The 70015-nt window shown below is 37.0% G+C and overlaps 1 protein-coding gene across 1 annotated transcript; it reads left to right on the top strand.

The window, feature by feature from the left end:
• The first annotated feature begins 9322 nt into the window (after positions 1-9322).
• PHF3 (PHD finger protein 3) lies at positions 9323-50562 on the top strand. The gene is made up of 15 exons (XM_009885378.1): positions 9323-9617; positions 19525-19686; positions 20434-22258; positions 33182-33509; positions 34544-34721; positions 37202-37352; positions 37461-37617; positions 38667-38783; positions 40961-41092; positions 41536-41668; positions 42178-42373; positions 44039-44186; positions 45640-45729; positions 46990-47185; positions 48380-50562. The coding sequence occupies exons 1-15, from the start codon at positions 9323-9325 to the stop codon at positions 50560-50562; spliced, it is 6291 nt and encodes a 2096-aa protein (XP_009883680.1).
• Positions 50563-70015: the final 19453 nt, after the last annotated feature.

The following is a 70015-nucleotide window of genomic DNA, read 5'->3' as shown; positions in this document are numbered from 1 at the left end:
GTCCGTGCGGGACCCTGCCGCAGGCTGCCTGCCCGGAGCCGGGCTGCTGCTGGCTTTCCAGCGCCGCCTCCCCTGCCCCGAGTTTCCTGGGTCTTGCCCCTTCTTGGCAGTGCTTCTCCCTTGCCACTTCTTGAGCCACTGATGCCTTCTTGCCCCATACAAACCTGAGGAATATACAACAATTTAGACCCTGCTATTCTTTTTTATTCTATTGGTCTGACCTGCTCTGGGCTCCTCCTCCCGTCCCTCAAACTTAGCATCATCAACAATTTCTGTGTTTAACTCTTGTGTATAGTACACACTGTAGGAAGTGCAGGAGAAAAAGTGGTCATTGGTGGTACGTGGGGCATTCAGTGGCCGGGTGGTGTTTCCAGATCCTGTTCTTGGATGAGGTGTTCTTTTTGAGACAATACGTCCAAGCTTCTTGCTTGCTACTGGAATGCAAATAATTAATAATTGTAAGCCTTTGGAAGGGCCATCACTCATGTGATTGTGAGTGTGCTTTCTGTATGGTCTGCACGATGGAGACCTGTTATAGCCATGAGGTGAGGGGCTGGAAGAGGAGCACTCCGTGCAGCGTAGGTTGAGTTAGTAGAAATAGCCTGCACAATGAAGCATAAAAGCAAGGAAGGGAAGACAGGAACATAGGATGGCAACAGATGTACCATACAAATTGTAGTTATGGTATAGTCTTCTTTGTGGCTGTTGATCCATTACGTGATTTCTATACATTAGCTTTTATAAAAATGGATGCTGACATTGCTAAAAAGCAGAAATGTTGTAGGATTAAATGTAAGGATGGTAAACATGTGGCATCTCTTTAACACCACTAACATTTGTGGTTTGTTTTGCTTAATAAATTAAGGTTCGGGACACACTGTAAGTGAGATTATGAAAACCTGGATTTTTTTTATTTCCTGGAATAATTTAACTTTGGTCTTTACACTTAGCATGTAGCCCACAATGAAACTGCTACTCAGCTCTTTTTGCTTCAGCAAGTAGCTTCTGCTTTTAATTTCTGTAGTTAGCTTTAAAGATTGTACATCTAAATATGGAGTTCTGACACCTAGATTTTTTTTCAGCTGTCATTGCCTGTTACTCAGTCATTCAGTTTTAATGTGCATTTTACATTTGCAAACCCTCAGGAATTTCAAGCAGCTGAAAGGGCACCTAACTACAAACCATGTTGGCTAAATCTAATTCAACATAATTAACTGAAGTAATTTAACACAGTCGTAGTGTGTTTCTAAGAAAGCAAAAGGTCTAAAAATCTGTAATTATTATCTGCCATACTTCTGTGACCTCCTCTTTTTAGAAGGCTTAGTTCTACCTCATGGAGTAAGTACTACTCGTGTTGTGCAAAGAGCTGAGCCAATGTATGCTGTATGAATTTTTTTAGCTGTTATTTTAATAGAAGTCTGTATTTAAAAAAAAAAAAATTATTCGGTCAACTTAAATATTGTTAAATCTAAGTCTTAAAAATACTAAGGAGAGATAAATTATTTGTAGGAAATGATAAACTTTCATTGTTTTATTATATTATTCTGGCATATTGTGTCAGAAACTTTTTTTATGGCAAGGCAATATTTTTGAAAGGTAATATGAAGTAGCAATGACAAAGTCCGCTAAGCTGGGATATGAGTGTTTATTATATAGCAGCAAAAAGTGGAAAAATACAGACAGGTGGTGACATTGTCCTGGTCTGTTTCTGAAAAATGTAATTCTAATATGTCTTTCCAAATGAATCATTAGCAGAGAGACACTGACAAATTCAACAGGTATTACAAATGAAATTATTCTGTCTGGGGTGACTGACAAATAACCAGTTTCACCTGTTGCACAGCTTAACATTTATACTGTGTTCAAGCTGAAAATATTTGAAACAATTATTGAGGAACTTGAGGGTGGAAAAGACTTGAAGAACATAGGCAGTAGTGATGGAAAAATAATCTGTCCTTTTTTTCTTTTCCAGGAAATGTCTCTGGGTAGTGAGTTTACAAATTCTAGAGGTATATGCAGTGATGGAGAGATTAATAAAACAATGTATAGTATTTGATTATGCTTAATTTTTGTGGGATTCAAGAGTATTCATTGATGGGACAGTCCAGCAAATGAAAACAGTCTACTTTCTGAAATCTTTCAAATGTATTTTGTAAAGACTTTTGTGACAGAACACAACTTCTAGTGCAGCACTCTCTTTTAGCTATAAAGTGAGGGTGAAGAATGTATTTTTTTTGAGGAGAGGTTGCTCTGTTGAAAGGAGAGCTATTAAGTTGATTTTCTGTGCTATAATAATTTGATCTGGTATGATTAAGAAAATGTTTCTCTGTACTTTTTCTAAGTTTTTTTGTCTTTTAATTAAAAACTTTGTTTGAAATTTATTTTTCTTCCTGTTCACTGAAATGAGGTACAGCGCTGGCTGGTGAATGTGATTCTTTTGGATAGTGAAGGTTTAATAAAGAAAATATCTTGAGCTGTCTGCCCTTCTTTCAAATACAGTGATAGCAAGTAGTTTACTACTTGCTTACTACTTGCAGACAGGATCTGCTCTGCCAGTGAAGGGAGCAGCATGTACCTTGAGATTATAGGTAGGTTTTGGGATGTGGTGGTTATTTGGTGTGTCAGACTATTGAGATTTGAGTAGCAGAGTGATAAGATTTGGGTCAGTTGGTGTCTGAAGATCTTCTGGTGAGTGGAACACAAAAACAGTATAGAAGAGCTGGTTAAGAATGAATTAAATGCTCAGATTTGCATTACTTGTTCTTTGATCTGTAGCAAGGCTGTGGTCCAAAGCTAGATCTGTAATTTTAAATGAGAGAGTAAAATAATAAATAATAAATAGGGGTTTTAAATAAGGGAACAGGTGGCGTATGGATACTTATATGTTGATATTTCTGGCATACAGCTTTGTCAGTATACCTGAGCCCCCTTTACAGCAATATTGATGTTTCAAATAAACCTGTTGAGTACCTATTGCTGTTAAGCAGGTCTTAGTGCCCTGTTTGATGGGAGATGGGTGAATGAGAGAGATCAAATTTGATTGTACTAAAAGGCCAAAGCTCTGCAAACCATATTCCGTCCAAGTGTTGTATCCTTTTTCAAGGAAAGGATGCTGTAATTTTCTTTAACAATTCCGAACACGTTTCTGTGGCTATGTTGCAATTCAGATGCTCATAAATCAAGTTGCTTGTCTGTCAAAAATGTTTTGTCAGTTAATTTAATTCTTGAAGTCTGCCCTAGATAATGGGACTTGAACCAGTGAAAACCAGAGTAGAAAGTGCATTGGTGTGAGAGTTGTGAAGTTCAGGTTTTCTTATAGGCTCTGCAATTGCTGCACTGTCTGGTATTGATTTCCTTTTTTATCTTGTGATACGTTTAGACTGTGAGCTCTGTTGGCCAGAATTTGTTACTGCAGAAGACCTGGGTCTCGGGTGTGACTTTTGGTTCTGTAATATCCATAAATGTTATAAGAATGAATGCAGCTTCTAGTGCTTAAAACACAGACATGTGGCAACTTCGTATTATTTTTCAGTTAGGTGCTTATGGCCTTAAACTTTAAGGTTTTGTGTATGAAGAAGGGGGAGGATGGTAGTAAAACCTGCCTATGTCAGCATGAGCACTTTGAAATGACGTTGATTGGTAGGTGGGTTGTAAGTGTCAAGGTATCAGTGAGCACATGGGGTGGTCCAACATCACAGCTCCAGTGAACAGAGATAGATATTTGATACCTTGAACACTCTACAGGTACAATAGTCACCAAAAGACTCAGGCAAGGGATTTTTTTTGTTTTTTAACTGCATGTGTTGTTAGCTGACTTTGTCACTTAAAGTGCAATTTCCCTGTTTTGCTGAAAAGTTGTTGTCAGTTATTGTTACTTTTTATTTGATTCTTCTGTGACAATGCTGAGTCAGCTTTTCATATTTGTTTTGATATCTAAGGTGCTATTAATCCAGATAGCTCTGTTCCTTTTCCAACCAGTGTTTATTAGTACTAAGTGAAGGAATAAGTACAATAGGGATTTTTTTTATGGAGTCTGTTACTGTTTTTGTGACTAGTCCTTGCTCTCAGTCAGCTGGTGTGGGTAAGCTGAAGGAAGGTGTTTACAAGAAAACAGACCAAGTGTTATATTTTGAATGTTGCAATGTTTCCAACATTAGTCCAGTCAATAGTTAGATTTACAAAAGCTTTTAAAAGCACTAGCCAGATTCAGTGAATTGGAAGCAACGGACATTATTCAGAAGGGTACATAAATGAAATGGCAGGAGTTGTAATGTTACTATCCTGTCTTTAGGATCTTCAGAATCACTGATTCATGTAGGTCAATAAAGTAGATAGGATCTTCAACATCTAGGTTTTTGAGTATCCTAAATAAGCAACATGAGCTTTTTTCCTTTCTTTGGTTAGGTTTCTTCAGATTTTTTTCCCCCCTCTTTTCCCAATTTAGGCATTTTTTTTAAAATGTCTTTGTAGAAGTATTTTATTTTTCTGAAGTCCAGCTTCTGAGGACTTCCATAAACCAGATTTCTTTTCAAATTGACAATCATTAAAAAGACAAAAACTTCCATTTTTATATTCTTAAGTTTAAAGTATAAGCTAGTATGTGAAAGTCAAGTTTAAAATGTAAACTAATATGTAAAAGTCACCCTCTGAGCAGGGAGGGGAGGAGAGAAAGTAGTTAGTCAATGTTCTTTAAAAGCGTGAAACCTAACTTTTACTTAGTAAAATACATGGTGTAGGAATATTATTAAAACTGAACAAAACATGGGTAAAGGAAAATAATAAAATATCAAGACAAATATAGCTAATGAAATCCAAATATGTAGTTGGAAAAGTAAACACTTGCACATACCTGGTGTTTAAGGGAGACTTAATCTAGAATGCGGTCAAAGACAGAGTATGCTTGCCCTGTCTGTCAGCTAAGAAACACTCAGAATTTCTGATGGTATATACAACTTGTGATCTCCTGGTGGTAGAGATGATAGATGGTAGAGATATGCTGATGCAGTCAGATATCTCTGCTAAACTGTTTTGCACTGTTCTAATAAGAAAATAAAACAACAGGAACTGAAGTAATTCTGTTTTGTTTCTTTCACAAACTAAACAATGAGAAATCTTAGAGATGCACAGTATCTCTTGACCACATATTAGTCTTCCTTCCCATCTAAGATTAGTTTGAAAGGTTATGCTTGTTTGAGATCTTAGTTTCTTTGCTTAGCAAGTGAAGATTCTGGCTATCTTTTAATTTTGGAAAGTCATTTGAAAAAGTAATGAAAAAGTATTAAATGGGGACAAGATGAAAATCTGCCATATCGGATCCTGCAGCATGTTTACTTCATACCAGTATTTGTTAGGATTTGAAGTAATATTGTGACATACCTAACTTAATTAAACTAATTCAACAACTGAAAAAATGAATTTTATAAGCTGGAAGACTCAGACTGAAGAAGAAGATGAGAGCATGAAGAGATTTTTATGGTAGACATAATTTGGGAGGAATTCTGGAGGTCATGTTTAACTGACATGCTTTTTTAACAGAATTGTTTTTAATGATGGATCACTTAATACTGAAAGATTTTAGTTGGTGGGTTACTTCTGTGAGTACCTATTGTGGCAGTGGAGGGCTGACTGAAACAAATCAGTCTCAAAAATACTGTATAAGAGAAATGTACTTTAGTTTAGGAATTGACGAGAATACTGTCTATACCTGTAACTTTGCTTGATGGTCAGATCTCACTGCGCCCACACTCCTGTATCTTGCTGTGCTGTGTGCCGTAGCGGTCTCAGTACATGCCCTGGTGCTCCAGGAGCCAGTGGGTGGGAAAAGTTTTATGACTGTCCAGACTGAAGCTGGCTGGGGCTTCTACTCTGTCATTTGCTCCTTTGCCTCCTTCATGAACACCCCTCTTCTCACTCGTTCTCCATACACAAGAGTTTTCATATTCTGTTCCTTCTGATTAACTACCCAATGGGAAAACACTTTTGAATTATTGCACGATGGAAGTACACTTGATATGTGCAGTTTTGCTGTGAGTGATGCCAAGCCACTGGCCTTTAGGGTTCAAGTGGAGGACACAGCTGTCTTCCAGGGGAACAATACATTCCTCCTCCGAGTGGTTAGAATTATCTTTGGAAATAAATGACCATGAAAAACTTAACTGTGTTTTTACCTATATCTCTGGCTATGTTTCCTGGTGTTTGAAGTGTTTCAAATGCAAAAGAAACCATTCAAAATTCATGCCCTTCAGGCATTGTGTAAGGGAAGATTTTTATTATTATTTTTTTGTGTGGTAGCAACTGTTTCTGGCAATCAGCTGTTTAGCAAGAAGTGTATCTTTCATTGTCAGTGTCCACAAATTCTACACTTCATGTGATAGTTAATATAGTAATGCTAGAAATACTTGTCCAAAGTCAGTACTGTATAAGTTATGCAAAGAGTTGAACAGTATTTTCTTGAACCAGGTAAAGCAAAATCTTGATTCCATGTACTTTAGTGGGATAACCTCTCTAACTTTTAAAAACTGTAGAGCATAAATTGTTTGTTCTTAGATTTTGTGGTGGTAGGATTTTTATGCACAACCACTTTGTTTATATCCTTACAATGACTTTTTGATGCAAAATTTGTATAGAACTTATACTTTATCATAGACTCATGCTCCAGAAATAAAGCTTTCAATAAAATGCCACTTGAATTTTCTCTAATAACTAGTTAGGTGTTACTGAAGGTGGCTATGCCCGTTGCATGTATAGTTGCTTTGACAGTTATTTTGCAGTGCTTTTAGTATTGTGAATGGCTACATGGTAGCCTTGCAAAACTGTAGGCATTTTTTTTTCATCAGGTTGCTGAGGTCAGAGGTTAACTTCTGTCAGCAGTGATTTTTGTAGCAAGGGATAACATTCTGCTTGAGCTTTGCTATTTAACACTGTTCTTAATGGAGTGGTCAGCTCTACTGGTAGCAGCAATGTTTGAGTAATGATTACATAAATGTTCCCCTCCTATCCAGAAAAAAAGTTGAGATATGTTGTTTAAGTGTGTTCAAAGCCCCTGCCACTCTTTTATATTTAATATTGGGTACAAAAGATTTGTTACAGTAATTCCTGGCTGTTCTATTGCAGTGTCATTGGCACTTGTTAGTATCAGGCTTCACCATAATTTTATCCTGTGTCTGTTACTCTTATGCTTGTGTGATGCTAATATGAAAAAAACCCTGTAATTACAGGAAGGTGTTTTAAAGTACTGGATTGTGACATTTATAATTATTTCCTTACTTTGAGCCACTGCAGCTCTTGTAGTTTATTCTGTATAGTATCAGATTGTTGTAACTACATGGCATAATAAAAATAGATTATACAGATTATAGCACTTCCTCCATTAGTTTGCTGTTTTATTTGTTGCCAACTTTGGAAATTATTTTGACTGCATAAAGAATGTGGACTACTGTAGGCACTAGTTGGCATGGTGTATACGTAGTAGAGGCACTGCATCACTTGATAAAAATAGTCCATTTTTTTGGTGCAGAGAGCTTTTAAACTATGACATACCTGCTGCTGTAAGTCTGTTACCTGCTTACTAAATGCACCTGATTTGGCCTGACTTTCCTTCTTGCTGGCTGTTTGGTCAGTAGGTCGTTGTGTATCACACTGTTTTGTCATGGTTAGTGTACAGATACTGTAAAGACACCATGTTCTGCAAAGGTGTAGTGCCATACCTGACCATTGTTTTCTTCTGAGCTGCTCTATGGGAGAAGGAAGAAAGTCTGTCATGGTGTTTTTTTTTTTTTTTTTTAAAAAAAACAACCAACCAACCAACCCAAACCAAAAAAACACCAAAACATTTTTCATGCTCACCTGTAGTTTTTGTAAACTTGTGAAATTAAATAAATTACATAAACAGAGTGGAAATTGTAGCAGAGCTCTTATATGTGTATGGCTGGGATTTTCCCTGTTGATCATTAAAACAAGAATGTCCCATTAACTTGTATAAGGAAGAATACTTACTATTCTAGTCGGCACGAGTAGGTACTGAATTTATTTAGTGGCAGGTTGCTGGAAAAGGGGATCTAAAAAGTAATGTAAGCACTAAAAACTCTAAATTTCACTTACTTCCCTGTAATGCGTTCGTTTGAAAATAAAAAAAAAATCCTGTCTAGTGTGTGGTAGGAGGATGATGAAGGAAGGAGCGGGAGAGAATATATGTCCTTTTTCTGTTTCCAAAAGCTTTAATAGCTTTGTGTATGCCAAAACTGGTCTCCCATACTTTCTTGTATGCCAGATGAATCCAGGCACTACTCCATTTTCCTTGACTCTGTGACCATATTTATTATAATTATCTCTTTCCACTCTAGATAAATGCTTATGCTAAACTTCCGAATAAATATTTTGCTGACTGTTTTCCATTCTGTTGTGCAGTTTGACATTCTTATTAGTTGAGTTTCTGCTGCAATAATTGCATTTCTATATCACAAAAAAGTGATGGAGAAAATAAGGAATCCCTTCTTGTAAAGTGTAGGTGCCATCTTTGAATAGAGTTCCTTAAGTTTCACTTGAACTTCTTCAAATTTGAAGTTTCTAAAAGACTTCTGGCCCCTTTGAAGCCAGCTCAGAATTTTCATATACTTGATGGAGGCCAGATTTTCATATAAAATTTCTGTAATCTTATTGAATGTAATGATAGGTGAAAAATAGTAGAGAATAAGACCTTACTGCTTAAAAGTAGTTACTTGCTGCTGTAAGTCTTTTACCTGCTTACTAAATGCACCTGATTTGGCCTGACTTTCCTTCTTGCTGGCTGTTTGGTCAGTAGGTCATTGATAGTTTCTTTGTGAATGGAAATATAGTCCTTCTCAGTTTTGGGCCTAGTGGCAAGCTCCTGAGCTTTCTCAGCTCTGTTGATGTTAGTGGAAGTTGACCTCCCATTTTGACATTTAAAGGTAAAGAAAGATGTGCTCTCACAGTGCTGCTAACCAGGTTTGCTTGTTCTTGATTTCCTCTTCTCTCTGGTGTCCCACCCCCTTGGGTTAGTTAAGTTTTAAACAAATTTCAGAAAGGAGGTGTTTTAGGTAGCCCTTATTGTATACACTGAGTAGAAGTGGCAGCACTCTGATGCTGATAGGGGAGTTTATATTAACTTAGGATGGGACTTCTTTTAAAGATAATCAGATGAAGAATTGATTTTTAGATATGCAGTGGGCCTTACTAAGCCATAAGCAGATTTTTTTTTTTTTTGTTACAATTCTAAAATACCTTAAGCATTCTTTATAAAACACTACAGCCAAAACAACTTGCTGGTTTCTTAGGTGTTTTACAATTTGTAGCTTATTTTCTTATGGTATTTTTCTTGTCTTTCTATAGGGCTGAAAGACACACAGGAGTCTTCATGGATATAGTTGATACATTTAACCATTTAATTCCTACTGAACACTTAGATGATGCCCTATTTCTAGGATCCAACCTGGAGAATGAAGTCTGTGAGGACTTTAGTACAAGTCAAAATGTCTTAGAGGATTCGCTGAAGAACATGCTCAGCGATAAGGATCCTATGCTAGGATCTGCAAGTGCCCAGTTCTGTTTGCCTGTTTTGGATAGCAATGATCCCAATTTCCAGATGCCTTGTTCAACAGGTAAATGTTACAATTTTTTAAGATTACAATTTAAAATACAGTTATACTCTAGTACCAACCCTTTTTTGTAATGTAGAGATAATAATTTGGGATTTCTGTCTCCTTCCTGCCCTTTTTGTTGCGCTGCTTACATGCCTGGCATGTAAACTATGTGCAGTTCTTTTTAACTTTGTTGGGTAACAGTAGAGGAAGGCTCCTAAAGCTGGATCAGAAGTAATTCAGGCTTTGTCTTGAGTACGTGTAAGTTATTCCCAATTAACGTCATGATTTATGTAGTGTGAGTACTGTGCCTAATCGGTGAAGTTGCTAGTTGTCTTCAAAAAATCTAATAATTCTGGAGTAGCAGTAGGAGCATATGAGTTGTCAAAATAACTGCTCTGACCTCAGGGTTATTCTGTTAGTGCTAGGTGTTCTGGTACTGAGCTGAAACCGGATTCTGGGTGTTTTGCTTTGGTTGGCTTCAAACACAACCCCGGAATGATGATACAATTCTTTTTTACTGTTTGGAAACACCTGTTTTGGAACCAATTTAGAGCAGTTTTTGTTTTTAAAAAAAATAATCTTAGGATTTGTGGAATAGTTTTGGAAGATCCAAAAAAGAAAAAAGGTGATCCAGTCCCTAAAATTATTTATATTGATGAATAGTTGACATAATTGCACTGAATTTGGTGTAAGAGACAAAAATAAACTGTATGCTTAATAATTTTTTTTTTATTTGACTGGAAGTTTAAAAAAAAAATTTAGGTTCGTTACTGAACAGTGCTGTAGATTACTGCAGGTAACTGATTATATCAACACTTTTTTTTTCCTAGTAACTTTTATGAGCTGTTTCTGAAAATCTCGATAATTTCCTGATATAGTATGTATTTTGTTTCTACTGACAGACTAAATTCTAACCATCACTAAATTAAGTGGTATTACAACATGGAAAACTGTAAATCAAAGATAAATACTGACTGAGGCAAAGAAAAAGTGAACTGCAAAGCCAAAACAAGATACTTGATATTTTTATTACTTCAGTAGAACATTATTTGAGGCCATTGTTAATGGTTTTGCCTTATTCTTAATACTTTTTTGTCTGTAACCCACCAAACAATTGTATGACTCTTACTGTGCGTAAGACTCTACAATGTACACAACTAAACCAAATTCCTCCTGTCTAAATTTTTTATTTCCTTCCAGTGATGTAGATTCTTGTTTCACACTGTATCTTGTGCATCCTTCAGTAAACCTGTACTGCACTTAAAATTTTTGAATTAACTCATAGCATATAGCTGGATATTTTGGAAGTTATGGGGAGACTTGTGGTGGCTTTTTCGGCTTTTTGGCGCACTAGTTGGGTATGTCTCCTAAAAGCGATCAGCAGTGCAATAATTAATACTTAAATAATTAGAATTAATAAAAGGTTGCTGTCCGTTAAAATAAGTGAACTAACTCATTTACTTGGGGACTACTATTTCAGGCTGCTTGAAGACTCAGGTAATCAAAACTGATTTGATTTATGCTGGGTTTGTGAGTTTAATCTTTTTTTTTAAATCTGAAAGCGAGAGCAGAGCCATATTTTAGTAAGTAAATTAAAGCATGTGATTTGGAATTAATCTAGTAGGTATCCAAAAGTATGTGAAGTTTTCTTGCTGTTGCTTGTTCTTTGTAGGTCTCAATAAGAACTGTCCTTATTCTGAGATAGCAGGACCGCAGTATGGTTTTGTAGTTTTATTTAGTTGAGAATAACAATTGTTGGTTTGGAGCAAAGTTTCTCTGCTTGTCTTTCTTTACTTCAGTATTCATATAGGTCATGATTTAATTAATTTGTCTGAGACTGTTGGTGATCTAACAAAGCTTATGTAGTCTCCTGGTAAGAATGCAGTTGTGCAAGATGATAGTACCCTTGGTAAGAATTACCCATACAAAGGCTGTTTTTCCAGATGGTATATGTGAAAGCTCATCTCTACACCAATATCAATTTGTCTAAAAAATAAAAAAGCATAAATCTTCCTACAAAACTTGCCTTATGTACATCTTTTTGAGCTTTTTATGGCACACCATTGGTGTGTCATACAGATTGATAGTTTGCTGTATTCTGATCCTTCCAGTTCTTTTTTCCCCCCTCCCTCTGTGTAGGATCTTATGATGAATTTATTCTGTAGTGCATTAAGCAGTATGGTAACAGAATGGTTGATGGTTGGCTCTTCTTTTAACCTTTCACTAGGGTTAGAAGGGTACCTAGAAAAATGTATTTTCAGTAAGGTTTTACTAGGTTTAGGTACAATGGTTGTCATCTATTTATGTTAAGCAGAGCAAGACTTAGGAATACTGAAATGGTGGATGGTGGCATTTCTTACACTCTTGATTTCATTCTTGAAGAAAGAGTTATTTTTTTCCAGAGGCACAAATTTATTTACCACAGTTTATTTTAGACCTTCAAACGGTATTTTGAATAACCCATGCCTAGACCATGGAACAATTTAAGAAAAGGAGCAAAATGCTCATGGAAATCAGGCCAGCAATGGACAGATTGATCATGCTTGCTGCTCCATGAATGACTGGAAGGTACTCGGTTCTGTCCAGTTTTTAAAGTAATGAAGATGTCATGCTTCAGATTGCTGGGAGCAAGCTGAAGAGATAAAGGTAAAAATAGTTGGATGGAGGAGGTGATTTGGCTAAAATGGTATTAAGTCTTATAAATGAACTGGAGGAGCAGAAGGCGTGGCTCACTAATACTTCTTGGAGAGCCTGGTTTGAGCGGAGTTCAAGAGTATTTGTAAACCTATGCACAAAGCAAGGTACTGTCTTTATATGCCTTCAACCCAAAGAACTTATACTATGTTCTAAATATGAAATTTCTTCTGTGAATATGAGTACGTGTGAGTAGCAGAAGCTTTGAGAAAGACTTGTTGTCACAATCCTAATAAATTTGGTATGTGGCTAACCAGGCCTGAAACATTTTCTCCTCTGTACTTTGGAGGTCGGGTCATTTGTCTAAGAACTCTTTTTCTCTTGCTGTTGATTTTGAGTATGGGTTTGTTTTCTCCTCTTTTTCTTACTGCTGCATTGACGTTAATTCTTGTTGGGTGTTATTTACAGTCCTAATCCAAAGTTATTACTCATCAATATTGCATCTGTCTTGCTCAGCTTTAGGGTTTATGTTGCACATCGTTCACTGTGAACTAAGCTGTTTGCTTAATACTAAGCTCTTTTTATGTTGAGTTGCCAGTTATCTGACTGTATGTGATAGAAACTGGTAGCAATTGGTTGTACGTCTTTTAAGCAGTTCAAGTGCTTGTCTGCAAGACAGAAACATAGATTTTTGTTAGTTGAAGGTTGATTTCCAATCACTCTGCTTGTTAGAGGCATCCAGCCAGAAAAGGCAAATTTTGTAATTTGGATTATAAATGCTTCTCTTGGGGAAGATGGGAGAATCATAAATAGTTTGGGTTGGAAGGGACCTTTAAAGGTCATCTAGTCCAACCCCCCTGTAGTGAGCAGGGTTATCTTCAACTATATCAGGTTGCGCAGACCCCCATCCAACCTGACCTCATCATAAAATATTTCCTTATACCTAACCTGAATCTACTCTCTTTTAATTCAAAACCATTTGCCCCTTCTTCTATTGCTACAGGCTCTACTGAAAAAGTTTGTCCCCATCTTCTTATAAACCCCCTTTAAGTACTGAAAGGCTACAATGAGGTCTTCTGGAGCCTTCTCCAGACTGAACAACCCCAACTCTCTCAGCCTGTCCTCATAGGAGAGGTGTTCCGGCCCTCTAATTGTTTTTGTGGCCCTCCTCTGGACCCACTTCAACAGGTCCGTGTCTTTCTTATACTGAGCATCTCATAGTCAGCAGTACTGGTGTATGACAGAAAGCAAGGAGCTTGAGAATGGATGTCAGTTGCCTGTCTGTTGGTAGGAAGAACCAGTAAAGCAGTTTCGTGTTCATGTCTTGGCCTGAATCCCATTTGTGCTGGATCTAAATGGTTTCTTAATTTTTTCCAGAGTCACAAATTTCTTTACCACAATTTATTTTAGACCTTCAAATGGTTACATGTGTGGAGAAGATGAGAAGATTCTTTCCAGGTGATCCTGTTAAAGGCTTTGAGCAGAGGTAGAAGCAACTCTTTATGACTCTCTCAAAAGCTGGAAAGGTTATGGATTAGCAGATGTTATGCTGAAATCCTTTTAGGATGTGTTTGTGGAGTGACTGCTAAACTGTAAAGATGTGATGGGGTTGCTGGTTTGTGGGGTTAGACTGAGCAGATTGGAAGTTAGGAAGTTTTCTGTTATTTCAGTGAATCAAAGTACAAGCTATTCACAGATCTTGCTGTTCCCTGCAGCTCATAGGAGCTTAGCAGTAGTGGAGGCCATTTGCTGTCCTGAAGTAGATATTAGCAGAAAGACCCAGTGTCAATAGTGGAAGTTGATATAACTGCTTTCTTTGCCAGTTAAAGGACAGAATTTGACAAAAGGAGGCTTTTCAGAATTAAATGAGACCCAAGTTCTTGAAGCAATCACAAGTGTCCCATATCATGTTTTGGTATCTCTGTGCTTCTGTTCATCAGTGTGGTCAGGCAGCTGCTCTTCCAAGAACTGAATGACCACCACAGGAGGGTAGGTTATGCAGAGCAGCTCTTGGGTGTCTTTAATGTTTGGGTGGTGCAGGTGGGTGTGTTTGTGAGGTTGCCCCCCCTCCCCCAATCCGAAGTGGAAACTGAAGTTTAGGATATGACATAACTCTTGAGAGCTTTTTTCAACTTTGGATGGTTGCCTAGTGATAGGTTTTCTATTTTGTTGTTATTTCTTGCTGGAAAACATGCTGGAAGCTTATCCACTAATTTATAAGCTTTGAAGCGTAGCAGGTCAGACTGGTCATGTGCCAGTGAACTAAATAACCAGCATTCATACTCAATTGGTATTTCTCAGCTATCAGGAATTCTGTAGCTTCTTGGGATGTCCTTTACTGGGGCAGTTTGATTTATTATACATATACATTATTAATAAAGGGAATGGAATTTGAATTGCATATCATCTGGAAGCATTTCTGGATTTCATAATAAACTTTTAACCAATTTAGTTTATGGGCATGTTTATCAAATCAGATGTTTCTCATAAATGGTGAGGAAGACTGACCCTATAAGAGTGTGCAAAGACTGTTGGGGACATCTTTTTAATTGCCTTTTTTTTCCTGTCCCTCTGGATTATTGCTGGGAAAGTGTATCCCCCAAGTGCAGTCTGTTCTTTCTACTTTTAGCCTGTGTTTTCATGACTGCTGTTGAAAGCAGCATTACCTCTGCTAAAATTGTGATCACCTACTGAATCTTGGGAGACAAACCAATTGTTCTGACTACAAATGTTTCTTTTCTTTAGCTACTGTCCTGTCTGGCTGGGTTAGCTGTTTCAGGCTCTTTTCACTAAAGCCAAATGTACGTGTATTTTTCCTCCTGCATATGAAGTAATTTTGAATGTAACCTTCAGATTGCAACCCAGAATCGGGTCTACAATTGTTTCTCTCAGTTTTCTTACCTTTTTATGCCTTCCTTCCTCCAAGCTGTCCATGTGAACAGTTGCACAGTGTCTTGTGATCAAGGTAGTAACTTTCCTGTATAAAATTTAAATTTACTATATTGGTAGTATATTTAGAACCCAGAGAATGTTTATTTTGCATGCTGTTCTGTTTGTAGGTAACAAACTACCAGTTTCCCCCATTTTAGGTCCTTCTGAAGACTTTAGTTACTTATTCCTTTGGATCAGTTCTATGCAGTTTTATGGATGGAGAGAGGGTTGGATCTATAATAGGATTTGCAAGGCAGTTTACATGTTTATGAATCGCAGAGTTCATCTAAAGGCTCTCTTCTTAATAAATTAACTTAATTTGATTGAAAGTGCTTTGTGTGATACTGTGTTTTTACTTTGTTGTTGGAATGTGTACTTTACTATACTTTATTTCCAAAGTAACAGGCTCCTGTCGCTAAAGAACCATAGATCGCTAGCCCTGTGATGTAACTCCATCTTTTTTTTTTTTTTAAATGGGGATTCAGTCCTCTTGTCAAGATACATGCTGTGTTGTTTATTAATCCTAATTGATTTTCATGTTTTTATTCTAAAAACAGGAAAAATTCCTCTTTACAATTTAAAGATTAATGGAGAATGGGAGTAAATGTTTAGGTAGTATTTCACGTTACTGATTGTTTTCTTACAGTGGGCAGTCAGTATAAGGTACTCACAGGTAAATTCTCAGTTAAACGCGTTACAGGGTTACAGAAAAACTTCTCTAAAACAGTTGGAATTTGGTGCTTTCTTACATAAGTTATATCGTCAGTGACCTTATTTCTCTTGAAAGTACATTTATTTCTAACAGCATTTTTAATTCTGTTTCTTGAACATATGCATCATAAATGTCAATAGGAAAAAGGTTTTAATATAAAATATACCATCTTCATTTATAGTCTTGAGACTTAGTGATATTTTTTCAGTATAAGTATATATGTTTCATAGCCTTACCTAGAGTTTATTAGCTCTTCTTAAGGATTACCTAGAAATCTGTTAGTTACTGCTTTAAACTGTTACTGTTCTTTTCATTGAAACGTAATGTTAGGTTTTTATGTTAACATCTGCCTATAACATAGCAGAAATTTTAAAATGTTCAACCATTTCCATATAACTTGTGATGCTTGTAGAATTAAAATGCAGAATCCACTGTGGATTTGCTCAGTCCTGCTGTTAGCATAATTTAGGTGGACGTAGCATTTACAATGCAAAGCAGCAACAACAGTGGAGTTCTGTTCTGTGTGGTTAGCTAAGCGAAAGAAAATCGGGGTTAACATCTACAGAAAAGAAATTTATTTCTACACTTGAGATTTACCTTTACCAGTGTGTCAAAAACCGGAGTATTTCTGTCTAATTTTGGCTGAAGATAATCAAGGGAAGACTTATGTTAATAAAAACAAAGATTTATAAATTTCAAAGATTTTGATGATGTTTTTAGGGGTATTTTCTTCTCCTTCCCTTCTTTTCCTTTGACAAGTAAGGCTTGTTTTCCTCAATTTTACATTGCTGAAGAATTGAAAAATGGTCACAATTTTGTTTTAACACATGGAAAACTTTACTTTAAATTTGCAAGTAAACTATTTTTACAGTATGTTACTCTATTATTGTATAACATATAAAAATGAGTCAGTAGCACAGCACAGTAGCTTATAAATTTAAATACTTTACAAGTAATGGAGAGACTCAAAATATTAATTTGAAGGCCAGTGTTGCCTCTTCCAGTATGAATATGTTGAACTTGATTCTTATTTTCCTTATTTGAAGCTTGTTCAGTTGAACACTGGTACACAACGTTTCTATTCAGATATGTTTTTTTCTTTATTTTGTTTCCTTCTAACTTTTATCCTTCTGTCTTAATTTCTGTATTTATTACTGAGATCATCTTTAGATATGTATTACTAAGATAATCTCTATCTCTTTTTAGTTCTGTCTGGTTTTGCTTTTGTTGGTTTACTTTTCCCAGTGCTGTTTCTCTACCTCCACTTCCCTGTCATAATTTAATGTCCTAGTCTCTTCTGTATCTATTACTATTCTCTGTCACTTTTTCTCTTCTCAGCAGGGTCTGTGTCGAATGCTTCTCATCCGGGGGCCTCATGGGGCTGTACTAGCTGAGTTATAGCTCAGGTGGTTTGAAATTAGCAAGATTCTGTGCTTCAAATTCCTCTGTAAAATTAAAGCTACAGCACAGAGTCTTGTAAGTATGAAAATACTTTCATTCTAATATTTCAAACTGTCTGTCAATAGTAGACTGAATGTGTCCCTTGTGTTATTAACTCAGTAACTTAAGCAAGAACATCGTAAAACCCGAGGCTCTAATGGCAGCCCTGAAATCTGCTCCAGAGCTGTTTCAAAAGTTGTCTGAGCAGTTTTTATTTGTCATGTTGTCTTCAGTAGCTTAGTAGTTTAGTTCTACGCTGAAGAAACAGAAGAAGATCTGAAAGGGGTCCCCATTGTCACAGGCTGTTCCTGAATACCACTTCCACGTTTTGTAGGAACGCTCTTTAATGAGAATGCCAATACAAAAATGTGGAGCTGTTGGGAGGATGTAGTCTTTGAGAACATGAGAATGGGCAGCTGGAGTTAGGGTAAGGGCCCATCTCACTGAGTTTTCAGTCTTGTACAATGGCCAGTATTAGATATTGCGGGGAAACTAAAGTCTTACGGGGCAGCTACAATGTCATCTTTTTGCCATTGTGTCTTTCTTCCCTGGCTTATAGCAAATAAGTGATTAAGGAACATTTGGATGAGTGGAGTAAGACCAGCATTATCAGTCCTCTGCAGCTTGTGTGTGGTATCTGTGTATATATGTACACACACAGGCGTAAAGGTGGCTCTTTGCCTTGGAAAGCAAAAGCTGCCAGTTATTTCAGGAAACATGCTTTTCCTGTAAACTGATCTATGCAATGCAGTAACTAAAAATTATGGTTAAAGTAAAAATAATAACAATAAATTGTCAGTTCAAGAAACTCCTAGCTTTCAGCTCCTGACAGCCATCTAAATATGGAGGTCCAGAGTGCTGATTACCTGATGCCAAGGTCAGACTTCCTTAAGAGGCTGTTTAAAGTCTTTCTAATATTTGACCTTAAAAATTAATAGGTTGATTGTGTTGGTGTTGTTTTGTTTTTTTTTTTTAATTCTTCATGGCAGGTGATTGTGGATTGATATACAGTCTTGATAGACTTGATTATTCATCACTGTTTGGCTTTAGCAGTTTTACAACTTCCAATTTATGTTATTTTAGAAGTATTCTCATTATTGTAGTGCCTTCAAAAAAAATACTATTTTTTTAAGTTGCAGTAACATCAGACTTGAAAAGGACCAGGAATTCACGGATTTTCTGAGACAGTCTAAAAATTCTAACAATTTTTAATTTCTGTTAACTTCTTATTTTGATTTCTAAGATTTATTAATTTAAGTCAGTTTTAAGTAAGCGGTTGTTAGAAATTTTTAGATATCTTAAAATTTTTAGACATCTTATATCTGTCATGTGAGCTAGTTTATCTTAAAAATGCTTCTAGATAGGTGCCTGAATAGTGAAAAATAGGCATACTTTGTTGTTTGGAGTATATGTTGTATTTGTCAGACCCTCTTACGTGTTCTGTAAAGTCACTTGGGTGTTTGGCTTGATCTCACAAATTTCACATCCCACAGGGACCAGGATTCATTAATCACACATAGGATCTTTGGGATAGGAGAGGCTACCTATGCAGAACCAAACTTAGAGAAAGTGAGGAGAATGGCTGGTACAATGGCCTGACTACTGTCCCTTAGGAAACCTATTTTCAGGAGCAACCTCTGGGATCCTTTTCAGGTTAGTGGAGGCTAGGAATTCGACAAAGACAATGTTCTCTGACTCTCCTGGGAGACTAGTGCATGCTGCACTCAATGCCCTTCCAAAAAGGGGTTACAGATGTAGATACGTGATGTGGGTGGGACGTAGAGTTTTAAAATTGTATCCTATGAGAAAACTGTGATTTTAAGCTGGTTGCACTTCTGGATCAGCTCTTTCTGCTGTTTACCTTTCTTCACTTTTTCTTAGGTGGGAAGGGACAGTGAGGGACAGCTGATCCTCTAAGACTGGGGACCTTCCCGTGGCAAAAAAACAATAAAAATGTGAGTCCACCAAAAAGCTATAAGGACTATCTACAGAAATTTTAAGATTTGGGTGATAGCTTCTTCTACACTGAAACTGCCTCACATGGGAATTTTCTGTCTTGACTTTCTTAATTTTTTCCCCCTTTGGTTTATTTTTAGATGGCCAATTTGTTTATTTTTCCCTGTCTCTTCCCTGTCTTGCTTGCCATTACAGCTGCAACATTTTTTGATCATTTTAAGTTTTAGGCTCTTTCTTGTTTGTTTTTTCCAGTTATTGGTCTTGATGATATTATGGATGAAGAAGGAGTTAAAGAGAGTGGTAACGACACCATTGATGAAGATGAGCTTGTTTTACCTAACAGGAATTTGAGGAGCCGTTGTGAAGAAACATCAGTCACATCACCAAGAAAATCGCCACGTTTAATGGCACAAGGTGATCATTCAACAGATGATGTGCTTTTGCACGTCTGAAGTCAGCTGAATTTTTATAATCCCACACCCCCAACATTTGTAGATTTAAAGTAAAGCTTTGCTATTCGGTTGTGTGAATTCAAGTACAGACACTTCCTTTTTATAAACTGGAGCTGGAAGTTGCTATCCATAGGGTACTACTCAGTTTGAATTCCTCTTTGTTAAATATTTGTTGTCTTCCGTAAGGACCACAGGCCATAAACTCAGTTTTTGAGATTTTGATCCTTTTACCTGTGTCAGATTAGCAGTGTGGTTCTTCACCAGCAAAAGCATGTTGTATTTGCAAACAGCATTGGAATATTAGGTTAGCATGGTTCTTTATTTCCAATTACAATTTGAATTCTATTTATTTTTGTCTATTTTTTAAATTTTAAATTAGGTTATTAGGTTGAGTGGGTTTTGATTCTTTTTATCATCACTTCTGTTTTATATATACACTATTCAGAACTTTCATAGCCATTAGAATAATGTGATTTTACATCCGAACTGTCAGTGTAAAACTGAAATGCAAGTAATTTATAACTTTTCAAAGTAGAGCTGTTTTTTTTTTTTTATGTCTTTGGTTTAAGTTTAGTAAATGACTAAGTTTTAAGTTCTCTTTGTGTCCAGTAAGCTACATCAGTATTAATCAGTTCTATTCTGTGTATGCCTTGTGTTTGAAAAGAGGAGGATGCAGTATACCTAAGACATTTTCTTTTTCCATTCCTAGAACCAGTTCGGAGTTTGCGACAGAGCACGCTAGCCAAGCGTTCGAATGTTGCGCCTGTTGTTAGTACCAAGAAATCATCTGTAAAAAGCGGATCTGCTCCAAAAACTGGACAGAAACAAGAGAGAAGTCCAGCTAAAGAGACAGATGTTGCTGCACCCTTGAAAACAGAACAACCTAAAGAACTTAGGCGTAGTACAAGACGTTCAGGACAGACAGAAGGAACGACAGCAGCAGTAACGGCTTCCCAAAGTAATACAAAATGTGTTCCTTGTCCTGAAGAGGGGAATGAAATAAAGTCTGAAACGCTTAAGCAGGCAAAAGTTGAGGAAACATCCCAAGAGTTAAGTTGTGCTAATTTAGGAGGACCCTGTTCGCCTTCTCCTGGAGAAACAAAGGATGTAACAGAGGTTGCAACGAAGACTGAATCTGAGAATGTTGAGTCAGTTTGTTCAGTATCTGCAGATACTGAAATTGCTGCAGTTAAAAATGAAGCAAGTGATGTGATTGATTCAATGGGCTCTGAAACTTCTTCAGAAGAAAAGACTGAATATAAAACAGAGGAATCGGAGAAGAAAACAGAAGAACATGATCAAAGTGGGGTAGCTGGGAAAGCTGATGATCCATCTAATGTTTGTGTGAATCCAAGTGAAATTTGTGAGACCTTTTCAAATTTGTCCAGCTCTATAGAAAAGGAGTTTGACTGTAGTTTAGGTTCCCACAATCTGGAAGTTCCTGATGAAAATACATTGTCAGTAAAGGAATACGTAACAGAACCTGTAGGTGATGACAAGGGGGTGGAGAAAACTGTAACCTCATCTGAGAAACTATTGGACAGTACAGAGTTTGATAATAAAGACTTGAAAAGTGAAGAGTTTACTTCTGGTGACCCAGGAAATAGCATTTTAGATAGCACTGTTCTTGACCAAAAAAGCCAAAATGTACAGCAGCAGATCGGCAGTACTAAAATAGAAGGTGCTGAGGCATCAAAATTTCAGGATGATGATAAACAAATTAGCATTTCATCAAAATGTGAAAAGAGCATTAGGCCCCGGCATAGTAAATCTGTAGTACAGAATAAACAAGATCTGACTGCAGGTACTCGACAGAAATCAGGTACAGTGCAACAAGAAATAACGCGTTCAAGAACAAGAGCTGGTCTTACTGTTTCAGGTCTTCACAGTTCATCTTCAGCAAATTTGAAGCGGAATGCAGATGAGCAAGAGAGTCATCAGCATCCAAATAACCCAGTTAAAATTAGGAAGAAACAATCTGATCTGGGTTTGAAAGCAAGGAGCTGTGTTTCAGGGGTGACTGTAAAAAAGCAGACCAATACAATGCTGAAGAAAATACCCCGAGTCCAGGCTTCTGGGCAAGTACAGAAGTCATCAATTCAAAGAGCTAGTGAGAAATCTCCTACTCATCAAAGCTGTTCTAAAGACACTCACCACTCCGTGCATCCATTATCAGGGCATGTTTCAAATCTTGGTCAGAAGCAAGCCCAGGGTCAAAAACACCAGCTTGCTGCTGTACTAAAACCAAATAGCTCCGCAAAGGATGAGGCAGAGACAAAGGATCCTCCTGTTGTAGAACATCTGAAGGAGGATGATAAAGAAAAAAACAAATCAAAAAGAATTGATAAGAATCTCCAACCTCGCCAGAGAAGAAGTAGCAAAAGTCTTTCACTTGATGAGCCTCCGTTGTTCATTCCAGATAACATTTCAACTGTTAAACGGGAAGGCTTGGAACATACCTCTGCTAGTGAAAGCAAATATGTTTGGGTGCCCAGCAAGCAGTGTGGCTTTTGCAAAAAGCCACATGGCAACAGGTGTGTGTAGCTTTGTGTCTGAGGAATTTATTATTGGTCTCAGAAGAAATTTTTTTACCCTCTCTTACCAAATGTTTCATACTGCTGGTGCCAAAATGAAAATGCATAGCCTTATAATGGAAGCGTGTCTGTTCTACTGTCAGTTAGTTTCCTTTGCGCTCATACATGTTTTTTTGTCTTTTAAGTAGAGCATTAGAAACTAGTTTGGTCAAAAATTTTTACTAGAAATGTTTTATTACATGCATACATATTTTTGAGGAATGTGTAGTTTTGCTATGCTGTTAAAATACGTACTTTAAACTTGACTATTTTTTCATAGAAAAGAAATAAGACTAAGATGTCTGTGTTCCAGATTGTCGTTTCCTTCTTTCCAGAGACCCCTTAAGTTGAAGGATCACCATCAACCAAAAAAAAAATCAAATAGTTCTTTGCATGTGACTTTTATCTAGTAGAAGTGTGAGTCTAATACCTAGAGATTGAGAGGGTTTTTTCAATTTGTATAATCATTGCTGTGAGGCTTTCATGTAACAAAATTACCTGAAGTATTTGGGGGCAGGGAGGAGAATATCAGTCTAGAAAAACGAAACAAAACAAAAAAAAAAAACACCACAAATGCAAAACCACACAAAAATCACCACCACCACCACCAACAAAAAACCCCAACAAAACCCTATAAAACTTACATGTGGGCATATCTGAAATTTCCTTTGACTAAACGTAATAATGAGGTTGCATCTGAAGTTGATAATGTCTCCCTGTGACAAAAGTTATTCTTCTACACTGTAAGTGAACTGAAAAAGGCCATTGGGTTCCACTAATGAAGTGTCAGTCCAAGAATAAGAATTCCTTTATTACCACTTCTTATTTTCTGGATTTAATATTGAAGTATTTTTTCATAATTGCAGTTTTACCTACCTGCCTGTTTTTGTTTTAATTTTTATTCATTTCAAATTGAAGACTTTTCTGATTAGTCCTTTGCTTATGTGAGAGAAACTTTTAATCGTAATTGTCAATGAGTATGCTTTAGAACTCCGTATACGAGAGTGATATATGGAACAATTACCTTTGTGCCTGAGGTTTTTATAGCATTGATTTGTATCTAAGAAGAGCCCTTGTGAGTTCTATTGACTTATTATATCATATTTGAAAAACAAATAAATAAAATCCATTTACTGTGCAGCAATAGTAACTGCATCAATGTGGCCTATTAAAAGAATTAAAACTGGGTTTGCTCTGCCTGGTTGGTGAGAATTCCCTGATTGAAGGGGCACTCAAACTTAGTTCCATGTGGTTTTGTGTGGTGGTGTTTGTTTGGCTTTTTTAAAAAATTCTTTTATTTTTAGGACTGTCCCATTACAATTTATGCCTCTATAAAATGTTTAATTTTATGCAGTGTGCATTTCCTTAGTTTTTATCATCTCATGTGTTGCCACAATGGTAGAAGTACATGGGTAGTCTGTATTTCAATTAATTGTTTAAATTCAGAAAGGCTGCTTCCTGATATGAATCCTTATCTGATTTTTTTTTTTAAAGCAAATAGCATATTGGCAGTTTAAACTGCTTGATATCTGTTAAAAAATCATCTTTGAGTTGAACTCTTCCTGTATTCTTTGTATTTTTGCTAACATTTTAAACATTCTATGGGTGTTCTTGTTCTGAATGTCTTGGCGGAGTTCAGAAAGGTTTGATTTTTAATACTAAATGGTTTGAAGCAACACTGGGAAGATACAGCAGTGAGGCAGAACTAAATCTCCTTATTTTAGTTTATAAAGTCAAAGTAACGCTACAGAAAATATACATGCTATGCACTGATACAGGATTTAATGCAGCAAACCAGTTTTGCGTTGCTAGCTCTTACTGCTGCTAGAACAGTATAATGTATGGATCACCAGCTGAGGTCGGATTGAGAGAGCCCACGAGTTGCCACAGATGGTGATTACTGGTATCCTCAACTTTGTAACGTCAGTCTTGTTAAGATTTTTTTTCTTTTTTTTTTTTTTAAATATGTTTGTGTTACAAAACTGTTGACACAGCCAGCAGTTTCAGTGGGAAAAGATCAAATTCACTAAATGTAGAAAGATATTTAGTACATAAACACAGAATTTTTGTGTATAGAATGTGACTGAGCCACAGTGGAGTGAGGAAGCTTGCGGTATTGAGCCCCATGCTTCATAATAGAAGACTTAAGACTGTCAGTCCAGCACTTCTTATCATCACTGTTCTAAAAAATGAAGTTTTAATGTGTTCAAACTACTTTTATTTTGTAGTTGTAGGCTGCAAATAGGAGCTCTTAAACCTTTCAGATTCACGTCTTGTCACTAAGACACAAGAGGAAGCAAAACTCGTTTATTGAGTGCCTTGGTATTTTTGTACTTAATTATTGGTGAAAGAACAAGAACATGTTTTCAGTACAGTGGAAAAAAAACCCCAATTTCACATAAATTTTGCTTTTACTTGGAAAAACATCAAAACTATCAAAATTGGCTATAATAATAAGGGTTTGTTTTCATTCACCTTGTGTATTGCTTTTCAAGGAATTTTTTTTCTGTTTTGTAATAGCCTAGCCTGGCCAGCCTGGGTGGGTTTTTTTTTATTTTCCCCACTGTTCAGTGTATAGCAGAAAAGGAGAAAGTGTGAGACACAAATATTGTCAAAAGACAAAGTAAGTTCAACAAATGTGAAAGGCAGAACTAAGATCTGAAACAATTTTTGTGTTTATATACTCTCAATGTTTCTTTAAACTTTGGAAGTTTTTATCAATGTGACGGTACAAATTGGGAAATAACGTACGTAAGACCTTTGCAGTATGTTATGTAAATGAAACACTTTTAGAATTCAGGCTGCAAAATAGTAGTTGCTTGAACCTGTTAGTATTCCCTACAATAAATGCAAGGCCACTAACTTGTTAATGTAATACTAAGCTTGGAAAATTGATTCAGGTCGAAGATAATGTGTGGAGATTGTTTCATCAGCCTTGTTTGTGTACAGAATCCCCAAAGGGGGATGCTTACGTAGGCCTTTCACAGCCCCAGAGTAATCTTACTGTGCCTGCTGGAAGAACAGCAGAAGATGGCACTTGTATGTTGTTTTATTTCAGAATCAGCACCTCGCAAACGTAGTCAATTTATATCTTTAGGAATACGTGCAATAATTTGCTGACCACATTTAAAGTCAAAGTGTGCTTACCTTGCATTGCAAATACAATGGATTTGGCTGAGAAGGGAGGAATCCTTTTTTACAAACATGTGACTTGCATAATCAAAAAAAAGTTAACAAGTTACAACATGTCTTGCTTTATAAGAGGAATGCCTGTTTTTTTCCATTACTGGATTGTCATTCATTGGCACCTGAACAGTGACTATTCATGCTCTGTTTTCCACTTGTCTTGGTGCTTATAAACTGGAACCAACATAGCTGGTTTGTATTTTATATCTTCATTACCCCAGAGAGTGGGTGGTCAATGTTTGGCTTCAGGACTAATTGTTTCAGTCCGTTTGCTTGATGTATTGTTTCGATTCCCATTCAGGGACTTACCTTTGCAACATAACGAAAAAATAGTTCTTCCTTCATATGAAAACTAAACCTTGTGTTTTCGGGCAAGTCAGATAATAACAATGTCACTTTTTGTACTTAGTAATTTTCAGCACATTTGAAACAGGGTTGGGTTCTTTTTTTTTCAGTTTCAAAGTCTGATTTACTGTTGTTACTCATAGTATTGCTTTCAACTTTGACTTTACTATTGTCTTCCCATATTGCTGTCAGATGTTTTCTTGTCAGCTAATACCAGGAGTCATGCACGTAAATTTTCATTCGTCTTTCTATGGATGAAATGTGTGTGTGTGTATATATATATATATGGAAACGCATATCACATACAAAACTGTTACAGACTGAAGTTATGACCTCAGCTTCTTAATGAGTTCAAGTGATGTTGAAAATTTTAAACTTTGTCACAAACAGTAGTTATTTTTCCTGAAGACAGATCGAAGATCTTTATTTTTTTCTTCATCTATCTTTTTAATGTTTAATTTCTTGGCACAGAGCTAGATGAAGATGGTAGCTCTGTAGACATTGAGAAATCTGCTAATGTACGGTTTCCTCTTGTATGCATCATATGCATCCTTGTGGTGTAAAGACTTATAAACATGTCCAGTTTTCACTGTAGATGTTCAAGTTCTCTGCAGGCTGGAGGGCTGAACTCATTCCTTTCTTGTACAGATAAACGAAACCTAACTGATGTTTTGTGGATCGTCTCCCTTGTCTTCGCTCTGTCTTATTTAATGGAAGAAGTTCCACCAATTTCTGATTAATAATTTATAGTACATAACTTGAGATACTCTGTTTCTAAGCAAATTTTATAGAAAACATTATATCATGAGGGGAGTTTGTAGCTTTAATTTATTGCTGGTGACTTCCTCTTTTGATTTCTACAATTCTAGTAAGTTGGGGTTTTTTTAATGTGGGATTTGGGGTATTCTCCTTTGTTGTTTTGTGGGTTTTTTTTCTGTTTTGTTTTGTTGTTGCTTGGGATTTGATCATGCAGTTTGTGTGGTCTGACACAAATGGGCCTTCTCAGAGCTAACAGGAAAATTTTAGCGATACAGGACCAGAGTTTTAGTTAGGATCATCTCTTCCCCCACGTTTCAACTCTGCTTTAACATAGATAAAAAGTTAGTAATGTTGTAAAAGGCAATTAACTGTAAAGTGCAGGAGTTGATTTAGCTAAGATATAGTATTCCTGACCTCTTCATACACAGTCACTAAAAAGTTTCTGCAAAGCTGTAATACAGAAAATTACTTTGGCTCATAAGTGAAGTTAAAAAAATCTGAAAACTGTTTTTTCCTGTATAGTAAAGATTAGTAGGACTTTTTAGTAGTGCTGATACTTCAGTAAACTATTTTGGAGCCAGGCAATCATAGAATTTTTACAGCCAATACAAAAGAGAATGGTTGAGGAAGGAGATTAGGGCTCCGAGCTTATAACCACCCTTAAGTTACATGTGCATATTTTTTTAAGGCTAGATGCATATACAGCAAGTGAATCATTGTTGTGACAACATTCTTCACAAGAAATAGTAATTAGAATAATTGTGATGCCTTAGTTCTAGTACATGTTCATTGAATAGTGTGAGTATGTTAAACTGCAGATTATGCCAAGATGTCATCAATTTACAGTCATGGATGATACTTTTAGGTTTTCTGCCTCTGTTACTGCTTTCTTCCACTGAAAAGCCTTGCAGCATTAAAAGCTGTCATCCATGTCCAGCCACAGCTGTGGAAAACCTGAATGACAGTATAAACAAAATAGCATTGTAATGTATAATTAAAGAATGGAAGGACTCCAGTGTGTTTTATATTTACAGCTGTACCATTTTATTAGTAGGGCGTTTTTATATGGATTATATTACTCTGCTGCAGTATTGGTAAGATTATTATTAATACCACTACCATTAGGAAATCTGGTAAATGGATAGCATGAGTTGTCTAAAATACATAGTTTTATAAAATATGTGTGTATATTTATATATGCAGTTTATAGAACTTTGTATCCTGATCTTACAAGACGTGACGTGTAGAATCCAGTGGTAATAGAGCTACCCTTAAAGATTTTTTTTTTTTTCCTTACAGATTTGTGATTAATGTTAGGAGATGCATTCTACCCATATTTTTTTTTTTTTTTCAGGGTTTTGGGAAGTTCAGTGACTTTGATTTTCCTGTGTTGTTGTTGGGCACATTTTATGCATTCACTTTTAATTCAGAGAACATGGGTTGCTTGTCTCCCTGCGTGCTTCCTTTTTGGAGAGGTTCATGTAATATGAAAAACAAAGAAAATTGTGCACTTACATTACATAAAAGATGAGTTACTGAAACTTAATATTTAGGAAATAAGTTTGCAGTGTCTTTTTCCTATGCTGCAAATTCCATGTAAAGAGGTCTGCTGATAGTGTTTCTTTGGAGAGAGGGGTTCTTGTCTCTAGGAGATCAAAACCTGAAAAGTCATGTCCCGTGTGTTAGACTTGTACTGAAAAGCAAACAAGAGAAGCTGCTCATATATATGTGCTCTGACAAGGTAGTGCTTTTTTTTTTTTTTTTTTTTCCCTTCCTTCTGACAAACAATCATTTCACTTCAGCTTTGCATCGAGCCCATACCACTTCAGTGATGTGGAATATAGGCTCTGGCTAAAGCTGCCGTGAATATCTTCTTTACTATTAACATCTAAATTAGCTGAAGGAAAAACAGTTGCCTCCATTCAGTGTCTCTGCTTTAATGTTGACTGGACTGTACCATCAATGGAGCTGAGACACAGCTGTAATGTTAATACAAATTTACAACAGATTTTATAGAAGATTGGTGAACAGTGGCATTACGAGGAATGCATATGTGGGACATGTTTTAAATCCTTAAGTCCTCAAAAAGTGCATCAACAGTGGTTTTATTCTTATGTGAGTTGAGGCTTAGGGTGTCATTTTGAATAGCTTAAGTTTTGCAACTTTTTTGTTAAGATTCGAGTCCTGTTGTGGTGTTTTCCATATGCTATGTACCACAAATGCAAAGGAGTAAAGAGAGGCAATTATTTCTGAAGTAAATGATTTTCTGTGGCAATGCACCTTATGTAATTCATTAATTTTAAAATGCTAATTACTGGCCCACACTGAACTATTCTGACGGCTCCCAGTTTTTTGTCTTTTATTTTTCTCATAAGTATAGCTTTACAACAAACAATTGTTTTATGAATAAGATGGTTTCTGCCTGTTTTACGTGTAAAATCTTATTACACAGTAATGGATTACTCTAGAAACTTGCTTTTGTTACATAAATTGAATGTATGTAAATTAATTTTAAAACGCAGCCTGTATATTTTGAAAATAAATAGTCCAAGCCTGAGTTTTTCATCTAAGAGATGAATTTAATTTACTACAAATAACACAACAAAGAAAATACCTTAATCCTAAGATTGCAGAAATTTTGTATTAAGTATTGTCTCTTTTTTTTTTTTTAATGTATCATCTATTACTTCCTGATTTTAAGGTGCATCTTTTCATGCTGAAGTGAGGGTTCTTCAGAAGAAATGAAATAGTAACATACTCTCTGCAAAGGTCCCAATGAATTATAGTACTTGCTGCTGTTACCTGTCAGCTCTTTTTAGTTTTTTCTTGAACAAAATTTTGTTTTTATATTGAAGTCCAGTGAAAGCAATTCTGTTATTGAATGTGGCACGATTTAATATTTTAAAACAAATTTTTCTTTCTCTTTCAGCTTTACATCCATGGGTAATCCAGCCTTACAACATGGGTAAAACTCCTGCACTTCAAACTTGAAGCAATCTACAGTCAAACTTTTTGGTGTCTTAATAGTCCAAGATATCAGAACCTCTTCAGTCACAACTCTGGCAGCTGTACAAGAGGACATCCTTGATCCTTCAAGCCAGGCTTCAGTTTCCCTTGACTCCTCTTTTTAGTCTTTGAGCATTGCCTGTTACCCAATTACAATTGCTGTTACAAATCATAATTGTGTTTTGTGTGCAGATGAGTGAAAGAAAGATGTAAAAGTGGCCTTATGGTAAAAAGCATTGGTATCAAAATCAATATGTTCTCTCCCAGCCTCAGTAGTCACAGTCTTGCAGTTGACTAGTGTGAAAATACTAGTAGAAATAGTGATTTTTTTCTTTTCTTTTTTTTTTTTTTTTTTTTTTAGGGAGGCAGCACCAGTATTTTTATTACCATTTTGTATAATCAGGTTTAAGCAAGACAATTGTAAACACCACATTCTGTTTTATAGTACAGGCTTCATGGACATGTCCGGATTATCTTTGTAGTCTCAGTTTCTGAATCTTGAATTCTCAAGTTCTGTTGTGCGTGTTTAAATATTGTGTAATTGAAACCCTATTGTGAAGACTGGAATGAAGCCAAATGGATATTCCATCTTCAGTAGTTTGCTTAAGATGGTTTGAATGACATCGGTCAGTCTTGGTGTACATTCTTAGGGAAGAATGATCTGAGCTGAATTCACGCTAGGTTTTTTTACTTTTTTTTTTGACCTGAAAATAAAGATGTAAGACTGGATGACTATCTGGTGCTTTTACTCATCATACACTATCACTATTGCCCACTTACAATATGTGAGCTAAGCTTAAAAATTCCACGTGCTGTCAGTTTAAAGTGGGAGATGTGCAGCATTTGTGTATTTGAGTCTCCAGAGTTCATCTCTGCTTTTTTGCAGATTTAATTTGTTTTCTAAATAATCAAAATTTTGCTTTGGTTGCTAAAGGTTGCAGTCTGCCTCGCTCATTTAACAGATTAGTTTCCTATGCCTAAATTTCCAAACAGGGAAAAAACCCCATATATTTTTAATAAAAATTCAGGTAGTCGTTGTGGATTCAAGACGGTGTATTCTTGGGTTCCTTCTGGTTTTAACCAACAGGCATTCATTCATTACTACACTAAAATATTCTCTAAGCAAGAAGCACTTGACTGTATGCTGTGATCTTATTTCAGCTCTGTAGAAAATCTTATGTTTGGAATTTTTGTAACCAGCTTTGGTATTCCCAGAGCTTTACTAATATTTTCTTGCCATGGTGAGAGATGTATTCTCTCGTGGATCCTTGCCGTTGTGAAATAGGCACTAGCACTGTATTTTCTGCCATCGTGTTTGGCTGTAAGCTCTCAGAAAGGAGCAATCATCGTTGTGTTAAAGTCCCATCGCTTCTCTCTTGTTTGCCTCTTGTGTTTATGCATGTTATGGTATTACTCTGTTGAGACCATCAGAAGCAGTTGTCCTCTAATGTTACCTTTCTTGTATCTCCACTTTGCTGGAACGTGGATCTGAAAAGATTGAGGTACTGACAAAACATGAAGAAACCTCTGCCTTCCTAATTGAAACGACTGAATAAATGGGCAGATACTCTTTGTTAGTTGTGACTGATACCAAAAATGTACTTGCAGCTCAGAAAAAAATAAAAAAGAGAAAATAGTTTTCTTCACAAACTACATTAAAAACTGGGTTTGTCAAATCTAGCAAATAGCATCATAGGCTAGGGAAGCTGGAAATTACTTTTTTTCTCAAGCTGCTGGAAGTTTAAAGCTTCTCATGCTCATTTTGCATCAAAATGGTATTTACTTCAGCAGAATTTAGTGCTGATTTATTTTTGGTAAGCAAGGACAGAACATAAAGCCACAGTATTTTCTTCCTTTTCTCTTGCATTTCAAACATCTGCTGTTAAATAGATATTTTGTCTCTTGAGATACCTGTAGCTTCTTGAATGTAGTACCTGCATCAAACCCTCTGGAGTGTTCATCTAGTAATATTTATATGGTTTTGTGAAGTAGGTAAGTCATCAGATAGCAGATCCTAGCCTTAATAGGAACATACATACTTTAGGAATCATTTTCCTTAGAATTATCTTACGAAAAACATTTATAGGATATTAGATTATAAGAAACAGATTTAGCAGGTCAGTGTATTTAACTTGTTGAATATATTGCCCAAACAACCAGCATTTACTTTTTAAATCAGGTCTGTCTTCTATGAAATTTAAAAACTAGTAATTCAGTAATTTTTTTTTCTGTATTAACAAAGCACTCGTGGTTTTCATAATACACTTTCAGTCTTTCTGGATTTTCTTCATCCAGGCAATACAGATCATAGTAGATACATATTTTAAGTAAGTATAAAACAAAAAAAGTTATGAAAAGGGAAAGGGAACATAAGTGGATAATGCAAGAGATCTTCTTGCGTCATTTGAAAGCAGATCTTTAATAATGATGCTAGATTCATTCTTAGAAGAAAAGATTGTAAAAAAATAATTACTGCCAATTAAGTCTCCTGAAATAGATTTATTGAAGTGTAAAACTCGTCTAACTTTGAAATTCCACATCCTTTCAAAATACTTCCACTGAAAATTGTAGTCTTCAGTGCAATTAGGTACTAGTGATAGCTAATGAAGTTTTCAAAATGCTTCTGCAGAATAGTCAGTTACGGTTATATTTTAGACCAAGTGATCTTTAAAACACTTTGAAAATACTATCTGTACCTAAAGTTATTTTTACTTTCAAAATAATGAAACAACTTAAGTGATGGTGAGATGAAAAGTGTCCTTTAAATGATACTCACTTTAGTGTATTCTTTAAATAACTATTAGCTCTGAATAAAATAGCTGCTGAGCAACACAAAAGGGGCATGTACCTTATTTAAAACTAGCCAGTCAGTCACTGCAAGCTAGCCAGATGTAGTTGGAAGCCAAAATCCTGGTCCCATATTCACTGGTAAAGAGTCCTGGGGGTTGGAACTAGATGATCTTTAAGGTCCCTTCCAACCGAAACCATTCTATGATTCTATGACTTTCTGGAAGTAATTCAGTAATAATTGTCTAAGGAATGCCACATGCAATACAAACTCATTGGAATATCTTGATCTTTCTATACTGATCATATTTGTCAGAACACACAGACATCTCTTCTACAGGAGACTGCAGTGTATACATTTCTGCTGTAAGGGTGTTGATTACATTTGAACAAACCGAGGATAATATGCTCTTGCAAGAAAACTTTCTTTTCAAACAAAACTTTACTGGTTTTGAGAATTGTGGATTTTTTTTTTCCCCCAATCTCTTTTTTTTTTTTTTTAATGGTAGTCTGAGAAGATACTGTGGGTAGGTTTTGGGGTCAGGTTACAGAAAAACATAATGAGGTTATGATATTCTCTTGGACTATTGCAAAAGGCAAAAATCCTGTTTCTCAGGAAGATCATACCATGTCGTAAGGCTGGAGATGGATGTAAAGCAACAATAAAATCACATACCAGGTAAGAAGGAATTGTTGAGATTGCACAAATCAAAACGAGTATTGGTACATTCTGCTTAAATGCTGTGTCTTCTTTCATAGTCTATAGTCTATACACTGACTTATGTCTTGTTTTGTTTCCAGGTTTATGGTAGGCTGTGGTAGATGTGATGATTGGTTTCACGGTGATTGTGTTGGACTGAGTCTATCTCAAGCACGGCAGATGGGTGAAGAAGACAAAGAATATGTGTGTGTGAAATGCTGTGCTGAAGAAGACAAAAAATTGGAGTGTTTTGATCAAAGTGTACCAGATACTCAAGTGAAACTTGAAATCCATAGAGAAGAAAAAGCAATTGAGTGTGAAAAACCGGGGATGTCAAAGCAAACACCAACTTGTAATATAAATGTAACAACTGAAAAAACAAAGCAAACAGAGGACACTGGGAAGCACAAAGTCAAAATCTTCAGACGGGTGAGTCTCATGTACTGCTTAAAGTTCTGATAATTGTTGGGGGTAGGAGGAGTTTCCTCCTAACCCCCTCCCATTTAAAATACCGTGTTTCAAACACTTTTGTGAATCTAATTTAAAACTTCTTCATTATTATATTCAGAGTTACTTAATTTTCTAACTGGCTTGACTCTTCTGAGATGATAACTTCTCACATTGAACAGGATTATGTGCATGTTGTGTGTGTGTATATACACCTATACATATAGGTGTATATAGAAATGGTGAAGAACTTTGTGCATTTTTTTTTTTTTTTCAGATTTCTAAGCACTTTCACAGGACATCTGTCAATTTGCTGTATGACATAAACCATAGATCTTTTAAATACCTGTAAAATGATATGAAAACAGTATTTTAGTTTTTATTGTTTTAACTTCAGATTGTACGTAGAAGAAAGTGCCTAACATTAATTAGGGCATTTCTACTTTCTTTGTGTCTCATTTTACTAACCAAAGGATAATTTGCTAGAGCAGTGAGATGTTTTTGTTACAATTTTTTAGAATCTTTTAGTATATAGCGTCATATTAATCATAACTTAATCATCAGTAATTCTTTTTGTCTTATGTCTGAATAGTAGTATTGTAATTCTGACATGTAAGCTATTCTGTTAATTTTGATTTACGTGTACTTTCTAATCATAAGTGACATCCTGTGGTTACGTGGCCAAAACTGGTTAAGGGATGTTCATTGGTACCCCCCAGACCCCTTAAAATAGCTGAAAACATAGTGGTTTTCAATATAAGAGCTTAATTGCAAATTGCCTGTGATGTGTCTTTGGCCAATATTTCAAAGACATTGTTAAGCAATACTGGGCAGTAATTTGGGATATTGTTCGGTAACTTTGTTGAAAATATTGTACGATGGTATATACATCCAGAGAATTCATTATATAGTATACTTGAGGGGAAAGAAAAAAAAAAAAGGAAAAATGTGTGGTAATTACGTAGTGGCTCATTGTAGCATTCAGTAGCGGTGTAACTTGTAAATGTTTATTTCAGGAATCTGGTGATGGGAAGAACTTGTCCGAGACCAGAGACTCGGATACTAAAAAAGGACAACATGTTCCTTCTCGAAAAGGATCACAAACTGCTGTAATTCCTCGACGGTCCCCTGAAGATAAAAATGAAAAAATCAGTAAAGAATCCCTTAGTGCGGTTGAAAGGTCCACGAAATCAGGTAGGGAGGTTTGGTGAAGTACCCCACGCTGTAATTCACGTATACATACAGTGAAGGATGATGATTTTCTTTATAGTACCAGTTTTTCAAATCACATTTTGTACTGCAAGTGATGGTGATCTGAAGAGCTGTTTGTTCTGATGATGTTTATGATCTTTCTTTCTCATTTCTCTTTAAATTTTATTTAGCAGGTAAATGTTTCCCGTGTGGATGTGTGCTTATTTCCTGTTTAAATAGTAAAGGATGCTCACATAATCAAGAATGGGGGAAAAACTGCACAAAGACGTATCTGTGTTAGACTTTATTTCACATTGCAGAAAACACTGAAATACTCTTCCATGAAATACTATGAAATACATAATGTACACAAGTGTTTTAATTGCTATATAAATTATACTTTGACTTGTTGATGTCTTTTGTACAAACAGAAAAATAATTGTATCAACTCATTTCAAAGAGGAACATTGTATTGTACACCAAGCTATCATATTTTAATCTAAATTTTATTTGAAAGGTTGAAGGAAATATTTCCCCTCCCCAGCTCCCTTCCAGGAAGTGTTAATCTTTTAAGATCATGGTAATACGAATTTGTTTTCATTTGGGACTGAAATCTCAGCAGCAAAGATAGTGAGATTTTGTGTGAGACCTGTGTCTTTATCTCCTGAACTCAAGCTTTGAATTCTTGCCTTAAAAAAAAAAATAAAAAAATAAAATCTGTTCTCTTTTGCCAATGCTGATACATTCTAGAAACTCTTCTTGGTGGAAGAAAACAATAGAAAATATCAGGGTTAAGTGTAAATCTCAATGTAAGTATTTTATACCGAATGGTATCTTTTAGACTTCAGATACCTTGTTGTTCACCTTTGAAATTCTGAGTCACAAAATCATTGACATCCTTTCTAACTGCAGATTGCATAGAGTGAAATGAGTCTTTGGCGTCCATGAAATAATTGAATTGCTCTAAAATATATTGATTGAACTAGGAGATGACAAAAAGATTTTTACAGTGACGATTTCAGACTAGAAGTTAATAAAAAAAAAAACCAAAAACATTTTTAAACAGAGGGAAGGCTTGGCAGTCTCATTTAGGACAATTAGCATAAAATTATTAAGCAGCACATTGTCTTCATCTCTTAACTGCTTTGAATTATGTTTATAGTTTCATTGTTTATTGCTAATCTTGCCCATCACTTCCCTGTTACAGAACTGTTGTTTGCAGATGGTTGAAACTTTGCCAAAATGGCTGCTGGCACGTGGCGGTTTTCCATTTCCCCTTACCTGCCTCAGGCTACATTTTTTGAAAGGTTTTAGTCCAGTTCTTCATCCTTCTTCTGAGAAGCAGATAAGCAAAAAAATACATTGAGCAAATAAAAGTATTATTAGAGCTGCTGTACTTAATGAGCCTAGTGTGTGAATAATTTAGTGCAGAATGGCAAACAGCTGTCTCAGATCTGTACCACCTTGCTGGTGAGGAAGGGGGAAATCAGTAATTTTGATAGGGATCATAGTTGCGTTAATGGGAGAGTTGATGATGCAATCACACAGTCTGCCCAGCAGAAAAGAAAATCTGTCTTTTTATAGCTGCTTGAAAATGTAGTTAGTTTGGTTCTGGTATTAATGCATTTTAAGTTGCACTCAATAGGTGAAAATAATAATAAAGAAATATTTCTTTTCCATCAAACATTCAAGTTAGATCTTTATCAGTCTTCAGTTTGTTTCCTTTTTAAGAGCAGAAAGGGAATAAATTAAGTTTATTTCCCTCTGCTTTCTTAAATAGAAGGCTACTGCTCTAAATTAGTGATGTGTTCGCATGCTTTCACAAATGAGCTTTCAGTTGACACTCTGAATAATAAAGTTTGAAGGAATTGGGGTTTTTTGCTTTAATGTTCTTAATTTGACTAGAATTTTCCACTATTTGTGTTATTTATGACAGAAACCTTATAAGGGCCTTGTTTAAGAATGTCTGTTACCTGAATCAGAAGCTGAGATTATTAAAATTGAAATAATTTTGATGGCTAACAGATGCAGAAACACTAAGTTTAATGAAAAATGCTGTCTTAAAGTAAACTTTAATATGCTTACAATAAGTGCTTCCCAGTATATTATTTCTGAGTTTACTTATTGAAAAATTAATCTCTGCTATTATAAAAATTCAGAGTCAAGAATCCTACTTAAGATCAAGCTAATTAGCACTGGGCATCTTGGTTCAGTGTAGAAGAAAATACCTTAAATCAAAGAGCAAAAGTCATGTTTGTTTCTGCTAAGGATTTTTTTTTCTGGATTAATCTATGTAATACAAAATTCAAACCAAATAAGAAAGAAAGAAAAAAAACCAAAACAACCACCCTGTGAGTCTATTCCTTCTCCTTGAAGGTCAGTTCCTTGCAGTTTAAAAATAAAAATTCATGACATCTAGCAACAGTAAAAGCTTATAGCAGTGGCGTGAGAAGCTTACAGTTTTTAACTTTGTGTTTTGATAGGTGTTCATGACAAACAAGAAATTAAGAAAAAGAAAAATGAGAAAGGATCCATTAGTGTAACACACCTGCCAGCCGTGCCAGCTTCCAAACCTTCTGCTGATCAGATAAGACAAAGCGTCAAGCAGTCTCTTAAAGAAATTCTGATGAAAAGGTAAAGATATATTATTAACTTGTTTGTAATTATTTTCTTTAAGAAGGCAGAGAAAAAAGTATTAATTATTTGGAAGCACTTGGTAATTTCCTGTGTGTTCTCTCACAGATTGACAGACTCTAGTTTAAAGATTCCTGAGGAGAGAGCAGCAAAAGTTGCCACAAGGATTGAAAGAGAGCTGTTTTCTTTTTTTCGGGACACTGACTCAAAGTATAAGAACAAATACAGAAGTTTAATGTTCAATTTAAAAGATCCGAAAAATAAGGTATGTATTATTTGTCTGTTGTGCTTTGCAGAAATGCTTTATTTGCCTTAGATTAAAGGAAGAGTCTTTTATGTAGATACATGATCAATTCTTTCACAATTTATCCTGTTGGTTATTTTTTTTCTGTAGGTTTCCTCATCTCTTTGATGTTATTTGTCCTCTTATGCACTCAGTATTCTCTGTGTTCTTTTTCGCTTTGTTCCCCATTGTTAATTCTTCAACTTTTTGCTCCCAGTGTACTTTCTGTGGTGGGGTTTCAGAGTGTAGTGGATATAGCTTGCTTTACTTAGTTTAAGTGTTTGTCCTTACTACTGGTCTGTTGTTCGGGTGTTCCTGTCTGCTCCCATAACTCTTTCCTGCTTGCTGCACTTACTTTTGTTTCTGTCCAGTAGCTTGTCTCGCTGTGCTTTTTCATACCCAGATTCCTCAAGTTTGATCTTCACTCTCTTTTCTGCTTTCTATGAACCCATTATTCAACATCATACCTCCTCAACTTCTGTCTCTTATCCTTTTATCAGCTCTTCTGATCAAGTTGCTTTGTCTGTAGTATTTTACTATTACAGTCATCCAACTGCAAATTATATGAACAGGCTAAATTCTGTTACTTGCTTCTCTTTGCTCATACTGCTAAACTATGTGTTTTGGTTTTTTTACCCTAGGAATTCAGTTCAGTCAGTCAAGAAACATAGACATCCTTTTAAATACTAGCTTTCTTCTGCTGTGTAATATGGGGGATTTGCACCTTTTAAAAAAAAAAAAGGCCGGAGTTACTGCTGCAATGGGCATAAACTCACTTTCTCCTTTGGAAAAACAGTTAATTATAGATCTGATCATTAAAGGCATACGTAGATATGTTCTATTGTGTAGAATAAGCAGAGTTCTGGAATTAAACTTTTTATGATATAAAATCTAGTACTGCTTTCTACAATGGGAGATAATTAGAAAAACACATGATCCATATAGTTGTACAGAGTACATTGTATATTGTTTCTCTGCTGCGAGCTGTTTTGGTATTGATAGGAATAGTTAACTTTTCTTCTTTCTTTTAGATATTATTTAAGAAAGTACTGAAAGGAGAGGTTACTCCAGACCATCTAATAAAAATGAGTCCAGAAGAACTGGCTTCCAAAGAACTGGCTGCTTGGAGACAGAGAGAAAACAGACATGTGAGATTTGTTAAATTATGTTGTTTAGTTGACTGCCTAAGTGTATTTAACTAGTGTTTTCGGGTTAAGTGTATGTAGAAAGAACAGAATGCGTGTTGCACGAAGCAACTCTGACTAACCAGGAGGATCTCTAATTTATTTAGTATTCAAAGCCCAAAGGGATTGTTAGGACAGAAGTGAAAGAAGTGTAGTAAATTCCTGAAAGGGGGAAACTATGCATTTTCCTTTGCCATGGAACTTTGTTGCTGCTTCGTCTTTCTTCTGTCTCAAGAGTGAAGGCTTCTTTGTCCTTATTTCCAACAAGAATTTAAAGCTCTAGCTGGAGCTTTATAGACACCAGTTTCTTAGAAAGGGAAAGACACCTCTTTGGACAAAGCAAACTCAACTGGTGTTTTTTATAACTTTCATACTGATAGAGCATGACTATTCATCCACCAAGAAGTAAACCTGAAGCTGAAAACTTGGTCTGCCAGTCTGAAGAGCAGTCTAAAGGGGAAAAACCCCCCCACCCCAAAACCCCAACAAAGTGTAGGAAGTTTATTAGGTTAGTTAGGGCGTTACTTCTCTTGAAACAGAAAGTCACACTATATTTATAGCTGTGTTGCCAATTTAGAAGTAGAAGCAGGAATATAAGGAGCTGTATTATATTTACAGAAGATGCCTTTTTTCTTAGGTATTACCGTATTTATTGGGCAGTTGGTCCGATGATAGTTAACTGCAGCTGCTTAGAAATGTCCAGTTTACAGTATCAAGTTTTCAAGTTTACAACATCTGGGTTTGTGTTGGCAGAATCTTTGGTATTTACATGCCACTTCATAGAACGCAAAGGCACAAAATTGGGGTAGTCTTAACATACGTATTTTGTGTTTGGGTTTTATGATACTAGGAATTGTATTTTATATCAGATGATTTCTGATAAAAAATTAATGGGTAGATAGTGTAACACAATAGATAAAAATTCATCCTCTTGAATGCTGTGTGCTCAGAATGAAAAAATGTTCAGTGATAACTAATTCAGTTAACTGTGTTTTGCATTGCAACATTATTTATTCCTGTTTTTTTTCCTGTTCTTTGCATATTGCAACTAGACCTGTTTATGAATTGTGACAACTTTTTGCTAGTTCCTATGAAAAACAGTTGTTGAATTATTCTGTTGTCTCAAAGTTGTTTTGAGGGCCTAGAAAGGTATGAAAAATTTATTCTGTAGATATCTAAAGTCCATCTTTTGTAGTAATCTTCATTACATTTATTTTTATAAACATCAATAAAATACTGAAAACAGACTGTACAGAACAATATATATTGCATATTCCACTGCTGCGAGGAACAGCTTTGAAACAAAAGCATATGCTGCTCAAGAATTACTGAAGGGTCCTAAATATTTCAGAGAAACACTTCAAAATTTCTAGAAGTTGAAATGGAATGCAACATGTAAAACAAATAGCAATGTATTTTTCATTTTCTTGTTTAAGCAAGACTTGGAGATTGCTACTTACTAATTTCTTTGTTTCCCCATTGTGTTCAAAAGTAACTGTAGGTATTTGGCAGACAGATAAAGCAATTGTAGAATCCTTGTTTCCTTACGAAACCAGGCTTAAAATATTGGGGACAGCCAACACAAACTGTTTCAGGTTTAAGAAGTAGAAATGTGCTTTAAGAAGCAATTTTAGAAATAATGGTTTATGTCTTATTTTTTGCAACAGAGCCAAGCAGCAGGGCTGATCAGAATTAGCATATCCTTTACTTTAAGAATGCATTTAAATTTTTTTTTTGAGGTAGAGCATTAGGTTTATGTACTAAAAACAAGCTCTTGAAAAATGATACAAATCTGTATGTGTTTATGTCCCACATTGTCCCTATTATTATGGGAAAAGAGTTGATGCATTTTTTTTCTTGTTGAAAATCAGAATCAGATATCTTTAATTTAGTGTTGAAGGTCTGCTTTATAACTTGTTTAAATACATGCCCTATAAGTACTTGCTTCATTGCAGGTGAAGTTAGACCGGCTGCTTGTGCATTTGCATTATGAAACTACCTGACTCTTGCAAAATAAGAGTATATTCTTTTTTTTTCCCTGAGAGGGTTTCCTAATTGCAATCCTATTTTCTGTTGTTACATTGTGGATTTCCAAATTTTATTGTATGGAAGTAAACATACATAACTTCCTGTTTTTACAGACAATTGAAATGATTGAGAAAGAACAGAGGGAAGTTGAAAGAAGACCTATCACAAAAATTACTCACAAAGGAGAAATAGAAATTGAAAGTGAAACGCCAATGAAAGAACAAGAGGAAGTAATGGAAATTCAGGTAGAAAAGAAAACACAGCAACACAGTGTGTTTAGTTCATAGATAATATGGTTGTAAAGTGGTTTGCTTATGATTTTGTTGTTCAGATCTGTACTTATATGTTAGTTCTGTTTAGAGTTTTTCTTTTATCCTTACTGACTTTCACTTCTGGGCCTGGTGTTTTTGTTTTTTCCATGTTGTGTCCATGACTGTATGATGAATTCTGGCAGTAGTAGAAAATATTCAAAATCTCACCTAAAAGATATTTAGGAATACCAATTCATTCTTTTAATGCATTTGTAGATTTTGTGATAGCCTTTTAGGCTATACAGCTGAATGGAGAGCTTTATGTCTGAAAGGAAGAAAATACCTTAAAATATTTAAGCAATATGAATGGCAATATTAGGAATATTAATCGAGGGGGGGGAAAAAAGACTAACTGAAATGTGTTTGACTTTTCTTAGGAACCTAATATGAAGTTGTTTGAGAAGTCAGAGGAAGCCGAAAAAGATAAAGAAGTAAATGAATCTGCATCTCCGGACACCACCAGCCAACATAAAAATCATCTCTTTGATCTTAACTGCAAAATCTGCATAGGTAATTTTGAAAAGCATGTCAAAATAAATACATCATCCTTGTATAATGGTTTTCAGTTGTAAATCGCAGTATACCTCAAGAATGTAAATAAATGTTTTTTTTTTTCCCTAGTTTGTTGACAAGCATGTGGAAGCAATGTTTTACTTGGTAATTTGCAAAAGAGGCAAAATTAAAATGATAGGCTATTCGCATAAATTTGTTTTCTATTAAAAAAAAAAAAGACTGCAGAGAAAGAAATCCCTTTAATGGGTGTACATGCTATTGTTGATTCCTCATTTCTTTATCCCATCCTATTACAGTGGCAATATTTAGGTATACATTCTATATATTTATATAATATTATGAATTTATACATTGTATGACTATGTATAAAATGTATCATTTCTTTGTCCTATCCCACTTCAATAGCAATATGTAGTATTTTTGGTGCATCTTCCATGTCTGCAGAGGAAGTCCTCTTTTTGTTTCTGCAATAAAAAATAAAAACCACTGTATTTCATTCTCTGTAGGCCGAATGGCACCACCTACTGATGACCTTTCTGCGAAAAAAGTGAAAGTGTCTGTTGGAGTTGCACGGAAGCAGTCAGACAACGAAGCAGAGAGCATCGCAGATGCCCTTTCTTCAACATCGAGTATTTTAGCTTCAGAATTACTGGAAGATGATAAGCAAGACCCATCAAAATCTTCATACACGCCTCTCCCAAAGTAATATAAACTGTAGAAACAGTATTTTTAAAAGGAAGACGTTATTAATCTTGTTAAGCTATTATGACTAAAGCTAACTTTTTTTAATGTCATTTCATTAATCCATTTGTGTACTTAAAGTTCTACACCTCTTCTTAGGAACGGGGTGCTCTGCTGGAGTAGATGATGCTATGCATGTATATAAAGAATACTGCATACATTGTTGTGATTACAAACTTCTAATTACCATATTTTCCTCCTGGGAAAAGTAAAATTCCTTATATTTTTCTGGTTCACCAAGGTCTAAAAAGGCATGTGAGTTCACATTAAAAAAGTCAGGATATAGATTTCATATTGTATATTGCTATTAAGGAATGTCTTACATACAGTGCTGCATTTGAATGTGTGTGTGTTTGTATATGTGTTTATGTAAAGCTAGGGAATTGCCCTAAACAGAGCATTTACACTGATAAATCAGGCTAGTTTCAAATCTCAAAGTGACACTTTTCTAGAAATGACAGTTAAGAGCAGCTTGTTTGATGTTTTGCCATATTTGCTGTCAGCTCTCTCTTCATTTTCTTCCACGCTCTGCTACCCACTAAAAAAGGAATTGCAATTTATGAGGCTGTTTTTTTCTGGTTTGAGGGAGGGGTTTCTAGAAAAACATTGACTGCCGGTTATTTAGAGATGACCAGAGTTCGTGCTGAAATTCTGCCTTTATCAGGGTAGTGGCATCCTTTACCGAGGACAGTGGACTTTGGTTTTTGACTAGCTTGCTGAAGATTCAAAGACGTCATTTCTAGTGTAGACAGAAAGAAACATAGATTACTGTGTAACATCACAACATCTGGTACTACTGCATGGCGGGCTTAAAACTGCTAGTAGCATGCCTAGAATATTTTGATAAAAACATGTTGGGAAATGTTGAAACATGGCTGTAACCTTTAACATGAGGAAACCCTCAGATTGAGAAACACTAGCCTGTGAAATTTATTCTTTGCGGCTAATTTGTTGACAAAACCGAGGCTTTTTTCTGAGAGGGGGGGAAAAAGCGCTGTTTTGTACAGGTGATGATACTGGAATTGGGAGGAAGCGCTCACAGAAGCTGTGGAAGTGATGTGTGGGTGAGAAGAGATGAGGAGCCAGCTTGTGGGGCAAGAGAGGGGAAGGGGGACGCAGACAGCGTTGGAGCTAGGAAAGCAGGGTGAAGATAGGCCAGCAGGCAGTGTGCTGTCTTCTCCCTGTGGCAGGGGAAAGATCTTACTGGGTCCGCACAGAATCACTGAATGGTCAGGGTTGGACGGGACCTCTGGAGATCATCTAGTGCAACCCCCAGATCATCTAGTCCAACCCCCATTGGTTGCAGGACCTGTATGTGTTTGTGTGTCCTTTTCAGTAACATTTAATAGCTCGTGAACTAAATATCTTCTCCATTCTCAAAAGTTACAGTAGTGAACTAATGTGCTGCTTATGTGGTGGTCCTTCATGTAATATATATCTACTCCGTTGGAAGATGAGAAATGTGGTTATCTGTCTCTTTTCATTGACCCTTAAGTATGCTTAACTGAAAAAGAAAATTCTTACTGACACATAATTTCTTTTACAAAGAATGATTATGATTTACATGATCTTGCATAATATATCATGTTCTAAACAAAGTGGGGTTTTGTTTGTTGTCTTTTTTAGGTCAGAAACACCTGGTACTGTGGAATGCGAAAGTCTGTTTCTGGCACGCCTGAATTTCATCTGGAAGGGTTTCATCAATATGCCTTCAGTGGCAAAGTTTGTTATTAAGGCTTACCCAGTTTCTGGCTCTTTTGAGTATTTAACAGAGGTATTTGTTTACTGCAAAGAATGAAAAATTCATTTATTAACTTTAGTGACTTGTTTACCTTGTAGACTAATAATAGCATAATGATGAAAGGCAGTGAAGCATGATCATTGTACTGAGTAAGGTATTTGTGGGAGGACGTGGGTTAGGGTATGTATTTGTAAGTAAGTATTTTTCAGTTTGTCCTACATGGACCCATGGTTCATCAGGGTTCAAGTTCTTTGATATATTTTAAGATGTTTTGCTCTCATCTCACTGTAAGATGTTTCTTAAGGATAAGCAGCAGTATTTACAGAGCTGGTTTTATGTTGAACTGGTTTTTGTTTATTATGGAGCGTCTTCTGTAGGACCAAGTAGCAGAGAAAGATGGGACAAAATTTGCTACTGAAATAACCGCCTTGGTGGCATCCATTTTCTAAATTAGAGAAGAGAGAATTGTAGCTCCGTTTTGAATTCAAAGCATTAAACAAGTCGATAGCAATTTTTGTCAGTGTCTACTGGTGGTTTCTGCTGGCAATGCAAGAAGTCTTCTCATCTTCTACAACAGAAACCTGCGTAACAGGGTTTATTTTTTTGCCTATCTGGTGGCAATTCTGGTCCTAACCTTCCGTTATAAGACTGAATAGTCCCTGAAAAAAAAGTTTATGTAGTGTTCTCTTCAGTGTCTGAGAGGCAGGAACAGGGTACAATGTTTTATAATAGTTGTCTTTGTGTCGTAAAATTAAGGTAAGAGAGCTCATAAGGCTCAATGTTATTTCTTCCAAGTGACACAGGATGCATCAGCTTTCTAATTAAACCCACTTGAGTCTTCTATCAATGTGATTATCGTTACTTTGCTCTAAATCTTCAGTTAAGTGCAGGGCTTGCAGTACCCTTTAATACTGAAGGATGGTTTTATGACTATGATGTGCTTTTCAAAACTCGTCTGCTTTATTTCAAAAAAATGTTTTTCTTTAGGTGTTCCTAAATGATTCTGAAAGTCTGTTTTTGTTACTCATGAATAGTGAATTCAATAATATCCAAGAACAAATTTATGTCTATATATACATGTGTGTGTAGGTTATGATTTTCCCTCATGATTAAGATTCTGAAAGTTTATTATATTCCTTCATGGGGGGGGTCTTTAATAGCAGTTTGATCTTACAGATAACTTGAGTGTTTCCAGAGTGTGTACAGTTATGTTTGCCGTTAATGTTACTGAAATAAATAATTTTGGGGAACGTATAGATGAACAGTATTGAACAATAACTAATTTAGTAAAGATCATTAACTTTGCACTGAAAATGCTAATTTAAGTAACCAAAATTTAAATTAATTTGCTTCTACTGTTATTTTAAAATTATAATTTAAGAACTGTAAGAATGAAGTATGTTTTGAATATGTGAAATCAAGACTGTATGAAGGATTTACCACAATTTTTATGTTTGATTCAGATATCTGTTGTCCTTTCTCATAGGATTTACCTGATAGTATTCAAGTAGGTGGCAGGATATCTCCTCACACTGTCTGGGAGTATGTAGAAAAAATCAAAGCTTCGGGGACCAAGGTAAGAATTTTACATATGGAAGGCTTGCTGTTTAACATACATCCTAGTCACCCTAAAGATCTTTTTATTTTTCCTAGAACGTTTGTGAATTACATGACACTTTAAGGATAACTGATGGTTATGTTGAATGGGACGGATGGCAGCTGATGGTGTTTATTATTTTACTATCTAACATTAACCTGTCATTTTCCATTTGAGAATACTTGTATTCCTTTGAGGCAGTAACTCATCATGAATGTTTGGATGCCACTTCACATGTCTTGAGTGTTACTTTTTAGTTTTGGTACTATTATGGTATACAAAACCATCTCAGTGGTTCTCTGTTGGACACGTGCCACTGTGTGCAGGTTGTCCTTGGGCTGGGGAGCCCAAAACTAGATAGTGTTTTCCACATGCTCTTTCACAAATGCTGGATAGAAGGGTGTAATCACTTCCCTTGGCCTGCTGGCTAGTCCAGTTCTGACACCCAGCATGCAGTTGGCCTTCTTGTCACGGATGCATTGCTGGTTCACATCTGACTCGTCCACCAGGACCGCCGCATCCTTTTATGCCAAGCCGCTTTCCAGCGAGTCAGTCCCCCGGCCTGTGCTGGTGCACGGGCTGACTCCATCTCAGGGTGCAAGATTTTGCATTTGCCTTTGCTGACCTTCATGAAGGTTTGCCCACTTTTTCAGCCTGCTGAGGTCCCTCTGAATGGCAGCCCGCACTCTTGAGCATGTTGACCACTGCACCTAATTAGATGTCATCTCAATTTTGCAGGGGGTCTCCCGTCCCATCTTCCAGGTCATTAATTAAGCCATTAAACAGCATCGACTCTTGAGCTGGGCTTTGGTCATAATTCTGGGATCTGACTACTGGTCTTCCCCTAGTATTAATGGATATCTCGGACACAATAGACAACAAATTAAAACTTTCTAGTAATGTTAAGGACTGGAAGGGGAATAATTACTTGGAAGCTGGCATGCTTCCCTAAAACTTGTTATTTAGCTGGCTGATAAAATATTGGCTTTTTTGTCATGCACTGTAATTCTTGTTTTTTTTTTCTGTACTAAACGTCTTTTATTTGTTTTCTCCAGTTTTCCTTAATTGTTTTTGGCCCTGTTAACTGCTCCTTCTGTCTTTTCTGGTTTTGTCTGCATTCTTGGTGACGCTTTTTCTCTTCCTCTGAACTGTGCTGTTAAATAAAGAGCAGTCACTAAAACAATTAGAATTTCACAGAAAAACGTGTCTGACCATCTTTTTCTCTCTCATTTTAAACAGGAGATCTGTGTAGTTCGCTTTACCCCTGTAACTGAAGAGGATCAGATATCCTATGCGTTGTTGTTTGCCTATTTCAGCAGTAGGAAACGCTATGGTGTGGCAGCCAATAATATGAAGCAAGTAAAAGATTTGTACCTCATCCCTTTAGGTTCCTCAGATAAAGTCCCACATCATCTTGTGCCTTTTGATGGGCCTGGTAAGTACAGCTTGGAATATGGAACTTTATTATCATAACACTACTTGAAGAAGTTTACAACAGAAATATAAGAGAAAGTTAAATTTAAAAATACCAGCTATTCTGTTCAAACATGTCATGAGTTTTTCATAGTATTATATTAGCTTCCTTGAAAAGATCAATTTCCAATTGCAAGATTATTCTGATACATTGAAGTATTGTCCAAAAAAATTACGGCGTGTAACTGTGTCATGTTTACTACATTCTTGCTCTAACTCAGGTGGCTTTGTAGGTTACAATCTCAGTAAATTCAGTGATGCAAGTGAACTATGATAGTAATCATACTGAGTTCCAAATTGATGCTGTAACTTTAAAATAGTATGTTTCATTATTTGAAATGTACTAATTCCTTTTTTTCCCAAGTGTTCCAAACTTCCTTAAAAAAACCCACAACAAAACATGGAAAGCTGAAACAACAGGTGGGCAAGGAAGAGCAGATCCTCAAGTGGCTCTCAGTTATTCTGCTTACACCTGAGTTATTTTGTATCAATTTATTTTGGTTATAAACATCTGTGGATGTTTTCTTTTGAGATAGGCAGGGCTGAAACGAAGAGAGGATGAGCTACAACTCATAGGGTTTGCTTTTTTCTTTTGCAAGAACGTAAATTGTACCGAACAAATTACATAGTGAAGAGATAGCTATTAGTATACCTTGAAACACAGTGCCTTCCTGGAATGAGGGGAAGGATGTTTGCAAAGCCTTAGTAAATCTTTGAAGAAGTACGTCTAACACAAATTGATTAGGAGACTCTGTGGTTGCACATGTACTATTTGCTTCTTTTTTTCCTCTTGTGCTTTGCTGCCACCATTACCAGACTGTAGCTGTGTTAAGCTAACATGAGGATTAATTTCTGTGCTTTTTCTTATGTGACTAGATACCTTTTATGATTGTTCTGTATTTGGAAGTTAAAGTGGGCAATACAGTACCTAAAGCAGTTTTAATTTGCAGTGTTTGAAGTCGTATTTGTTAGGTTGGAAATACAGTTTTTGATTAGTTTGAGTATTGTTTGCTATGTTTAATGATGGAAACTTCAAATGTTATAAAAGAAATACTTTCTATAATATATTGTAAGAGTGTGGGGGTTATTTTTGCTAAAATGATTGCCTTAACCAAAACATACGGAGGTGATAAATTGCTGTTATAATTTTGTACAGGGATTGAAATACATCGACCAAATTTATTACTGGGATTGATAATTCGCCAGAAAATGAAGAGGCAGATTTCTGCAGTTACGAGTGTTACTAGTAGTTTTGTGGATGAAGCTTCTGAAAGTGCTTTGAGTAACTTGCCACCAGAGAAGAAAAGCAAGCCAAGCAAACCTGAAGTCTCTCATCACGAGTTGGCACTAGAAGAAGAGGAGGAAAATGATTTTTTTAATTCCTTCACAACTGTGCTACACAAGCAGAGAAATAAACCTCAGCAATCTAATATGGAAGATGTTCCAGCAGTTATTGAACCGTTGGTGGAAAGTACCAAACATGAACCACCAAAGCCTCTCAGGTTTCTTCCTGGAGTCCTGGTTGGATGGGAAAATCAGCCTTCTACTCTGGAACTAGCAAATAAACCATTGCCAGTGGATGATATTCTCCAAAGCCTGTTGGGTACAACAGGGCAGGTATATGAACACAGCAAGTCAGAAGCGAGTCCAAGTGAAGACATACCATTACTAAATGAACAAGCAACCTTAAAAGAAGAAAACATGGATGTTAGTGAGGTAACTACTGAAGTTAGTGAAGCAAAGACTGGTTTGGATGATGTACAAGAATCCACTAACGCTACTGTAACTGTGGATGCCGCAGCTCTAGGGACCTCAAGTTCTGCAAGAAGTGCTGGATCTTTGATAGGGTTGAGTCTTAAGGGAAAACCTCCAGATGTCTCCACAGAAGCATTTTTAGCAAATTTATCTGCTCAGTCACAGAATAAAGAAACTGAAGAAAGTAAAGAAAATGACCCAAAACGGCAGTTACCCGACAAGGATAGTGTTGCACAGGAAGTTAGAAGGACCACAAATTCCAGCTTTTCTTCATCCTCATCAAATGCAGGGAAAAAAACCAATGAGAACAACGTTAATGTAGGCTCTGCTGAAGGTACTGCTACCAATACCTCGAAATCACCGCCATTTATTAATCTTAAGAGAGACCCACGACAGGCAGCTGGACGAAGCCAGCAGACTAATTCTTCAGAAAACAAGGAAGGAGATGTTAGCAGAAACGAAGGCCGACAGAGTGCTTCAGGAAATGATCAAATGGAACCAGAGAATAAACAGTCTTCTGGAGAAGCAGGCTTAAACCTGTATCAAAGTGATGCGCAAACCAATGAGACGCAGTACGGTTCAACTGCAGCAAAAGCAGATAACGCAGGTGCATCACAAGCGGAAGATAACAGGCACTCACAGGAAGATGCACTGATGCAAAACATTGAAACGTTGAACTCTTTTAGAAGAGGACCAGCAGCAACTTCATCTCATTTTGAAACAGAAAACTCTTCTCGTTCTGAATTTATTTCCAAAGTCCCAAGCCCTATTACAAGTGGCAACTTCTCATCTGTTAGACCTCCACAGCAGAATTTTCAGCATCCTAAATCTAATCCACCTGGATTTCAGTTTCAGGCTCCTGCACCTCACAACTTCCCTCCACAAAACAACCCTATGTTTGGATTTCCTCCTCATTTACCACCTCCACTTCTTCCTCCTCCTGGCTTTGGCTTTCCTCAAAATCCAATGATGCCATGGCCACCAGTAGCTCATTTATCAGGTCAGCCACCACACTATGCTGGACCCATTGCACAAGGGCCACTGGCAGCTCACAAACAATCAAGATTTTTGGGGCCAGAAAATTTTTTTCAGGGTAAAGACAGCAGGAGACCAGAAAGACGCCACAGCGATCCTTGGGGCAGGCAAGAACAGCATTTGGAGAGAGGGTTCAGTAGGGGAAAAAATGATCAACATAGACAAAGATTCTACAGTGAATCCCATCACCAAAAGAAAGACAGACATGAAAAAGAATGGAACAATGAAAAATACTGGGAGCAAGATTCTGAAAGAAATAGACGCAGAGACAGAAACCAGGAAAAAGAGAGAGAGAGGAAGAGTAGAGAGGAAGGACAGAGAGACAAAGAAAGATTGCGATCTCCACACAGTGATAGGGCTGCTGATGGAAAAAGCCCCAGAGAGACTAGAAATCCAGAAAAAAAGACGGAGAAGCCTAAAAGCGAAGAACAGGCTCATGAAAAAGATAAGGAGAGGGAGAAAAGCAAAGAGAAGCATAGAGAACGAGAAAGTGAAAAGAACAGGGAGAGACATAGGGACCACAGTGACAGAACTAAAAGCAAAAGGTAAAAAGATGCAGGCAGTCTTTTAAAATCCTATTTAAATAAACTGTCAGAGTAATGTCGTAAAACTTTGTATAAAAAAAAAAAAGCCTGCTAGGATTGTGCCATCTTTTTTTATTCAGTGTTGGTGTTTTGCAGAAACAAGTCTGTGTTTTGGTACCACTCGATGTACCAATACTCATCCTTTTTTTCATTATACCAACTATCGCTAGAGGTAGGAGTTTAATATTTTTAAAAATTTTACATTGCTGTATATTCAAAATTTTAAAGATTTCTTTTATTAATATGCAATAAAGGCTTAGAAATTTTCTTAGCTGATGAAGTTGGCTTTAGTCAAGTCTGCAATATAGTTGCTCCCTTTGGTAATTTGTGCTCTCTTCTGTTTTAAGATGCTCTGATAATTTTAAAGGTGAATTTCATACAATAACCTTCTTTTTAAATTGCACTGTTTTTAAAGACTGTAGCAAAGGCTCAGAATCCACACACATTACAACAAAATATAATATCGCTCCGTGGTGTGAAGAGTTTCTTTTTTTTTTTTTAAATTATTCAGTACTACAATAAAATAATTCAAGTGTATTTCATTAGTTTTTCAAGTATTTCCTAAGCATCTGAAGCAGTTTGTGACCAGAAATTGGAAGGCTGAGCTGCTGGAATGTTATTGCTTTAAACTGCACTTGTTTTAATATGAAAGCATTTTTAACCTAAATTCTTGAAAATATGATTTGTAGTAGTAAATTCATTTCTCCCACCATTTTCCATGCTTCAAAAACTTGAATACCTAAGCTTGTACATTACTTTGTGTTTTGCTATCCTTTTTACTGTAAAATGTAAATATTTTAAGGGATATTTTGATTCTAAAATGATAAAACTTTCTCACATACTGTGTGTGTTTGATTTCATAGATGTGAAACTGTAGGCTAAATGAATATAGCAGGCTGAGTTACAGAATGCCACGTTTGTTGTACACTTCATGGCTTGGTCGTTTTGAGTTTTGGGGGGCGAAGAGGGGGAGAAGGGTGGAAGGGTGTTTGTACCACTGGGACTTCTGGTAAATTGGTATTTTGTAGTGACTACCATCCACTGATGCAAAACAAAAAGCAAACCTGAAAACAAACTAAAATCTCCCACTCTTAAACTATGTAAAATACACTGGTCATTTTCTTGAGTCTGTCAGAAACAACAAAAATATTCCACCATATAAAGAAAACCTTTTTATTCTGTTTTTCAGTGTTTTGTTTTTCACTTTGAGTACATGACCTTATGTACTGACGTAGCATTTTGCACTTTGCTGTAGAAAAGCCTCTTCTTTCCAGAAAGGTCTTTCTAGTTTAACACACTAATGTTGTGATTTAATTATGAATATATTTGAAGGTAAAATTTCATTTGGATACCTTGCAGGTAGCTTCATAGTCAAATAGACTAAAATTAAAAATCTTCCACCGAGTAAAGGGGGCAGTAGAATTCTATTAAGTAATGTTTCTTGGACTTGGAGTTGAGAAGATTCATAAAGAAAAAATCCTCAGATTGTTAGTAACTAGAGGCAATATTGAAACTTTTGACTTTTCTAGCATGATAACATGACGTGATTAAATTAGTCTTTTCCAAATTAATTCCATGGTCTGTATAGCAGTAGTGCCATTGAATATATCTGATAGTATTACGCATGTGGTAGTGTTTAAATATTTATGTCAGGGTTCTTCAGACACAGAAGTGCACCAAACCATTGTCCTGGTTTTTGGAGTAAGTTTAAAGTCAGCAGCTCTGCTTGTGCAGATTTTCTTTAGACCTGTTCAAAAGTAGTCTACTCCCGGTCCACTGGTGATCCATCTCTCACATTCACATCCATTTGTGCTCTAAAAATAAACTGGGAACAATGAAAATTGCAACTACCTGTATGGAAGGGATGGGAATACTTTCTGCCAGATCTACCAGAAATAATTTGTTTGGAAAGAATATGTTAACATTTTCCAAATTTGTCAAGTGCTTTCCTACCTGCCTTTTGTATGTAGAACCCAAAGAGAGCCACAGTAAAACACCTCTTGAGGGAGAGGTTTGTTTTTTTTTTTTTAATAAGAGTTTAAATTAACAAGCGGTGACAGTTTCCAGGATTTGGTCCTAGAATCTGAGTTAGTGCAATGGGAATAAATCCCACTACTCCAGGAATAAAGATGTTGTCTTCTCCATCGCCTTCAGTCACTCTTCTTCCAACACTCGTGTTAGTTGGAAGTGGTCCGATTACTTGTCACTTGTTTTACACTGAATCACTGCTCAGACCACAAAAAGCAATGTGCGCTGATGAGGAACTGGCAGTACACCAGGAGCCCCAGAGAGAACAGGATAAACCCTAAATATGCTCCCTTCCCCAGCATCACATGGCCATAAAAGGCCCTCCTAAAGAGAAACTGGAAGAGGAGAAAAATCTGGAGCCAGCTCAAATGCCAAGTGGCCTTCATGAGCTGCCTGTTGGGAAGAGGGGAAGAAGCTCTGTAGCATCAGGCTGGTCGCTTGGGGGCTTGCAGCAGCTGAAGAGGATAGAAAGAACCTCACAAAGATGTTTGCAGATGCTTATTAAAACATCTTGGGGTAGTTCCATCCCACCTCTGCCCCCCTTAGTTATCTTCAAGTCGTCTGTAACTGGCTTGGCATTGCTACGTGCCAATTGTGGTTATGTGGAAACTGATGAGTGACACCTGGTTTTACTGTGCTTACTGTCTCTGCTTTGTATCTGCTTTATGAAAAGACAAAAAAAAAAAATCAGAAATAGTTACTTGTTTCTGACAGGTACCCACTGAAGACTTGTATCCAGAGAATTTTTTTGTGCAAGGAGGTGATGGTTCATTATGTGCTTTTGAGCAATAGTAAAGTAAAAAAAGGAAAAGATAGGCATCAATCATTATTATTTTTATTCAAGTATTTTACTTCAACACTAAGCCAGCAGTCAAATGAGAAATGTAGATACCATCATAAATCCTTTGTTTAAGCACATTAAAATGTCTTGATTTATTTTGGTTTTATTGCTCACTAAAGTGTAGAATATAACTGAGCTTTTTCAGAAGGAACAGAGTTTTTGGATTTATATATGAAGATCTCTATTTACTTTTGAGATTATAAAGTAATGAAAATTATGGACATGGAAATTCAATTTATTGTGCCCAAAACCTTTGTCTAGTAAAATTTCAAAATCTCTTTTAGGGGCATATAAGCTGGAAAGGTTTAGCCTAAAGCCAAGTAGTTCTTAGACTTTGTAGTTTGAAGCTGTTAGGAATAGAAACTATTTGTAGGCAGACTGACATGTTCCCACATTCCTGTTGTAAACGGTTAAAACAAAAAGTTTTCATGTAGTCAAACAGGGGAGACCTCTGCTGGAGGAAAACAGCAGGCATATTTTCTGTCTGTTCAGTAATTAAGTAAAGTACCTTTTCTCTTAAAATCATTATTTTTAAGTGTAGTATTTTGGCGTGAAGACAGGCTGAGTTTCTGCACTTCTACGTAAGTGCGTATGTGATAGAGACTCAGAAGGAAGGGAGAACAGCTTCATTAGCTAGAACAGACTCTTAGTGGACTTCAGTAATTAGATATTATGATTTTTAAAATTCTCATTACAATAAACATGCAGTTTTTCTCCTTCCCTATTTTCAGTTTTTACACTTGACCTTGATGTTTTGAATTAATATTACAAAATTATAAAAGAGAAGCTTTGTGTTCTAATAAAATTGAAGAGTTTTGGAGAAACAGGTAAGTTGACTGTTCTCATAACACAGGAAGCAATACTGGAGTGACAGTTGGCTTTATAAGCTAATTACTGCCTCTTTGTTGACAAAGCTATTTCCAACACAATAAAGAAAAAAACTACGGACTTTAGTATTTTAAAGCTAATATTTAAAAGCTTATATTTAAAATTTTAAAGCTTATATTTTTAAAAAAAGCTATTTTAAAGTAAATACTAAAGACTATGTATAAATAATTATATGAGTACACCTGGTCACATTTTAGATATGCTAGTAATACTCAATATTAAAAAAAGGAAAGGATTAGGGGCAGTTTTATTAAGTGCTTTCTTATGTTGGTTCCTGAGTCTTACACTGCCAGCTAACACAAGAAATAGGAAGAAAAGGAAATCAGTCACTTCTAGAGAGTCTTAAACCATTTTTCAATTAATTTCCATAATTTCCATTGTAAACATTGTATCCTTCTGCTTTCATTAGCTGAATCTTCTTAGAATCTTGGAAGAGCACAACGTCTTTAATTTTACCAATGAATTCCTTCTGAAAAAGCCCTGTAGTGACTATATTGACTTTCCTGCCAATTTCAAACCCACCAAAATAACAAATGCCACCGTAGTTTAAAGCAGTGTATTTTCTATGTGGATCAATATCTTCAAACAGAATTAGCTCCTCATCAAGATACACCTTAATACAAGTTTGGTTTTGAACTACAGTAACGAAATGCCATCTTTCGTCACAACAGGTGGAGTATTTGCTATGAATTAAAGGAACAGAGATTCTCTCTCCAAGATTAATTACAACTTTTAATGTTCCGTTGGCAAGACCAATGGCAAGGAAATCATTATCTTCATCTTCACCTTTTCCCATCCATGCTATTAAGCCTTCAGTTTGATTGGTAGTAAAATTTAACGAAATGCGGCTAGACTGGAGGTCTCTTTTTCCATAATAAGGATCTGTGTATTTGATGTAGGAGTTGCCGATGAACTTTGCTATAAAAAATTGGATTTTGCTGTCGCAGTACTTACCTGACCAGCCTAGTGCGCATACGCAGATATAAGAAAATGAAGAAGGTTGAGGAATACAGAGAGCTTGAGACCCACACCTGTTTTGTGAACAGTGAATAGATTGTTCACATGTGCTCCCTATCCACTCTTGTGGGCAAGAACAAGAAAAGCCTGAGTTTTCAAGGTGACATGTTCCATTATTTTTGCACACTGAGTACCCACAAGCTGTTCCGTCACAGTCGCCAACGTTGGCTCCACCTTTTGAGTCAGTCACGGTAAGCTTCAGTTCCCTGTTGTTTATAACAATCTCTCGTATACAACCGGTGAAACCTGTGGGTTCATTTTCTACTGCCATTGAATTAACAAGGTTTAAGGAGGACACCCCTCCAACAAAAAAATCTGTGTGCGTGTCTAGTGCATTCATTCCCGGAGTAGCTTTTTGAGTAATGTTGACACCATCGAGGTCCAGGTAGCCTTCATTACCCACTCTTCCTGCTTTGAGTGAATGCCATGTATTTCCATTTGCGTGGACCTTCTGAAAGGTCTGTAGAATGACTGTCCTGTCTCCGAGATTGTAGCGTAACTGTATAAATCCATTTACTAATGATATACATAGAAAGTCACCTGTAAAAAACAGAACAAAATAGTTTCACTTTTTAGAGGCGGCACATTGAAGAACAGCATATTTGTAATTCTGATGCTTTCATGCCTGCACTTTCCCAGTTCAGTGACTTATTTTTAGTAATCTTTCAGTATCCTTATCAGTAGCCTTGTATCATCATCATGTATAAATGACACAAAGGGAGATGTTTCCTGTTGAGGTTCTCGTGGCCTTCCATTTTTTCCTTTCTTTACTGGAATATGAGCTCATGTTTGTTTCAAAGTAAAAAGCCAAACCTTCTGAAAAGCTCTGCTTTGGTGCAGAGATGACATAACTGTGAGGGAGGAGGAAACAGGGTAACTTTGGCATCCGGGGAATGTGAGTTGGTGTTGCCGTGAAACAGAATCAAGTTTTGCCTGAGTTACAAATACCAGAATACTCTCAATTTCCATATGCTGAATAAAGGCTTGATGGATTTGTCAGTTTAGTGCACTGAATGTTTGTTCGCACCAAATATACTCTGCTTTCCCTGAAGCTGCTTTTTGCAACAGGGATGTTTTGGGTTTAGTGATCTGACAGCTGTAGGAACAGATAAGCTTTTTATTGAATTGTTATTCTGGAGGACTCCCATGACTGCGAGTATTAGGAAGGAGTTATCTTTTCTTGTACTACCGGTGTTTCTGGCCTTACATGCAATATAAAAGTAGAGAGAGTACCACTTTGAACTGTACTCACAACCTTGAAGAAGAAAAGCTGGGAAAGGTTAGGAAATGGGCGCTGGAAGGAAAGTGTGAAAGAGCAGAGATAGAGTCTCATAGGGGAAGGTGACAGGGAGGCAGAAGAGGACAGCAGAAGAGTCTTCAAATGAATGTCATATTTTCAAACTTTTTGATGTTCGCCTGTGCAATTTAACTTTTTTTTTTAATATTGCTTTTGGAAATAGTAGGCATAAGGTGGTTGTTTTTATGTTTGTTTGTTTGTTTTTTAAGTTTATCAATTAAATTGATAAATATGTTTGTTAAATTTGAATGTGAGCTTTATCTCCTAATAGTTACCAGTAAAACTTTCATGTAGTATTTCACTAATGAAGAAATACTTTTAAATTTGGAAAGCATAATTTCCTTAAAGATTCAGCAGGTGGACCTGTTAGTAGAATGATGACGTTTGCTTTCTTGGGGGTTTAATTTTTGAGTTTATCTAATCCTTGAATTCCATTGCCTTTAGTGAAGTTAAAAATGAATGACTTAATTTACTGGAGGCTCGTGAAAATTCCTAAAATTATACCTCTCTTTTTAGCAATTGTTCAGGTTCCTATTCAGGCAGGGTAGAGATGCTCCACTTGCATTAGTGACTGTAGAGCACGTGCTTCGTGCTTCACTTTCCCTGCCCCAGACACCCGCAGGAAGGATGAGAAGGCGGCGCTTCCTTCTTTCCACTCCAGCTGTGGCAGAGCACTTCCTTCTGCTTGCTAGTTCCAGTTGTGATGATCTGTTTTACTTATGTGAGTTTAGGGTTCTTTTTGAGCACCTTGTTTGTTTCTACTTTTTTCAGAAAATGAATACAATTCTCTTCACTTGTAGTTTCTCATCCTCAATGATGTGGCTTTAAGCTTGCTTAATTTTTCAGTGAATAGTTTGAATGCAGTCATCTTGCTTTTTCGTTTGAGCAATGTACGTAACCTGCTTGTCTATTTCTTTTATTGGGACCTCAATCCTGAAAGGAGTATCAGAAAAAGTTTCTAAACTACCTTTTTGGCAGCCTTCAATCCCCTCTCCTACCCAGACATGCAGACTTGCGTAAGGATGTGAGTACGCATTCTTTAGGAAGAAGGAAAACATCTGACCAGGGTTGCTTGCTCATCTGTCTTGTAATCAGGAGTTGGAGAAGCTGGAACTTCTCCGAGACTTCCTGGCCTGGAAGGAAGGGAAGTTTTTTGGTAGCTTTGCACTTTTGACAATGATCTGTCTGAGATTACATTAGAGAATAGTGATGTCTAGGAAGAAGTGGACACAGTTTCAGCAGTTAGTCATGGTGCTTCTGACTCAGGCCTGATAACCACATCTGTGGCTAAGGTACTCGCAGTGAGTTTTGGAGTCTTATTTAGTCTTATTACAAGAGCAATCCGTGTTACTGCATCTACTATCTACAGTGTAAAAAAGTTATGGCTGAGTACTCTGGATTATGTTCTAGCACAGATTTGAGGCCTCTCTTCAAACTAGAGCAACTTTTTTTCTGCTAGTTGGGAACAAAAAAATTAAACTTTCCAATTTCAACTGTCCATGAGGCTCTCAAGGCACCTTCTTATTCCCCTGGTTAGAGCCTCTCCTTGCGCAGATGACTTGCCGTTTTGGTCTTTGGCAAGAACAGCAGAGTTTTGAGATAAATTTTGTGATGTGGACGTTGATCCCAGGGTTCTGGATCTATTTCTCCATGAAGTTTATCATGCCATAGGTACTACTCAGGGACAACTGGCTGAAAACATTTGAGGACTCAAATGTAAGGTGCTGTGTTGTCAATGCCCATGAAACTTCCTCTCGACGTGAAGGCAAATTATGGGCTTGTCGTTGTTCCTCTTCACTCTAGCAACCAGTGACATTTTCAACAAGGGACTTCAATCTGCCCCGTCTCTGAGGGATGAGTTGCACAGCTGAACCCTGTGCAGCCTATGCCATCATAGAAATTGCATCACCGTTTTAAACAAACAACATTCTTACCACTGAATTTCTCTCAGCAGTCTCAGTATGGGAGACCACGAGGCAAGGTGGCTTCCACTGTTTAAGTTGGAGCGTTACTCAAACCTGTCCCATACGACCCTAACTGGGGCCACAGACCTTTCTGAGGAAGTTAAGCGCAAAGATGACATCCTCAGTTTTTCCAGAACTAGACTTTATAGCTGGTCCCTACATTCTAGAAAATAGACCTACACACAGGACACAACAACTTTGCTTCCAGTTTTTCAGATTAGCATCTCATCTACTATGGACTATTTATCTCCATCAGTAGTGACAAAAAAAGCAGAGAGACTCCTGAGGTAGGCACTCGCAGTTGGTCACAACTGTTGTGCACAGTCGTTCTTTTGTTGTGCATGCACGTCTTTGCCCAACCTGTTAGGTGGCGTGCAAGGAACTATAAGGCAATCTATCAGTAAGGTTGAATCTTCTTTAGAAACAGGCTGTTGTAGCTTAGCTGTGGCTTGAAACTGCAAAATGCCAAGACTCTCTGTGTTGAACAAAATTTTCAATGGTTATAGCATTCGGTTCTGTTGTGATGCACCTTCCTGCCTCTGTCATCTTCCCTCTTACAGTAAAATACAAAGAATAAGTGTTTTTTTTTAATAGCCTAAAAGCTAAAGATTGTTTCCTTGTCCTGTAGGGGGAAGGGGATTTTGTAGCAAGTATTGCCTTAAGGAAGGAATTGTTCTGGAGTTAAAATAGTACTTTTACTTGCAAACCCTATGTCCTGGTTCCAGCAGGGATGGGGTTAATTTCCCCCAGGAGCCGGCAGGGGGCAGGTATTCCATCCCACCTGAGCCATGCCCGGGCTATAAGAGGAGCTAGCCAGGGTGAGCAGAGCAGTCGCCACTCGGGGGTGGGCTGCGGCGGTGCGGGGCCGGTCAGTGTGCTTTGCGGTGGTACTGTAATAGCATCTTCATACTCATTTATTGGTGTTACTGTTTTGTTTTCATCTTCCCTTTTGCTGTTCTGTTAAATTGCACTATTTTAACCCACGAGTTTTGCCCTGTTGTTTTTTTTCCCACGGCTGTAGGAGTGGAGCGAGCGGCTGCATGGTTCTTTGTTGCTGGCTGAGGCCAAATCACGACACCCTAGTTCAGGGTTTTCACCAAATGACTGAAGGTCAAAGTTTCTCCACCTCGGGGTGGATTGTCTCCGTTCCATAGTACAAGCCAGCACTCTGAAACAGGTATCAATTTTTCTTCATCACTTTAATTTTCAGGTTTTCATTATGTGCAGAAGTCTCATCTGCTTCCATATCAGGTGTCAGCATTCCCAGAGGCCAAGTCAGCTCTATGTCCTGAGCACTCAGCTCCTAAAACTGGAAGTCAATGAAAAGTCTCCTGTAAGTACATCCAACTACTACTGTGAGATCTGGATTATCCATGATGGTATCTCCTTATATGTCTTCTTGTGATGAATTCCGAATACATCACAAAAATTTTCAGCTTGCTGCTTCTCTGAATCAGTATGTAAGTCTGTAAGCAAGTTAGTTACAGTCACACAGTCAAGTTTTAAATTCTCCCGAGTGGTGACAATGCCCTTCATGTTCCACCTTTATCTAGACATGCAGGTGTGTCTGTATATCCCTGCACTGAGAGGGGATCAATGCTTACGCAGTATCAGGTCACCATGTTTTTATGTTACTGCAGGAAACTCATCTACGTCGTAATGTGTCAAAACTTTGTACAGTTTGAAACGCATGCTAGGAATGCTGCGCTCTATTTTGAGATGTCTTATTCATGCCAGAAGTATTACCATGCGTAACAAATGTGATAGTGTTAAATTTACACAGCGGTGTTGGGCAAAGATCTCTGCAGTTACTGCCTTCACTATTAAATCTGCCTAATGCCCATATACAATGTCAGAGGATCTTGGGCTGACAGATCATGGGCAGGGAGGGTATCCTGGATTGTATTTTTAACATTTCTTTTCCAGGGTCTCTCTCTTTCCCCACAGTGACTCAAAGTCTACCCTTTTGCTCCGTGTGTATGCAGATAAGGCAAAGTCTTTATTACCTGTTAAAGTACCTGAATTTATTCCTACTCTTCACTGCAAATTGACAATAAGATGGATTTCCCACTAGTTTTTAAGGCGAAAATAGCTTCCAGAACATCCTTTTAAGTAGCTTTGGAAGCAGTGGATGCAGTTTTCTAGTCAGTGGCGTTCACCTTTTTGATGCCGTTGTCACATCCCCAGCAATACAGAGATGCCAGTCTCTCTAAAGTCTCCCTTTTTGCTCAAAACTCACTGATTAGTTTCCTGGACTACTGAAGGTCTAGATTCCTTTACAAAGACTCATAAGACATCCGATGCTTGTCCTCTTTCTCATCCTCTGTTACTAAGCAGAAGCCTCTGCTGTGCTGGGGACAGAAGCTTTGATGAACTCAGTGCTTCAGCAGCAGGGTAGGTGTCTTGAGCTCTAGGCAGTGGTTTCCTGGCTACAGAACATCTATAGTCTCAGTTCCTTTAGCAATTTCGGAGCCCTGAGGCAGTATCTCTTGATGTATATTTGCTGGTCTCAGTCTCAGTCTATGCCTTCTATTGCTTTTACCTCACCTTTCCATCCTCTAGCTCAAGGCCAGAATGTCAGTTTCTATCATTGTGGTATCAGGTAGTGTTTCCCCTGCCCCTCCTTCCACCTTCTTCTTCAGAAACCTTTATTAATCATTGGCACCCTCTTGGTGACAGAATGAACATTTGAACCTTATATTCTCATAAGCAGTAACATTCACAGGAATCATTCCCCGTTAATGAAACCTCTTTCTGTAGGTTGGTTTCAGAATGTGCTCATCTTCACTCTAAGTTGACTTCTTTAAGCCACCATAATGAAGTGCCTGCATCTCCAATGGTAGTACTGCCTCTTGTTGGTATGATGCATCCCATAGCCATCATAGCTCCAGATGTGTCTTTGCTCACTGCTCTTTCCTGCCTTGCTGAACTCGGTTCACATTGCCTTCCTTCTTCCTTTTTTCACCATCCTGTTCTTCACAGTTTTCCTTTCACCCTGCCACCCTGCATGATTTTCCATGGACCCAAATCGTGTCCTCTTATGCTGTGACCCTCTATGTATTCTTCCAGGAGCAGAACTTCTCTTGTCTAGTAGGGGTTGAAATAGCCATGTCAGCCTCCAGCTGAATGGTTGTACTCTATGACCAAGGATGGTGATGCACTGTGGTCTCCACACAAGAGGCAACCTCACTGATCAGTAGCTGTCCTTCACAGCTGGTGTCTTGTGCGTTTTTGGGAGCCTGAATAAGGTCCAGAGCCAAGGAGAGAAAGAAAAGCAGAAGAGGGAGGGCTATAAACGGGTAGAACAAGGGAACGAAGGAGAGAGACAGGAGCCCTATTCCCACCCTTCTGCAGCCTCTGCTGCTAATTGTTAGCCAATAATACATCAGCATGGCTGAAGTTTGTTCTCAGCTTAATCTCTTATCTTTTGTTGCCTTCCTTGTCTTTAGGGGTTTGTTAACCTTCACTTTGCCTTTGCCATTGTCTGAGTGCGTGCACGCAGTTAGGTATCAGTCAGCTGACGGGTTATAGCAGCTTGTTGGAGCCGTTGTAACTTGGATCATTTATCTAGCGATGACCGTGCACACTGATAGGAGCCGCCCGTGGATATGCTTACAAAATGATTCTACTCCATGTATGGAGCCGCATCTCACAGCTAATGCAAGACTGAGAAGAGGTATCAAGCCAAGCCTGTAAATCTGTCAAACCATGTAAAAAGATCACTGTGGCAATAGGTAGATTCCACTACCGCTTGCAGCACCATCCCAGAGCAGAAGGGAACAGCCAGGATCCAGAACAGCCCTGCAGACAGAGTGATGCTCGTGCATCTAGACGGGGTGGGTGTTTATCTATTTGTGGGTTAGACTATTCAGCCTCACCTTTCAAAAATGCTGCTCTCCTTGATGAAGAAACTTTTTCTGCTTCCTCTAGTTATCACTGTCACCCTGGTGTGTTTCGGCAGCTAGAAGGAGCCACCGTCCTTGAGGAACGTCAATATGCCAGCCTCAGTTTTGGTTTGCTGGCCAGTGGCAAATGGGTGGCAACAACACTTCGTATGCCACACATTTCAGCCCAATGGGGCTGTCTGTTCTGTTACACAGACCACTGGCAGTTCTGCTTCCTAAGCTGCTAATTTAGTCCATGCAAATGATCCCAAAACTAGCAACAACGCAGAAATGATGTCCCCGTCAGCTAAGGAGACATGGCTGCCAAGAGAAGAGACTTAACCACTCTAAGTTTCTGTTCAAAAAGTGGGTGGATAATCAATTTGTTTCTGATTAGGAAAACAACACTCCTCCCTTGTGGGCTTTATAGAAATTCTGAATTTTTCCAAAAGATTTTAGTCCAATCCCATGATTCAGTTTTCACCAAAAACAATGTCTTAGAAAACCATGCAGACATCACACGCCCCTACTGGCTATCTCTTATTTTCATGCTATAGGGTTTTAAACTGAAACGCCTTAAATATCAGGAGTTAAATTTTTGAGTTTTTTTAGACCAGGTAGGTAACATAATTCTGTTAAAGAGAGACAGAGCACGGGTGTTGCAAATGTTGAGTATTAAATTTAGCGTGAGTCATCCCATTCTGTTAATGAACCTGACTTCCTTCTTAGTCACCCAGCGTAACTGTTCTTTCTCATCTCGTCAGGGAGCAAACCTTTCCATCACCCTGGCCTGAACTCCAGAATAGCACAGTCAGTTTACAGCATATTCCACTTTCACGAACAAATGTAAAGCTTCAAGAATGCTATGACTCAACAAAAAACTAATACTTCTTACTGCATTTTACCCAGAGTGCCAAGCCCTTAAAGTATATAGAGTGGTCGCTGCGTAAATGGACTGAATTATACATTGTTCAACCATTTGATGGGCATCCCGCAAACCCTGTCTGAATTAAAGGCTATTTGTTCCATGGGGCTCTCGCACTTTCATTGGCAGAAATAGGATATGCTGCACTTGAGAAGATGTGAAGTGGGCTGGCCTTCTGCCCATGTTCTGCTGAACTCCATGAGAACGCTGTATTCTTTGCAGAGACCTCACTCAGAAGCAGTGCATACAACTGTCTGCATCTCCCCACATTTTTCCCTCATTGGCATAAACCAAGGAATCAAAGAGGGCAGGAAAAAGTCCCCTTGTCATTCTATCTGCAAGTTTCCAAAGTAAAATATGCATACACAGCTCACTTGTTGGTTTGTGGGTTGGTTCCTCCACCCCCCGCCCCCCAGCTTATTATTAATACAGCTAGCCACTTACAATTTTGCCAGATGTTGGGAATTATTTTCTTAGGGGCTGCAGAAATCAATACTACCAGACTTAAAGTCATGATACATATTCAGAAACAGGTGACAAAGCATGAAAACCAATGACTGACAGAATTATAGGCAATTCTGCTAACAGATAAAGATTCATAGGATGTTTCATTGGCATTTCATGCCAATTTGCCAGGTGTTTAAACGTGTGTACGGAAGTAATCACCATGTTAGAGGAGTGGAGGCTGGAACCAGCACATCAACTTTCCAATAAGGAGACCAACCACTTACCCTCCCTTTCTAGAAATGCATGTAATGTTCTTTTAATGTTATTTGAAAAGAACAAAGCAAGAAGGAAATGTTTCAATGGTATTCTCATGTTTATTGCTTCACCTACTAAAGATTTTTTTTAATGATGGGAGGATTTTTTGGTGGAGGTACGCCCCTGAAGGGAAAGTCCCATTGACAGGCCAAGCCAATGGATAACTGTTTCGCTGTGAGATGCTACAACTCTATCATTGCTAAATTAGCTGCATAGTCAGAGCTCATTTCTTTAAAAAAAACCAGCATTGCCTTGTGAGGAAAAAAAAAGTTCTAATTATTTCCTATTAAAAAGGAATTTTACAAAAAAATTCCTGTGTTTTTGGCAATCAATTTATTAAATCTTACATAACTGTGTAGAAGAAAAGGCTTTATATAAAGTGCTTTCTAAACTAATCCCCAACAGAAAGCTCTTTCACATCTGCTGGCTGCTAAGAATACTTCTGAGTCTTTCATCAGTCTAATTCTGTCTGGATTTGACAGGATTATATGGAGGCAAAAATAAACAGCTAGACGATTAGCTTTTCTTAAATCTTTCAAAACTTCAGGACAGTGAAAATGGGAGTAGGAAATTTGTAAAGAAATTAAGTTACTCTATAGAAGATGTTTTTTGTTTTGAAATGAAATTGATATGATTCTAGAAAGTGATTTAAAGAAAATATTCCTTCCTGTGCAAACTAAACATTCATGAATGGCAACAGAACGAGGACATGCTTGTGCTAAACCACTCTTGGCCCAAGTTAAACAGATTTAGCACTCTCTTTGATACTTCCAAAGAGGTACTTAATTTCTGTACATGGTAGCTGCTTCCATGACTTCTGTTTTATTCTTTCAAGAGAGATCCTTTTTTCTCTTCTTTTTCTGATGGCCCATTTAATGCTTTAGTTTATACAGGAGAGAACTATTCACTGAGAATCTCAAAATTTGGCCTGTAAGTGATAGAATTTTAAAAGATTCATTACAGAAGAGTTCTTTACAAATACATGTATTTGTATTATAGATGTTCCATATATTTTTCTTTGAAGCTGCTTCTCTGTATGTGGTTGTAATTAGAAAAAGGCATACAGGAGGCGGCAGCAGTGTATGATGAATTATCAGTCTTACCAAATAGCAGCCTGTTAAAACATCTGTGTACGGAATAGGAAGGTGGTAAATATGGCATATGTGTGTTTATATGCATGCATGGATGACTGTGTTTGTTGAAATGTCTCAAAGCTTTAGGCTTTGAACAAAGGAACGTAAAAATACTTCATAAATAGTTACGTGCTTTTTTTGTCATACAAAGACAGACCCATTTTTGCATAATGTACTACTTACTATAAGAGGAAAATTTGCTCTAAGGTCATGTTATGAATGATGTGTAATGCTTCTGTTTAAAAATGTGCAAGACTACATTACTAAAGTAATTACAAAAAATTCACACCTTTAAGACTAAATTTTAAAATGTATTTAAACTGGTTGGCAAATTATGCTTTCTTTCCATGAAGTTTTAGGAATGTTAACTTGGTAAAGTTTAAAATACTTTTATAAAAGGTAGAAATATTTTATTTAGATTTGATTTTCATTCTGCCTATCTGGCAAATGCAGAACTTGTATGTTTTGCGTGCTGCACCAGCAAGCTTTTCAGCATTATATAATAAAAAGTTAAGCTTCTGATGAACCTCATTAGCTCTCTCTCATAGACTGTTCACTTTCACTTAAGTTGTTTGATCAGTTTTTATGTTGCTTTAATTTTGGTCGTTTTAAAACACTGGGCCAAACCCCCAGACTGCCAATCCAAGTGCAGCTGTACTGAAACTGTGGGAGCAGTATCAGTGAACGTCTGTTGAAAAGCTGGCTACAGTTACTTTTCAGGGGGAAATTAAATCTTCATTAAATACTTGCTGGCTTTGGACTGATCCAAAAATTTTGTTATGCATGTTTCTTCTTATGAACTTGGTTATTCACAGTCCAAAACCCAGTCACCATGGACAATGAGTTACAGAGACTGAATGCCTGAATCACTTCAGTGTGCTGCCTTTCTCTTTCAAAAAAGTACCTGGGTGTATGACACCAGCAAACTGGAATATCCTTACCTGACTGAGTACCCAAATGCTGAGCAGTGTAAAACAGGATACCGTCTGGAGATAGAGGCTGAAACTGCAGTTTGATATGGGTCTTATGCCGGATATAAAAGGGTGCAAATGACATCCATGATGATTCGTTACTTCTGAAAGATGGATCACTAATGGAAATATCTGAAAAATACAAGAGGAAATGTCTTCTGAACATCATTTTGAGGGGACTGCATTATTATGGCACCAGTTATCTACAATTATTTTGTATAGTCCATTAAATGCTGTACATAATACTTCCAATTATTCCCTTTCCAAAGACTAAAAATAACCTCGATATAGAATAAAACTTAGATAATAGCAAATCAATGCCATTTTGTCTTCTGCATGCCTTATTTTCATTAACAATCCAGCCCGTAATTGCAATGCAAAATAAATGTGATCTTGTTAATGTTCATTTTCAAATAAATGTAAGTGTAAATTTTATATTGTTTAAAAATTCAAATGCAAAATACTTTTGCAGGAATCAGAATAAACATTTATTTCTTCACCATACAGATGAAAACCTTAGTGGAAGATTTTTAATGACCTGCTTTGTGTGTCATAAGAATGTACATTTTAAGTGGTATGAGTTTGTTAATTGCTGCTGAAATTTGGTTTTAGGATAATCATACTGAGATGCTTGATAATTCGAATTGTCCTATCTTACACCGAAACGGATCACTTTCACACAATTACAGTGAAGATACAACGTACACTTTTGAGCTATACACAACTTCATCATTCTGTCTCACCACTTCTCTCCGTGCCGATCGTTCACACACCCCATAGAAACCAGGCTGGTTAAAATTCCTTCAGCCAACTGATAAATGATTATATTTTTCTGTGCTGTTTATATCACTTGAAACTCTTTCCAATTTTTCCCACTATAACGACATTACATATTTGAGGTATAATTATGTTAGTTATTAGCTAATTCATTATCATTTGATTGTTAGTTTGCTGTGTTTGTGGGTTCACTGGAATAAGTTAAGCTGCTTGGATGTGCAGGGTACAATTAGACCTGTGTGTGATAAGCTCTTTTTACTATGTAGTTAACAGCAGTACTAAATGATCCGAGGGCTGGAGCACCTCTCCTATGAGGAGAGGCTGAAAGAGTTGTGGGTGTTCAGCCTGGAGAAGAGAAGGCTCCAGGGAGATCTTATTGTGGCCTTCCAGTACCTAAAGGGGGCCTACAGGAGAGCTGGGGAGGGACTTTTTTCTAGGGCATGTAGTGACAGGATGAGGGGGAATGGATTTAAACTGGAAGAGGGCAGGTTTAGTTTAAATATTATGAAGAAGTTTTTCACTTTGAGGGTGGTGAGGCACTGGAACAGGTTGCCCAGGGAGACTGTTGAGGCCCCATCCCTGGAGGTGTTCAAGGCCAGGCTGGACGTGGCCTTGGGCAACCTTAAATGAGTCAGCATCAACAGGTTTTCTTGGATCTGGTCTGCAGTGCAGTGCCAGACCCTCTTTGTTCATAGGTATGAAGTGAAAGCAGTTCTCAAGAGGGAAATAATACAGTGGTGATAATGAAAAGCATCTGCCTTAATGCTGAAGCGATGCTGTTTCTGTTATAAGAGGCCAACATCTTCGTTTTGGTGCTCCTGGCTTCACAGTTTTATAGTAACTTTCTTTCAGTCAAATACATGTTCAAGATGTCCTCATGGTGCGTTTCGGGGCAATGTTATGCTATCTTTCTGCACTCAAGTTTTCTGCATAGCATGTGCTCGTGAATCCATTTGCCTTCCAGTTCCACCTTGTGTTGCCTGTTGCAGACGGGTGGTAGTTACAAGGTTGGTATACAGTCAGCATGCTGCAAGAGCTTGTAATTTGTCTATTTGTCACATGACCTCTCTCAGAATAGGATTTAAGGTGTTCCTGGTGGACTGTGTCCAGCAGACAGATGCACCATTATACAGGATCCAGATTCCTCACCTGCCATCAGCTTGAGGATGCCTCTTGAATGGGTAGAAACAATGCAGCTGGCCTTTCTGTTCATCCCCCCCCCCCGATTGCAGTTAATACATCTGAGGAAGGTGCATGGATTTAACCTCACAAATTCTCAGTAGATCTAAAAGTAAGTTTTAATCTCGGGAATATCAATGATAGTAGATTTATGAAATGCTTGAATGATCAGAATCAGGCTTTGATGAGCCCGATTGTTATTTTTGATGAGTCATATTGTTATTCAGCTTAAGTATATATTCTCATGCAAACACATTACATTAACAAACCACTGCCATCCTAAGCATCATAACAGCTGTTACAATATCAAGGGTATGCAGTGTCTGTAGTAATATATTACATACTATCAGAAATGGGAAGTTCCTGGCAACTATACTTAAAAGCTGACGGAAATAGAATTAGTTTTAAGAGCAGCAATTACCCTGGAAGATAAGTATTGATAAAACTTGCTAAACAGATTAGGTGATGTAATTTATTTCACTGAAACTTATAAACACTATCATGCACAAAAGACATAATACTTCATAATTTTCATATGGATTTTTAGGTGCTTGTATTTTTTTTAGTAGGTAAGAGACAATGTTCTCCATTAGTAGCTAAAGACTATACTGATGTCTTAATATTTAAAAATCACTCAAATAATAATTGATTTTGTAGATAGACATTTTTGCTTTATGCATTATTTGGAAGTCAGTCTTCTCTTAGCGAATTTTTGCACAGCAAGACTTACATATGGAGGAACTGTGCCACAGCGGTCAATCTTATATTAAAATCTGCCACTTAAAAGGTCATACCAGGTGAAGGGTGCAATAAGGCACCTGAAAGTCTTCATGTCAGATTCAGTTTCTCTTTGTCAGTGTAGTTAATTCTCTACTGCTTACGAAGGAAGCATGGACAACGACTAGTGTGAAAGCAAAATGTTCAGCTGCAGCAGGACTGAAGTGCTACATTGCTTATCACTGGAAAGGTGTATGAAAGGAAGATTACTAAAAAAGCCTTGGAGCAGAGAGAGAAAACAAGGGTGAAAAAAGGTGATTTTTATAGTATCACCCAAAGAATGAATTAAATCCGTGGCTTTACATTACAGAGTATTAGAAAATAACACCCACACTTCAGCAGATGTCAAAATGCTTTAGAAAGGATTTATTATCCTGATTTTTAGATATAAAATATTATAGTTTATTTATTTTTTTTTCATTCTGAAACTTCTAAGATGCAAGTATTTTATTCCTATTTTGCTAAAAAAAATGGTTTTATTCCCAATAAATATATCTGAACAAATGTCAGAAAACAACATATTTTGCAACAATGCAGCAGGACTAACTACAGGAAGTCCTAGAATGACTTCTAATTTGCTTGTAAATTATCTGTAGATCCTGTAAGTACTGATTATGTGCATGGAAAAGATCTGACTTGACACCTACAAGGCAATGTGCACCCATATCTCAGAACAGAATGCTTTACCTCTACTGCAGTGCACAGTGATGATCAGTATAAGATCTCATTTTTGCAAAATTGCATCTATCGATAGACAAACTTTTAAGGTGAAGAATAAGACAATTCAAGCTTTCCAGTTTGATTTTATGGCAGGCATATGCAAAACTAACATGTCATGTCAAATGCTGAGGTACTTTACTGTTGTTTCCTTGGCAACAATCTTTTTTTCCCCCACCTAAGATAAGGAAATAAGAAGCTTGGCTAAATTTGCACAAGAGGGTTCTTCTGTTACACACACTTACTCTGCAGAAACTC

The sequence above is a fragment of the Charadrius vociferus genome, unplaced genomic scaffold (assembly GCF_000708025.1).
Source record: "Charadrius vociferus isolate BGI_N301 unplaced genomic scaffold, ASM70802v2 scaffold155, whole genome shotgun sequence".
Taxonomy (NCBI): domain Eukaryota; kingdom Metazoa; phylum Chordata; class Aves; order Charadriiformes; family Charadriidae; genus Charadrius; species Charadrius vociferus.
The sequence above is the reverse complement of the archived record's forward strand: the minus strand, read 5'-3'. Positions and strand labels throughout refer to the sequence as shown.

What these genes read in the sequence shown, in the direction of transcription:
- PHF3 (XM_009885378.1), top strand. Translation starts at nt 9,323, where the DNA reads ATGGTATTTTTCTTGTCTTTCTATAGGGCTGAAAGACACACAGGAGTC. An exon ending in CCAGATGCCTTGTTCAACAG is followed by an intron (nt 9,618 to 19,524) that starts GTAAATGTTACA and finishes TGTTTTTTCCAG; the next exon opens with TTATTGGTCTTGATGATATT. An exon ending in GACAGAGAGAAAACAGACAT is followed by an intron (nt 38,784 to 40,960) that starts GTGAGATTTGTT and finishes CTGTTTTTACAG; the next exon opens with ACAATTGAAATGATTGAGAA.